General features: G+C 41.0%; 1 non-coding gene across 1 annotated transcript; it reads left to right on the top strand.

Annotated features, from left to right (window-relative positions):
* The first annotated feature begins 46,417 nt into the window (after positions 1-46,417).
* On the top strand, positions 46,418-46,519 carry LOC132819949 (U6 spliceosomal RNA). Its single transcript, XR_009645163.1, has one exon. It is a non-coding gene; the product is annotated as a U6 spliceosomal RNA (small nuclear RNA).
* Positions 46,520-72,089: the final 25,570 nt, after the last annotated feature.

Raw genomic sequence — 72,089 nt, 5'->3', positions numbered from 1 at the left:
TAGGTTTAGGGTGAGGGGGGAAAGATATAAAAGAGACCTATGGGGCAACATTTTCATGCAGAGAGTGGTATGTGTATGGAATGAACTGCCAGAGGAAGTGGTGGAGGCTGGTACAATTGCAACATTTAAGAGGCATTTGGATGGGTATATCAGTAGGAAGGGTTTGGAGGGAAATGGGCCAGGTGCTGGCAGGTGGGACTAGATTGGGTTGGGATATCTGATCGGCATGGACGGTTTGGACCGAAGGGTCTGTTTCCATGCTGTACATCTCTATGACTCTATGACTCTATCCAGCTAACAATGCAATTTGATTCCAGATGCTCCCAGCCACCTTCTTACCCTCAAATCAGCTTTGGACAGATGTCCTTCCCATCCGTTCAGTACGGCAGGTTAAAATGGTTATCTCCAGAGCAGGTAAATAACCTGGATAATTTGAATTAGTAGATCGATTGGCCCTGATGGATGGGATTAAAATTATTCCATCCTATCACTTCTGTCTTGTTGTAAATGAAAAAATAACAGCATAACTTTAATCCTTAAATTATTTAAAAGGCTATCAGTCGCTGTTTGAAATGTACAATGTGAGTCAGATTATTATAACACATTTAGTAAGTTCTGTTGTTTCAACAATACTTCCCAATTCTTTAGGGTTGTCTAATAGTGGTTCTGAAAATCTGCTGAGGTTTACTTTTTTTGGAAACTCCTTGCAAGAGATTGAAAGTTAAATCTTTCCAGATACAATTCTTCTGGTTGTCTTAAAGCCTGAGGTATTTTATTAGGGGAAGTACAGTCAAGTCATTCCACAGAAGTGTGACTCTTGTTACAAGTAACGTTTTCTCATTTTCACCACAGAGGAAGCTTCCATTTACTGTTCACAATCTGAACCCTGACTTTTTCCACTGAGTGTCATGTACCAATATTCCTGGATTTACCAAAAGCCTGTAAAATTTCATTGCATAAATTATCACTTCAGGGGTAATATTGGCTATGAATAATAAATAGAAGAAAGTGAGGACTGCAGATGCTGGAGATCAGAGCTGAAAAATGTGTTGCTGGAAAAGCGCAGCAGGTCAGGCAGCATCCAAGGAGCAGGAGAATCGACGTTTCAGGCATAAGCCCTTCTTCAGGAATGAGGAGGGTGTGCCAAGCAGGCTAAGGTAAAAGATAGGGACTTGGGGGAGGGGCGTTAGGAATGCAATAGGTGGAAGGGGTTTAAGGTGAGGGTGATAGGCCAGAGAGGGGGTGGGGGCGGAGAGGCCGGGAAGAAGATTGCAGGTCAAGAAGACGGTACTGAGTCCGAGGGTTGGGACTGAGGTAAGGTGAGGGGGGGGAAAATGAGGAAACTGGAGAAATGTGAGTTTATCCCTTGTGGTTGGAGGGTTCCTAGGTGGAAGATGAGGCACTCTTCCTCCAGGCATTGTGCTGCCGTGGTCTGGCGATGGAGGAGGCCAAGGACCTACATGTCCTTTGTGGAGTGGGAGGGGGAGTTAAAGTGTTCAGCCACAGGGCTGGGACACCCGCACCAACCAACCCAACTGCCCTGTGGCTGAACACTTTAACACCCCCTCCCACTCTGCCAAGGACATGCTGGTCCTTGGCCTCCTCCATCACCAGACCATGGCAACATGACGCCTGGAGGAAGATTGCCTCATCTTTCGCATAGGAACCCTCCAATCACAAGGGATGAATGCAGATTTCTCCAGCTTCCTCATTTCCTGTCCCCCCACCTTTTCTCAGTCCCAACCCTCAGACTCAGAACTGCCTTCTTGACCTGCAATCTTCTTCCTGACCTCTCCGCCCCCACCCCTCTCCAGCCTATCACCCTCACCTTAACCTCCTTCCGCCTATCGCATTCCCACCACCCCTCCTCCCTACCTTTTATCTTATAAATAACAAATGTATATTTTTAACAAATATTCAGGAATAGAAATGTTTACAGAATAGAACACTGTAGGCAAGATCTCATGACAAATTACAGTGGGATAATAGAACCTGAGGAGCCATATCAGACTATTCAGAATGAGAGGAATAAAATACATAAATGAGCAGATTATAGAGAGGTGACAATTGGAGGCATTTAGGAAGGTGATTGAAGTGGCTTGAGTACTTGTTGAAATAATAAAGGATAAAGTTCAAAGAAAATTAGAGCCCATGTAAAATTAAGTCACACCATATTGGGTCAATGCTGAGCATCAATGCAGTCAATAAACATAGTAGATTATTGAGCTATAATAGGAGAACAGGAGGGGAAATCAAGCTAGACTACACTTTGGCCAGAGTATAGTTTGATTCCAGGTCTGTCCACTAATATGCATTGGAGAGATTCAAATACCAGAGACAGGCAGCAAGGTACATGAATGAACCCTCATATAGAAATTCTCTTGTCTATGGAAAGACAAGATAAAATAGGGGTTAGTGTGGTACAGTGAGATTCATGTAAATTATGATTATGTAACTAGTTACAAAACTCTGTCTTCAGTCAGAGAAAATAAATTAGTCTAGAAAAAGCATTTGAAGGAAGAATTCTTAGAAATTACACCTACACTACTATGTATGGGAATCATAGAACCCTGAAAATGTGTTGCTGGTTAAAGCGCAGCAGGTCAGCCAGCATCCAAGGAACAGGAAATTCGACGTTTCGGGCAAAAGCCCTTCATCAGGAATGAGGAATGTGTGTCCAGCAGGCTAAGATAAAAGGTAGGGAGGCGGGACTTGGGGGAGGGGCGATGGAGATGTGATAGGTGGAAGGAGGTCAAGGTGAGGGCGATAGGCCAGAGTGGGGTGGGGGCGGAGAGGTCAGGAAGAAAATTGCAGGTTAGGAGGGCGGTGCTGAGTTCGAGGGAATCGACTGAGACAAGGTGGGGGGAGGGGAAATGAGGAAACTGGAGAAATCTGAGTTCATCCCTTGTGGTTGGAGGGTTCCCAGACACTTTAACTCCCCCTCCCACTCCACCAAGGACATGCAGGTCCTTGGACTCTTCCATCGCCAGAACATAACAACACGACGGTTGGAGGAAGAGCGCCTCATCTTCCGCCTGGGAACCCTCCAACCACAAGGGATGAACTCAGATTTCTCCAGTTTCCTCATTTCCCCTCCCCCCACCTTGTCTCAGTCGATTCCCTCGAACTCAGCACCGCCCTCCTAACCTGCAATTTTCTTCCTGACCTCTCCGCCCCCACCCCACTCCGGCCTATCACCCTCACCTTGACCTCCTTCCACCTATCACATCTCCATCACCCCTCCCCCAAGTCCTTCCTCCCTACCTTTTATCTTAGCCTGCTGGACACACTTTCCTCATTCCTGATGAAGGGTTTTTGCCCGAAATGTCGAATTTCCTATTCCTTGGATGCTGCGCTTTAACCAGCAACACATTTTCAGCTCTGATCTCCAGCATCTGCAGACCTCACTTTTTAATCATAGAACCCTACAGTGTGGAGGCAGGCCATTCAGTCCATCACGTTTGCCCTCCCCTCTGAAGAACATCCCACCCAGACCCCACCCCCTTATCCTATCCACATAATCCTGCATTTCCCATTGCTAATCCACTGAACCTACATATTCCTTGGCACCATGGGCAATTTATCATAGTCAATCCATCTAACCTGTCTATCTTTGGACTACGGAAGGAAACTGGAGTACCCAGAGGGGATCCATGCAGACGCAGGGAGAACGCGCAAACTACACACTGTCACCCAAGACTGGAATCGAACCCAGGTCCCTGGCGCTGTGAGGCAACATTGCTAACCACTGAACCACTGTGCTGCCCAGTTGTAACTAAGTGATCGTCACAATATTTAAGAAGTTGAAAAGCTTTCCTTAGAAATAAGGAGCAAGAGGCTTCAGCAATGGTACATGTGCAGATACCCAAGACCAGAGTTACTCCAGGCTTTAACTTCAACATTCAGGAAGATATGTTGGCTTAAAGCTCAGGATAAAACACAGGGTTAACTAGTGAGGGAAACGTCTCCAGAGTCAGAATCCGAAGCTAAAAGAGGGTCCAACTGAAAAATAAAGACTATGAAGGTTGGCTAAGTCCTAGGAAGACCTTGAGAAAAGACCTGGAAAATGGAAGACTTTGAAAGCAGGAAAAAGACCTTAAAAGATTTTGAATACAGGGCTGCAGAGCCTGAAGGTTCTGAAGGGCAGGATAAAGAACCTTAAAAGATTTGTAGTCTCGTCACCAATCCAGGTAACTCTGGAAACGAAAAGCACAAGATTTAAACACATCAATGGTACAAAGGAAAAGTCTAAGTACTGCCCCAGGCCAGTCAGATGTGATGGTAAATTAGGATGGCAACGCAACTTCAACAATTTAGTAATAGTTACCATAGTTCCAGAAGACCATCAGGCTGCATACTCATTAGACAAAGACACTGGTGCTGAGTTTAGCTTGAAGGTCACCATATCTCAGGTGAGGTTGACCTTCATGCTGACCTTAGCTAGTGTGGGAATTATACCTGTCCTGTTGGCATCACTCAACATCACAAACCAACTATCCAGCCAATCGATGCCCCCTCAACATGTTAAGAATACAGAAGGCTCACAATGACAGCAAACTGGAAGTTCTGGATTCAGTAGTTCAATACTATAAAAGCATTTCAGGCTTACACATGAAGGAAACATCATTATCCAGTCAGCATATTTTTATATGCCATGGATCCAACAGTTGGTGATGGTTTGATAAGAAAAAGCATGGGAAAATAATACAATGGAGTATGATATATTGATTCAAACATTTGATGCATACTTTAGCCCCAAAGAAAATTTAGTGACAGAATGGGCAAGATTTGATCAGTGACACTGCATTTAAAAGTATATTTATTACACTACTCTGATGGTGTTGCTTCAACCAGCTACCATTCATTTTAAATGGATCTATATTGTCCAGCAACATATTGTGGCCATGGAGCTGTGGAGGTATGAATTAATTAAAGGCTATACAATGATCATGTGTGAGGAATGCGAAGGTATCAGACTTTCTTTAATCCAAGGAGGATTTTACATTGGAACAAGAAATCCAATTCACTCTGCAGGCTGAAGAGAGCCCCAAAACTGATTAATATAATTAATCACAGTTTGTGACCTCTTGTTTATTGACAGTGAGGGAAATCTGCACAGAAGTCTTAGTTCCTCATTTGTCTTGGGACCAGTTACTAGCCCTGAGCACCACAGTGTTGATTCTGACACCAGTGATTTGACTCCATTTTCTATCATGCTGTCTAACTGAGATTTAATTTCTCCTGTGAAAGGATGAGGAGGCTTCCTGGGAGTGGGATAAGCAGACAGGTTTAGCATTTTCCTGCAGAGTTATGTAATACTCCAGCTTAAATTTGCCTAAATGTTTGAACAGCTTGAATGTTTTTTTTCTGAAATTCTCTCATATCTTCATTCTGAGATAGCTGAAGCATAACTATACATTTTAACTGATTGCTAGAAAACTGTTGAACAGCCCTACAGCCAGATATCTGCAGCACAAAAACAAAACCTTCCGTCCAACTGGTTGATGCTGACGAGGTATTCTAAATCAATCTAGTCCCATTTGCCATCATTTGGCCCATTTCCCTCTAACCCCTTCCTATTCATATACCCATCCAGATGCCTTTTAAATGTTGTAATTGTATCAGCTTCCACCACCTCCTCTGAGAGCTCCATACTCTACACAATCCAGGTTAACACACCATAGAGCTGTGGATGCATGGTTCAGAGTTAGGAATAGTTTTTATTCAAGTAGAAATTGACAAAACACAAAAACTGGTCTATTTCACACTGAAAGCTTTGAAAGAGACTGAACAGAGGCAGGCACCCATAGAGAAGGAAATGTTAACATTAAGATGGTGATTTGAAAGGTTCACAGACTATATAATCAAATTGTACTTTCAAGTTGAGACAGATAACAGGCCTTTGGTAACATAATTGAGCTCAAAAGAAATCTTAAAAATGCCTCTATGCATTCAAAGTTTCAAGCTTAGTCTCTTGAGATATGACAATGGTGTAGCCCATGTTCCAAGCAAGCTGCAAGTTAAAGTGGATACACTTGCAAGAGCAACAGTGAATCAAGCAAAAAAAATGTTGCTATTGTAGAGAAGAGTCTCATTCTATAACCAGCAAGTCGGAGCCAATTTAGACAAATTTGTGGAGCTCACAAAATTGACTAGTGATGCATAAGGGTCAGGCAACTTTGTGTAAAAGAGTGATCAAAGTAGAGTCCAGTCGAGCAAGTGATGAACGGGCACCACAGGAAGAGACAACACTTGACAACAGTGGTGTATGACCATATAATCATTGTATAAAAGTACATTGTCCAAAGAGGAGTCATTTCAAAATTGGAGACAATCTCAAGCCAAACATAACATCTCAATACAAAGAGGCATCTGAGAGTTAGAAGTATAAACAGATTTACGCCACAATAATAGTAAAGGTGATGACTTGATTTTTTTTATTCATTTGTGGGACTTGGGCATTGCTGGCTGGCCAGCGTTGATAGCCCATCCCTATTTGCCCTTGAGAAGGTGGTGGTGAGCTGCCTTCTTAAATCGCTGCAATCCACTTGCTGTGGGTTGACCCACAATGCCAGTAGGGAGGGAATGCCAAGAGTTTGACCCGACCACTGTGAATGAATGACAGTATAATTCCAAATAAGGGTGGTGAGTGGCTTGAAGGGGAACTCACAGATGGTGGTATCCCCACGTACCTGCTATCCTTATTCTCCTTGATAGAAGTGATCATGGGTTTAGAAGGTGCTGCCTAAGGATCTTTGGTGAATTTCTGCAGTGCATCTTGTAAATAGTACGCACTGCTGCTACTGAGTGCCTGTGGTGGAGGGATTGAACGTTTGTAGATGTAGTGCCAATCAAGCGGGTTGTATTATCCTGGATGGTGTCAAGCTTCTTGAGTGTAGTTACATAAAATAATTATTTTACTTCAGTATTTAACAGGAGGACAGAGCAAGTAGACATGACACTGTCTGATAAAATAAGCAAGGATCAAAGAAAGCTCCAAGAGGATACTATACACACACACAACCCTGGGCATGAAAAGAGTTCCCTTGGATCCCTTTTAAATATTTTCCTTCTCACCTTAACCTATGCCCTCTAGTTTTGGACTCCCCTATTGAGGAAAAGACTTTGACTAATCACATTCTCCATGACCCCATGATTTTATAAACTTCTGTAATGTCTCTGACACTCTCGGGAAAATAGATCCAGCCTATTCAGCGTCTCTCTACACTTCAGGCACTTTAAACCTGGCAACATCCCTGTAAATCTGTTCTGAACCCTTTCAAGTTTAACAACATCTTTCCTGTAGCAGGGAGACCAGAATTACGCAAAGCATTCGTAGGAAGATAAGAAGTGGCCATCTGGCCCCTTGACTAGGCAAACATGAGGACTGCAGATGCTGGAAACCAGAGTCTAGATTAGAGTGGTGCTGGAAAAGCACAGCAGGTCAGGCAGCATCTGAGGAGCAGGAAAATCGACGTTTTGGGCAAAAGCCCTTCCTGATGAAGGGCTTTTGCCCAAAACATCGATTTTCCTGCTCCTCGGATACTGCCTTACTGCCTGACCTGCTGTGCTTTTCCAGCACCACTCTAATGTGGCCCCTTAAGCCTGTTCTGCCATTCAGTCAGATCATGACTGACCTTTTCGTGGCCTCAGCTCCACTTACCCACCTTCTCACTATTTTCCTTAATTCTTTTACTGTTCAAAAAATTACCTATCTTAGCTTTAAAAATATTTACAGAGGAAATCTCAACTACTTCGCTGGAAAAGGAATTCCATAGATTCACAACCGTCTGGATAAAGAAGTTCCTTCTCAATACAATTCTGAATCTGCTACCCCTAATTTTGAGGTTATGCGCCTTTGTCCGAGTTCCACCCACCAATGGAAACATCCCCTCTACTTCTATCCTATCTATTCCCTTCATAATTTTAAATGTTTCTATGTGATTGCCCCTCATTCTTTTAAATTCCAATGAATATAATCCTAGTCTATTCAGTCTCTCCTCATAAGCCAACCCCTCTCAACTCCAGAATCAACTAGTGAACCTTTTCTGGATCCTTCTAGTTTCACTACATTCTTTCTCAAGTAATGAGAGCAAAACTGCACGCAGTAGTCCTGGTGTGGCCTCACCACCAACCTGTACAGCTGCAACATAACCTCCATGTTTTGAAACTCAATCCCTTCGCAATGAAGAACATAATTCCATTTGCCTCCTTAATTACCTGTTGTACCTGTAGACCAACCTTCTACGATTCATGCACAAGGACACCCAGGTCCCTCTGCACAGCAGCATGCTGCAAATTTTTTTACCATTCAAGTAATAGTCCTTTTTACTGTTATTCCTACCAAAACGGATGACCACATTTAATAAGATTGTACCCCATCTGCTAGACCTTTGCCTGCTCACTTAAATTATCTACATCCCTTTGCAAAGTTTCACAGTCCTCTGCACACTTTGCTCTACCACTCACCTCAGTGTCACCCACAAACTTTGATGCACTTCTAAAATTTGCTTAAGCGCTGTCCATACTGCTGCAACTTGACCTCCCAAAGCAAGCATACCAAGCACCTTCTTCACTATACTGTCTACCTGTGACACCACGTTCAAGGAACAATAAACCTGCACTCCATGATGTCTTTGTATGGCAACACTCCCCAGGGCCTTACCATTAAGTGTATAAATCCTACCCTGATTTGCCTTTCCAAGTGCAACATCTCACGTTTGCTAATAGCTAATGTAAATCATATATTTAAGAAGAACAAAATACTCCAGCATATTATAGAGCAGACTGATGACATCAGTGATAGACAAAATATGGAATCCTTGCAGTTGAAGTCAAAAGTGACTTAAACCTACCGAGGTTTTAGTTTGGGGACTCTGGTGGGAATACTATTCAAATGGTGCTTTAGGTACTGTACCAACTTTGTGTTTTGGACACAGTTTAAAAGTAGTTATTTTTGGTTGCATGTTCTGAGAACTTTGCACATCTCCAAAGTTGATCTCTTATATACCTCCCACTCACTTTGTTGCTGGTAATAGGCTTAGGAATTCCCTCTCTAAATGACTATTCCTTTCCACTATTTTTTCTCCTTTTAAAATGAAACATAAAGTATATCAATGACTCATCCACACCCCACTGAATACTATGTTTTTGATTTTGTGCTACTTTTTCTCCAATAATGCTCCTTTGGATCATTCTCTGGTTTTAAAGCTGCTACATGAATGCAAGTTTTTTTTGCTATTGTAAACTGGATATGTTATAGATGTTAAAGAGTCCAACAACTGTTTAACATTTTGCACAGTGATCAGACACTAGAAAGAACATCAATATTAGAAGCATTATTAACATATTACCAATGTGTAAATTTTTTTTCTCTACCATTGTACAACTTGGTCCTGGACCAGAAGCACAATCTCACATTACTTGATGTTTATGTTTTTAAAAAAATACTGAGTGAAATATTTCATTCTTCTCTGGGAATAAAATGGAAATAGGAAATAGAAAAGCAAACATTTAACATCTTTACAACAGCAAGGATTTAATGTAGCAGGGGGAGCTTCATCATCATCTGTACAATAAAACATTTAAGAGCGTTTGTTAAAAGCAATTTCCTTTTCTTTGAAAGAAAAAGGTCAACACACTTGCATATCATTTTTTGTGGATCAAATAACAACAGAATGATATTTGTTAGGAAAACCTTGCCTACTCAAAACAGTCTAGCCAAAACAGTGTTTTTCTCCTTTTGAATTAATGGAACATTTAAGAAATAATGTATGGTGTCTTTATGACCAGACTGTAAAATGACTGGACCTCACAATGGGAGCAAGTATTGTCCAGCAGCGCGACCAAATCTGGGAAGCAATCCATGCCAGGATGATAGAAGTCACCTGTTATTAATGACTGCCAAGGGTCAAAACATAAATCTGCAAAAGATTTTGCAACTACTAGACCTTTCTGTGACCTGTGATATCATAGCAACATATGGAACAAACATGCCTTCCTCTGTTAAAAACTCAACTCTCAAACACTATACGGCTGTTTACTGTTTGTTCCCACAATTGATGATGTCAACAGTCTGAAGGTCAAATAGCAGTGCACAACGTTTTATTTTGAGGGGGATAGACTGCATTTTGTATGGAGATGATGGACCAAAGTTTTAATTGGAGGAGACTGCAACGTCATTTGTAGAACTTGACATAAAAATGGACAATACTATTTAAACAGGAGTGAAAACATTACACATTCCCAGAGGCTTTCTATTCAATGTATTAGCTTAGGAATGTTGAAAGTATTCAGAGGCTTGTGAGGCCAGAGATAGACACCAATATACAGACGTTGTTAACCCTGCAGGCTGTTGCTGCTCAGGTTGTCAATTGCTTAGAACCATAGAACAGAATCATAGACCCCCTACAGCATGGAAAGAGGCCATTCAGCCCATCATGTCTACACAGAACCTTCAAAGAGCATCCCACTTGTCCAAAGAAGTAGTGAAGGAGACCTCAGACTTCAATAGGCTGTCCAAATTTAAAGATATCTTTCTCCTGAGGACATGTTGTCCACATTGAAAACATTTTATACTAGATATTTTAGATCCTAATACTGTATATTGTTTTGAAAAGGTGTTTCTGAAGTTTTGCTTTTAAAAGGTTATGTGGACCTGTACACATCTTGAACTTTTAAGCAAAGGACACTTTGTTAATTCTCTAAGGTGTAGGAGCAGAAGAAGGCTATTTGACTCTCAAGTACGTTCTACTATCATGATGAACTGGTGCTTCCCTGGTGCCAGAGGCAAGATGTGACAGAATAGTTGCAGGACATCCTGCTGGGAGAAGGTTCAACAACAGGTACCAATAGAGCAGATAGAAAGGGGGATGAGGTCCTGAAACTAGATTTCAGGGAGTTAGGAGGGAAATTAAAAACTGGGAGCTCAAGTCATAAAATCATGACGGGCATGGATAGGGTAAATAGACGAGATCTTTTCCCCATGGTGGGGGTTCCAAAACTTGAGGGCATAGATTTAAAGTGAGAGGGGAAAGATTTAAAAGAAACCTAAGGGACAACACTTTCATGCAGAGGGTGGTACGTGCATGAAATGAGAGGCCAGAAGAAATGGTGAAGGCTAGTACAATTAGAGAATTTAAAAAGCATCTGGATGGGTGTATGAATAGGAAGGGTTTAGAGGGATATAGGTCAAATGCAAGCAAATGGGACTAGATTTATGGATGAGTTGGACAGAAGGGAGTGTTTCTGTGCTGTACATCTCTGTAATTCTGACTGTAATCTCAGGATTAATCTCAGTGCCCTGTCATAGTAAGTGTAAGAACAAAAAACTGATCAATTGAACACATGGCTGGAGAACTGGTAGAGGAGCGTTGGCATCAGATTTCTGAAGTATTGAGTCTGTTTCTGGGCAGGTGGGATATGTACAAGCTGGACAGGTTACATATGAACAGGACTGGGACTGATATTCCCACGGGTAGATTTGCTCATTTGGGTGGGTTTAAACTAATTTGTCAGGGGCATGGGAGCCTGTGGAGTAACCCAAATTGGAAGGAGTAAGAGGTTGATAACTGGAATTAGAAAAGTGGCTAGCAACACTAGAAGACAGAAGAAATGAAGCTGAACATCAATGATGCCAAAAATAAAACAAATTTAAGGGCACTGTTACTGAATGCAGGCAACATTCATAACAAGGTAGATGATTTAAAGGTACAATCAGAGATACAAGAGTATGATCCAATTGCCATTAAAGCAACATAGCTGCATGGTGACCTAGTCTGGGAACTGAATACCCAGGCATGTTTTATATTTAGGAAGGACAGACAGGATGGAAGCAATTGCAGAGCCCCTAGAAGAAATATTTGTATCATCTTTAACCACAGGTGAGATGCCAGAGGACTGAAGGATGGCTAATGTTGTGCCTTTATTTAGGAAAGACTGTAAGGACAAACCTGAGAACCTGTGTGTCTAACATTGGTTATGGGTAAGTTGGTGGTGGTGATTCTGAAAGAAAGGATTGACATCCATTTGGAGAGGCAAGGACTGAATAAAGATAATCAGCATGGCTTTGTGCAAGGGAAATCGTGTCTCACAAACTTGATTGAGCTTTTTGAGAAATTAACAAAGAAGATTGATGATGGCACAGTGATACAAGCTGTTTACATGGACTTTAATAAAGCCTTTGAAATGGTTCCACATTGTAGAATATTTAGTAAAGTTAGATCACATGGAATTCAGGGGGAGCTTGCTAACTGGATACAAAAGTGGCTTTACAGTGGGTGAGTATGAAGATGTTGATCCATTCCCGACACGGATACTAGCTTATATTCATTATTCCTCTTACCACAGTATCGGATCTCTACTCCTCCTTTTTCACTCTGCTCAATCCAACATGAATATGTGCCACCATCCTCTGGGTCTTTCTGCCCATCTTCTAAGCTGGTAAGTGCCATCATGGTTGGGCAAGATGCAAGGTAATTCTGTCACCATGGCGGAGCAAATTTGGCAATCTGAATGGCTTTCTCCTATTCCCAATTTCCTGTGTACGTATAGCATATAATACCTTGTGGGACATTCCATGGCCGAACTTTTTTACATGAGTCTAATACTTGGCAAAAATACTTTAAATTTAGCACCATGGGTTTTCCTTTTCGTTCTTTCTCCTTTGACTCGAGTATGTTTGTGTCTTCGTTTTTTTTTGTGTAATGCTAGATCTATTTATTTAAATTATCTAAATGTTTGCCAATATTTGTTACATCTTTGTTTGGAGTAGTTAAGTTTTGTTAAAAAAAAAATTTGTCTAAAAATGTTGACTGACTCGCTTTAATGTGGAACCTGGTACAGTTTGACAACTACAAAATTGGTGATTTCATTGATCTGACAACAACCGATGTCACTGTTAAAATGGAACTGAAACTAAAAAAGAAAACCGTGCATCCCTTAATCTTCAGCTGTGATCAGTTTCAAAAGGCAGATTTTTGACTAAAACTTAGATGACTGTTGTTTTGTACTATATGCCAACTTGGACTGTCTGCCCAAAATGATCTGAGAGCAACAAGTGTGTCCTTGATGTTTTTGGGCTATCCTTTCATTACAGTGTTTGCAACACTTGGAGAGTTTCATCTTATTGAGTACTTTGCTTGATTGCTGTGCAAGATGCATTTGTCTGCTTTATTCAATGTCTCTGCCAGGTTCATGGCTTAAAGATAGTATCACGTAGCAGCTTCAAATTGAAAAAGGAAAATTTTCCACTTTCCCATGCGTCTGCATCCACAATCTCCACTATCATTTCCACTCTGGGAAAGTCACTGTCCTGTGTTGTCTGCATTGTTATTCATCCTGTGTTACAGATTTTTCAAATGGCATGTACAACCAGCTGTATCTCTCAAAATGCATCCAGGATGTCATTAGAAAACTGTAACTTTCATATAGCTCCACTTGCCAGTCGTATTCCTTTGCATCTCTGACAGTAAAGAATTTTTTGTCTTTCCAAGTTGTGGTAAAGTTCCTTCCATCATTGGCATGAGATAGTGAGATTGCTTCAGTGCTTTATTTAGATGTTTTGGATCAACTCTCTGCTCACATATATTCTATTCTGGAGGAATTGTCACTTTCTTGATTACTTTATTGACCCTCTGTTTCATTTGTGCTTGAAGGCAGCACAAACTTCCCTCAGCAGTTATAGGATTGGTCTAACACTCTCCATGAATTTGAGGTGTTAGTCTCCTGGATATCCCAGTCCTGTAAATACATAATTATATTCCTCTAGGATCTGTTCCATGGTTAATTTCATAATGCGTTGTGACACATCACAAATCTCTTTGTGCATGTTGAAGCTTATCAGTTGAATTATTGGACATGGTCCAATTGAGATAAGTAACTTATACTTACTATCTATCATTTGGAACTCCATATCTCCATTCATGTTGTTGCATTCAGGTTCACAGATTAATTTGCCCTCTTGGTACTGAGTATTGTGCCACAATATTGCCCCAAATTTATGTTCAAGGGCTTAGCTTTTGGATTGCCTTGTTGAGCCACTTCAGTCTATGAAGGAAATTATGTTGTGTAATATACTAGTGTTATCCGATACTTTGTATTGACTTGATGTTCTCCTTCTCCAGTCATCATTCCAACAATCACAAACCATATGTCACATAGTCACCCTTCTGGACCAATCCATTATATGGTGGTTCATCAGAATCTTCAGCTGACATATCTCCAAAGGTTATCTGTACTTGTTTTTTGTGCTTCCTTCTAGTTATATACTTATATACAAAATGGTTTTGCTTCTTGCAGTGAGAACACTGCTTACTCCATGAGGACATGCCTTCATCTTCTTTGCATGAGGTCCACCACGGAGCTTCTATTGTATCCCTTGTTCATGATTGTTCTGTTCTTTGGGGTTGAAGTATCTATCAATATAATGCAAAACCCAGTCTGTTCTGCTGTAAATATGTTCCAGCTGCTAATGTACAATTTTGGTATTTCTGCAAATTCAATTGCTTTTGAACTACTCTTGAAAAGTATTTTGGATCTTATATGTATCAACATTAAATGTGTGTTCACACTTAAGATTTCTCAGCCAACCTCATCATAATGATTGTGTCAGATCCTAACCTAATAATTTTAAGAAAGCTTCCAACTAGCTCTTGCTTAAAAGTTGTTTCAGGTGAGTGTTGGGTAGCTGGTGGATGATACCATTTTTATTTTTAAAAGTTAATTTACCTACTATCTGTCTTGAATGGGATTGTAGGCAGACAGAAATCACTTCAATTCACTTTATTTTTACTGTAGTTTTAAAACAAACACAAAGCTAGCCAACGTAAAAAGGAGTAGGACATGAAAACAAAATACACTTCTGGACAATCTCTTCTTCCAAAGCTATGGTAGTTAGGCCATATTTTCAAACTTTTCTCCCAAATATTTATTGAATGAAAGCAATTTGCTGTTTTATTTGGAATTCTGATACAGTTCAAAGCACTAATGTCACTTTGTGATAACAATTATTACCAGAAAGACCAGATGAGGGATAAAAGCTCAAAGTATGAACTTCTTTTCAGAGATGACAGAATCAGCCTGCAGCTTGTTTTAAGAAGTCCTGAAGCGTGCATTGTGAACAGTTGAGATTGATGAAGACTGTTGCCACTGTACATGTCAGCTCGAATATAGTGTCAAAGAAAGCTCTGCTGTTTAAAGAGGAGCATTTGATAAACAAATACATCATCAATGCAGTGATATTCATAGAAGGGAACAGAATATGAGTATTTGTTTAAACTAGAGCAATTTTAAATGATGTAATGCCTGGATGCATCAACAAATTGTTAAATGTGTGTTAGCTCTTAGAATTTCTCAGTAACAAACTGCCAACTTTAACATACTGACTGTGTCAAATGTGGCTGATGGGTAGCACTCTCACCAAAGAATCTGAACATTGTGGGTTCACGTCCATGCCAAGAACTTGAGCATTTTGAAGCTGACAGTCCCAAGAGATCTTTTGAATCTAATTCCTTACCACATCTCAGGTGAATGTGAAGAATCCCATGTTACTTGTTCAAGGCAGGTAAGTTGTCATTTTTTCTCAACTGGAAAATATTTCAGGGTGCCCTGAAGACTTTTAAGAAGCATAAAGTTGATACTCAGTTTTTTTTCTTACAAAATGGAATTCTAGAGATCGGATTTTTAACAGCATTCTCTGAGTAAGAGGATCTGATACCTACATGTGAATTTTCAATGCGTATACCTGCTGTGTGAGATGCTGTATCAAGTCTTTAACTTGTCAAGTGTATCCCAGGCATTTTGACAGTTTCAGCAATATAATCACCAAGCAGGCCAAGTTTACTAGCTTTACATTTTTATTTATTCTACCATGTGGGTGTTACTGTAAAGGCTGGGATTTGCCGTCCATGCTAACTGTCCTTGTCCTTGAGAAGCTTGCTAGGCCATTTCAGACATCAGTTAAGAGTCAACCGTTTTGCTGTGGATCTGGGCCAGGACAGACCAAGAACATTCAGCAGATTTTATTCCCTAACGAGCAATGGAGAACCAGTTGAGTTTTGAGGATGATTGGCGATAATTTCAGATATTTTAACACTAGAGGTGGGATTTCCCCCTCCCAGCAAGCAGTAGAAGATGTAGTGGGAAAAGCCAATATTGAGTGGGTTACCTGCCCTCTTCCTGCTACCTCAGTGATTAATTTCTGAGAAGGCAAATCTGTGAGCAACCTTCCCAACCTGCCACCAATTAAAGCCATTGAATGGTCAATTAACGATCACTGAAAAAGCTCAGCTCATTACCTGCCCTACAGGCAAGCATGACAGGTGGTGTCTTCCCAACAGGAAAAATCAGTCAGTCCGCTGCCTGGTTTAGGTGGGAGAGGGCAGAAAGGGGGTTTCAATTTGTCCCAATGTGGACCCAATTTGGAGGCACAGAGAGAGGAAAGAAGGATGGGACCATTGAAAGCCATTCCCATGACCTTGTCCCCAACCCCTCCCCGACACATCTCCCTGTGACATCCAACTCATGATCCTCAACACCTTCCCCCCTCCACACTCCCACAACCCAAAGAAAACACTTTCTATGACTCCCAATCACTACCAACTTCCAATAGTTGTCAGCTTCAACCAGAGCTGGTCTTCTCCCACCTGCAGGACCTGGCTGACCAAGAACTGAAGCAGTCAGTACTTAAATAATGGATTGGCACTTGATCTGATCAACTTTCTGGCTGTTGGGAGCGGGAAATTACTAGCTCTTAAAGACACCTGCCACCTCCCATCGAAAACAAAAGGAATAAAAGCCCAGTCTGCTTTCCATTTCAGATTTCTTTATGAATTGAATTTAAATTCCACTAGCTGCTTTGAATCCATGTCCCCAGAGTATTAGCCTGGACGCTTGCCAGTTGCTTTATTTTATGTTTTAGTCTACAGAGCTACTAGCATAATTAAGTACTTCTCCATAGTATCTGTGGGCTATCAGGGTCTACACATAGATTCTCAGCAGCTGCTGGTCTTTAACCTAGAACAAAGCTCTCTCACTCTCTTCAGTACTGTAACACTATTTACATCTATTGAATATGGAATGGCACCAGTAGGGGGAGCAACCCAGGCATGCGCAAAATCAGATCATTGATTTTAAACTCACGCCCACAGCAATTTATAAATAAATGCAAATAAAGTCATGTGGATCAGAAGATGCATTTACGTTTGGGGGAACCATTCTATTGAGAAAATCTAGCCGAAAGGGCTTCTGACAAAAGGTAATTATGTCAAAATTCCCCCTTCAGATATCAGTAACCTAACTGTAAAACAAAAATGTTATACGATATTAATAGTTTAATTCAAAGTTGGAATGATATACTTCACACTAATTTAACCCCCAAAAAACAGTCACGGTAGATAGTGGAAAGCCATCACAGGTTGGATTTGAATGAACCTACAATTACTGAAAATATTTACATGGTTATAAATGCCTTCAAGAGCTTTTATGCCAATGACTTGATATTAAAGGTGCAACTGTGTATATGTAGATGGGTCATGGGAGCAAGAATTGATTAGAATGCCATTTCCTCTGCATTGGGATCACGTGTTCCATTCCTGAATACAGCTCTCCAATGTTGTGTCCTAGACTTTGGATAAAGTATTAGAGTCATCATGCATTAAGTATTACAGCATGGAAATAGACCCTTCAGTCCAACTCATCCATGCCAACCAGATGTCCTAACCTAATGGCATCCCTTTTGCCAACACTTGGCTCATCTTCCTCTAAACCCTTCATATTCATATACACACCCAGATGTCTTTCAGATGTTGTAATTATACCAGCCTCTACCACTTCCTTTGGCAGCTCATTCCATACACACACCAACCTCTGTGTGAAAAAGTTGCCCCTTAGGTCCCTTTTACATCTTTCCCCTCTCACCCTAAACCTATGCCCTCTAGTTCTGGACTCCCCTCACCCCAAGGAAAATACCTTGTCTATTTATCCTATCCATACCCCTCATGATTCTATAAACCTCTATAAGGTCATCGCCCCAGACTCCTACACTCCAGGGAAAACAGCCCCAGCCTATTTAGCTTCTCCCAATAGGTCAAATACTCCAACCCTGGCAACATGCTTATAAATCTTCAGGTCTGTCTTTTGATTAAATTTTAAAAATACAAATCACAAGTACTAAGTTAACCTGGAGCACTATGCTTTGGAGCAAAAAGATGTTGCTATTTTCTGAGTCTGTAGATTGTGAAGCAGCAAAGATGGCTTTTAGTAGAGTGCTCTTCTTGTCAGATGCAGGAATTTAAAGAGAGTTTCCATGTTTCTGATGATTATCACTGCAGGAAGTATCTTTGATTGTGAATCCTATGGACCGGTTGGAGTGACAGTTAGAGGCAAAAAGGTATTTACAAGAGCTAGGGTGTGTGATGAATGGCAGATATAGGAAATAAGAAAAGCCGCAGATACAGTCTGAAAGATGGGTTGACTCCAGGAAAGGTAGGAGGGGTAGACAGATAGTGCAGAAGTCTTCTGTGGCTATCCCGATTTCAAACAAGTTAGCTGTTTTGAAAAATGTGGGGGTGATGAACTCTTAAGGGAATATAGGACAAACAGCCAAGTTTCTGGTATCAAGACTGGCTATGATATAATGAGGGGAGTTCCATGAGATCGATTGTGGTAGGGGACTCTCTAGTCTGAGGCACAGGCAGACGTGACTGTGGCCAACAGTGAAAAATCAGAATGGTATGTTGCCTCCCTAGTGACAGGATCAAGGATGTCTCAGAGAGGGTGCAGAATGTTCTCAAGGGGAAGAGGGCCCAGCAGGAGGTCATAGTATACATTGGAAGCAATGACATAGAAAGAGAAAAGGATAGGATTCTGAAGGGAGAGTACAGAGAGTTAGGCAGGAATTTAAAAAGAAGGTCCTTCAGGGTCGTAATATCTGGATTACTCCCAGTGCTACAAGCTAGTGAGGGTAGGAAGAGGAGGATAGAGCAGATGAATGTGTGGCTGAGGAGCTGGTGAAGGGGAGAATGATTCACCTTTTTGGATCATTGGAATCTCTTCTGGGGTGAAAGTGACCTGTGCAAGAAGGACGGATTGCACTTGAATTGAAAGGGGACTAATATACTGGCAGGAAGATTTGATAGAGATGCTTGGGAGAATTTAAAGTAGTAAGGTGGTGATGGTGGTGGTGGTGATTGTGGAGGGTGGTGGTGGTTTGTGATCCAGGAAAATAGTGAGGAAAGAGATCTATCTGGGACTGGTACAGTTGGGAAAAACTGTCAATGAGTCAAACAGTCAGGGCAGGCAGGAACAAAGCAGGGAACAAGGTAGAAATGATAAATTAACTTACATTTACTTCAATGCAAGAGGCCTATCAGGGAAAGCAGTTGAACTCAGGGCATGGTTAGGAACATGGAACTGAGATATCATAGCAATTATCCGGTGGGTCTGTGGTTAGCACTGCTGCCTCACTGCACCAGGGACCCGTGTTCAACCTCCACCTTGGGCGACTGTCTGTGTGGAGTTTGTACATTCTCCCCATGTCTGCGTGGGCTTTCTCCCACATTCCAAAAGATGTACAGGCCAGGTGAATTGGCCATGCTAAATTACCCATAGTGTTCAGTGCAATAGTCAGGGATAACTATAGGGTGGGTGAATGGACCTTGGTGAATTACTCTCTGGAGGGTTGATGTGGACTTGTTGGGCCAAAGGGCCTGTTTCCATACTGTAGGGGAATCTAATCTTACAGAAATGTGGCTCAGGGATAGACAGGACTGGCAGCTCAATGTTCCAGGATGCAAATGCTAAAGGAAGGATAGAAAGGGGGGGGCGCAAGAGAGGAGGGGAAATGGTGTTTTTGATAAGGGATAGCATTGGTGCTATACTTAGGGAGGATATTCCTGGGAATACATCCAGGGAAGTTATTTGGGTGGAACTGAGAAATAAAAAAAGAGATGATCACCTTATTTTGAGATTATATTACAGACCCCCTAATAGTCAGCGGGAAATTGAGAAACAAATTTTTAAGGATATTTCTGTTTAAGAACAATTGGGTGTTTATGATAGACGATTTTTACTTTCCAAACATAGACTAGGACTGCCATAGTGTTAAGCGTGAAGATGGAGAGGAATTTGTTAAGTGTGTACAAGAAATACTTCTGATTCAATATGTGCTGTACCTACTAGAGAAGGTGCAAAACTTGACCTACTCTTGGGAAATAAGGCAGGGCAGGTGACTGAGGTGTCAGTGGAGGAGCACTTTGGGGCCAGCAATCACAATTCTATTAGTTTTAAAATAGTGATGGAAAAGGATAGGTTGGATCTAAAAGTTGAAGTTCTAAATTGGAGGAAAGATAACTTTGACAGTGCTTGACAAGAACTTTCAAAAGCTGATTGGGGGCAGATATTCAAAGGTAAAGGCACTGCTGGAAAATGGGAAGCCTTCACAAATAAAATAACGTGAGTCCAAAGACAATATATTCCAGTCAGAGTGAAAGGAAAGGCTGATAGATGTAGGGAAAGCTAGATGACTAGAGAAATTGAGGTTTTAGTTAAGAAAATGAAGGGAGCCTTTGTCTGGTATATACAGGAGAAATCGAGTGAAGGCAGTAGGAGTATACTGAAGAGGGAAATCAGAAAGGCATAAAGGGGACATGAGATAGCTTTGGCAAATAGGGTTAAGGAGAATCCAAAGGGATTTTATAAAAATATTAAGGATAAAAGGGTAACTAGGAAGAGAATTGGGCCCCTCAAAGATTAGCAAGGCAGCCTTTGTGTGGAGCCACAGGAGATGGGAGAGATACTAAATGAGTATTTTGCATCAATGCTTACTGTGAAGAAGGACATGGAAGATATAAAATGTGGGGAAATAGATGGTGACATCTTGAAAAATCTCCATATTACGGAGGAGGAAGTGCTGGATGTCTTAAAATGCAGAAAGGTGGATAAATCCCCAGGACCTGATCAGGTGTACCCTGGATCTTGGTGGGAAGCTAGGAAAGTCAAAGATGAGATGCCAGAAGACTGGAGATTGGCTGATGTGGTGCCACTATTTAAGGAAGGTGGTGAGGAAAAGCCAGGAAGCTATAGACCAGTGAGCCTGACGTTGGTGGTGGGAAATTTGTTGGAGGGAGTCCTGAGGGACAGTATTTGGAAAGCTAAGGACTGATTAGGGTATTCAGCGTGGAGTTGTGCTTGGAAATTCATGTCTCACAAACTTGATTCAGTTTTTTGAAGAAGTAGCAGAAGGATTGATGAGGCAGAGCAGTAGATGTGATCTAAATGGACTTCAGTGAGGTGTTCGACAAGGTTCCACATGGAAGACTGGTTAGCAAGGTTAGATCTCATGGAATACAGGGAGAACTCGCCATTTGGATACAGCACTAACTCAAAGGTAGAAGGCAGAGGGTGGTAGTGGAGGGTTGCTTTTCAGACTGGAGGCCTGTGACCAGTGGTATGCTTCAAGTGCTGGGTCCATTGCTTTTCATCATTTATATAAATGATTTGGATGTGAACATAGGAGGTATAGTTAATAATTTTGGAGATGACATCAAAATTGGAAGTGTAGTGGACAGGAAAGAAGGTTACCTCAGAGTACAATGGGATCTTGATCAGATGGGCCAATGGGCTGAGGAGTAGCAGATGGACTTTAATTTAGATAAATGTGAGGTGCTGCATTTTGGAAAAGCAACTCAGAGCAGGACTTATACATTTAATGGTAAGGTCCTGGGGAGTGTTTCTGAACAATCTATTCACTACTGTAGACTTACAGCAAGGGTACACTTAAAAACTATGCATTTATCTATTGCGATGCTGTGAGCTCTCCCACACAGGTTCCTCTAAGGTTAGCTGTGAATTTCACTGTTTGTTAATTTTTCCTAGATTCACTCCAATGTCCAGGGATACATGAACTCAAACAGCAGAACCAGTCACTGTATAGATTCACTGCTGTGTCAGTTAGTATTGTAGGTTTCTTTCTCTCTCTCTCCGTCACTGACCTTGTGGTTGCTGCCTTTTGTCTGTCTTCCTCCTTTTAATAGTGCCGTTGTTTTGATCTTTTTTCCCCAAAGTTCCAAAACAATGCAACAGCTTATTAAACAAGATCAAGGAAGTGAGAATTGGAGAATTCAGGTCTCAAAATTGGCCAAACAAATCTGTTCCATTTGTAACATTCCTCACCTTGAATATAATTCAATTCAATTCAGTTCAACTTTGGTCTTACCAAGCACATCATTTTTAGAAACTTCAAAAGAAAACCCAGCATGAATAATTGAACAAGAGAAAGTCTAATTCTGCAGTCAAATGGCGTTAGTCAGTTTTATTTAGAATACTGAAAAGACTCACAAACTCTTAGCTTTCGCCTGTACCCATGTTTTTGTTTTTGTTGCTGTTTCCCTATTATTTACTATCTATGCTACTTAACTCTGTGATCTGCCTGTATTGTTTGTAAGACAAAGCTTTACACTGTGCCTCGGTACACATGACATTAAATTCAATTCAAATTCAATTCAATTAGTCAATGTCTTCTCTCAAAACAGCCCAACACAAATTATTCGCCAGCAAGACACAAGACAAATTCATTGCTAAAATATCTTGTCACATTTTTGTGGGTTCAGGTTCAAATTCTAAGAGACGGGTGTGCAGACTGCAAAAGCGTCTGGGTATTGTCAAAACTCTGAGTCAGCTATTTAATGGTCTTGTCATTCTTTTCATTGTTGAACTTTATTGCTTTGATATGTCTTTATCATAATCATCTGTGGAAAAAATTAGTATGTCTTAAATTATACATTAAATGTTATCTCTTAGATATTGCTTGTGTTCAGTAGCATTAAGCACTCTTCTCCATAAGTCTATGCTCTCTACCAACCAGTGCATGCCTTTGCCCGCACAACTTCGAAGTAACTGTGGTCATCCCAGCGTCAATCAGAAACTTTTGTCACTGTGCTTTGGTTTACTGGCCATATCACATGCTCTCACATCATCTCCTTGACATCGATAAACTGAAATAAACTGTGGCTTGAATTATCAACTTAACAATAAATAAGATTACAATAACAAAGAAAAACAGAAGGTTTAGAGTAATATACAGATATCATTATTGTTTTTCAAATTATACATAATAACAATTGTATTTCTTAAGCAAATATTCAATATAAAACTAGATAAGCAGAGTTTCTGACCTTGAGTGTATTTGCTTGACCATGGAACATTCTTCCCTCTATTTATTGCTGCTAGATTCAATTGCTACATGTGACCAAACACAGTAATGAGGTTAATATTACAAAAAATTAATTCATGCCAACTTTCTTTCAAAAGCCAACTCTCTGATTTTTGAGCGGGCCTGTTTTAGTCAGACAGGTCTCCCACTGGAAAGAGACAGAACCCCATTAAGCCCTGCAAATCAAACACGTATGATGCATTCAGGATCCCCTGTATCATTATGGCGGTATTTTGTACAGTACCTGCCCAAGAGCACTTGTGTCCATTATTCAAAGCAGGCTAGACTCAATTTCACTTAAAGTGATTGTTGGAAGTAAATCCGACAAGAATAATTTTTGTTTTGGCAGACTTTGTTTTTGGATTCAGGATGACCTTCATTTCTCTTCTTGCACTTTGTTGTTAAACCTTTATTTCTTCAGTAAAACGCTGTGTCATCAACAACTCCCAACCCCCAACAGACCACCCCCAGTCCCGCACTTCCTTACAATCAGTCCAGCCTTCTTATTCACCCCTTACTGCAGGCTCTGGCTATTTTTTCATTGTCCTGAGCTACCTACCAGGAACTGATATGCAGAGACAGCTAACTAATTGGTTTTAAATGAACCCCATGCATCCAATAGTTTGAACTTCTCACTATGACATTGGCCAGTTGTCGTGATCACTCCACCCACAATGCAAACAAAGCACCACAAAGACTAAAACCTTGGCAGTATTTTTTGCATTGATTCATTATTGTCACATGGGTCTAGGAACAGTGAAAAGCTTTGTTTTGTGAGCAGTACAGACAGATCATACCAGGCAGAGTGCATTAGGGTAATAGAACAGGGTGAGAACTAAAATGTTACAGCAGGTGCACAAAGAGTGAGGTCAACAAAAAATTTTAAATTCTGAGGGGCCCATTCATAAATCAGATAACAGCGGGGAAGAAGCTGTTCTTGAATCTGTAGTTGTGCGTGTTTAAGCTTTTGTATCTTTTGCCCAACAGAAGAGGTTGGAAGAGAGCATAACCAGGACAGGAGGGGTCTTTGTTGATGTTGGCTTCCTTCCCGAGGCAGCAAGAAGTGTAGGTAGAGTCAATGGATGGAAGATTGGCTTGTGTGATGGACAGGGATATATTCACAATTCTCTGTGTTTTCTTACAATCCTAGGCAGAGTAGTTGCCGTAACCAGCTGTGATGCATCTTGATAGAATGCTTTTTATGGTGCATCTATAAAAATTGATAAGACTCTTTATGGACATGCCAAATTTCCTTAGCCTCCTGAAGAAGTAGCTGCAAATGTGTTGCTAGTCAAAGCACAGCAGGCCAGGCAGCATCTCAGGAATAGAGAATTCGACGTTTCGAGCATAAGCCCTTCATCAGGAATAAGAGAGAGAGAGCCAAGCAGGCTAAGATAAAAGGTAGGGAGGAGGGACTAGGGGGAGGGGCGATGGAGGTGGGATAGGTGGAAGGAGGTCAAGGTGAGGGTGATAGGCCGGAGTGGGGTGGGGGCGGAGAGGTCAGGAAGAGGATTGCAGGTGGAGTACATGCGTTGTTGTGCTTTCTTGACCTTCATATCACTGTGGGTAAAACAGCATTTTCAAAACAAAGTATTAATAGTAGCCTTAGAGACAGAAGGTGGTTCAATTCAGGACTGAAGCAAATAAAATCAGGATTGACCCTCTTGTACAGTATTGAGGGAGTCCTGCACTGGTGAAGATGTTATCTTTCGGATAAAATATTAAACAAGGGTTCCATCTGCCTTCTTAAGTGAACATAAAAGTAAGAAATTAAACATGAAACATGGAACAGTACAGCACCGTATAGGCCCTTCGGCCCTCAATGTTGTGCTGATCTTTTATCCAATTCTAAGATCAGACTAACCTACATACCCTTCAGTTTACTATCATCCATGTGCCTATCCACGGTTTGGTTAAATGTCCCGAATGTATTTGACTGTATTGCCATCACTGATGTGCATTCCACACACTCACCACTTTCTATGTAAAGTAGCTACCCCTAAATCTTCCTCCAATTATCCTAAAATTATGCCCCCATGTGACAGCCATTTCTGAACTGGAAAAAAGTCTCTGATTATTCACTCTATCTATGCCTCTCACCATCTTGTACACCTCTATCATGTTGCCTCTCACCCTTCTTCACTCCAATGAGAAAAGCCCGAGCCCCCTCAACCTTTATTCAACAAGACATACCCTCCAGTCCAGGCAGCATCCTTGTAAATCTCCTCTGCACCCTCTCTAAAGCTTGCACATCCTTCATATAATGAGGCAACCAGAACTGAACACATTCTTCCAAGTGTGGTCTAATCAGGACTCTATAGCTCTTCAGCATAACCTTGCAGTTCTTAAACTCAATTCCCTGTTAATGAAAGCCAACACACCATATACCTCCTTAATAATCCTATCAACTTAGGTGGCATTTTTGAAGGATCTTTGAGGGGTAGCACGGTGGCTCAACGGTCAGCACTGCTGCCTCAAACCCAGAGCTCCGGGTTTGATTCCTGCCTCGAGCAACTGTCTGTGTGGAGTTTGCACATTCTCCCCATGTCTGTGTGGGTTTCTTCTGGGTGCTCCAGTTTCCTCCCACAATCAAAAGATGTACAGTTCAGTTGAATTGGCCATGCTAAATTGCCATAGTGTTAGGTGCATTTGTCAGGGGTAAATGGGGAGGGGAATGAGTGTGGGTGGGTTGTCTTCAGAGGTTGTTTGTGGACTTGATGGATCAAAGGGTCTATTTCCATAGTGTAGGGAATCTAATCTAATCTAATCTTTGGACATGGACCCCAAGATCCCCCTATTCCTCCACACAGCCAAGAATCCTGTCTTTAATTCTGTATTCTGCACTCAAATTCAACTTCCCAAAATGAATCACTTCACACTTTTCCATGCTGAATTTCATCTGCCACTTATCAGCCTAGTTCTGCATCCTGTCAATGTCCGTTGCAACCTACAACAGCCCTCCACACTATCCACAACTTCACCAAGCTGAGTGTCATTGACAAACTTAATAACCCACCCTTCCCCTTCCTCATGCAAGTCATTTATAAAAATCACAAAGAGCAGATATCCCAGAAATGATCCCTGTAGAACACCATTAGTCACCGAGCTCCAGGCTAAATATTTCAACCTACACCCTCTGTCTTCTATGGGTAAAAAGTGAGGTCTGCAGATGCTGGAGATCAGAGCTGAAAATGTGTTGCTGGTTAAAGCACAGCAGATCAGGCAGCATCCAAGGAACAGGAAATTCGACGTTTCGGGCCAGAGCCCGTCGAATTTCCTGTTCGAGAAACGTCAAATTTCCTGTTCCTTGGATGCTGCCTGACCTGCTGTGCTTTAACCAGCAACACATTTTCAGCTCTGACTTCTATGGGCCAGCCAAATCTGTATCCAGACAGCCAAATTTCCCTGTATCCCATACCTCTTTACTTTCTGAATGAGCCTACAATGGTGAACTTTATCAAACACCTTGCTAAAATCCATGCACACCACATTCACTGCTCTACCTTCATCAATTTGTTTTGTCACATCCTCAAAAAAGGCTTGCAAGGCATGACTTTCCCCTCACAAAGCCATGATGACTATCTCTAATCAAGCTATCCTGTTCCAAATAATCATCAATCCTGTCTCTCAGGATCCTAATAATTTGCCCACCACAGACATAAGACTGACTGGTCTATAATTCCCAGGATTACCCCTACTCCCTTTCTTGAACAAGGGAATAACATGTGCTACCCTCTGATCATCTGACACTACTCCAGTGTCAGATGATCAGAGATCATTGCCAAAGGCGCAGCAATCTCTTCCCTTGCTTCCTGTAGCAATCTTGGGTATATCCCACCTGGCCCAGTGGCCTTATCTATCCTTACATTTTTCAGAATTTTCAGCACATTCTCCTTCTTAACATCAACCTGTTCGAGCTTGACAGCCTGTTTCAGATCTCACTGCACTGTTTCCTGTAAGAGCAGGGGAGCTCTTCCTGTTGTCCTGACCAATATGTAGTCTTCAATGGATGTTCAAAAAACAGATAATCTGGTCATTACCATACTATTTACAGGAGCTTGCTGTCCTCAAATTGACCACCATGTTTCTCACATTAAAATACTAAGTACACTTCAAATGTACATAAAACAAAACAAAGAATTGTGGACACTGGTGATCTGAGATAAAAACAGAAATTGCTGGTGAAATGCAGCAGATCTGACAGCAAAAGTAAGTCATTGACTGTAAAGCTGTTTGGTATGTCCTGTGGTCAAGAAAGGCACTCAATAATTGCAAGTGTTTTTCTCCCAATTCAAAATGTGGGCGGAACAGTGGTTAGCACTGTTGCCTCACAGCGCCAGAGACCCGGGTTCAATTCTCGCCTCAGACGACTGTCCGTGTGGAGTTTCCACGTTCTCCCTGTGTCTGCGTGGGTTTACTTTGGGTACTCCAGTTTCCTCCCACAGTCCAAAGATGTGCGGGTCAGGTGAATTGGCTATGCTAAATTGCCTGTAGTGTTAGGGTAGGGGTATGGGTAGGTTGCGCTTCGGCGGGTCGGTGTGGACTTGTTGAGCCGAAGGGCCTGTTTCCACACTGTAAATAATCTAATCTAAAAATGCATCTCCTAAATTCCAATAGAACTGCCAATCAACTCCCTTGAAGTATTTCTATTTTAATTGAGTGCCATATGATCTTTTTCAGGGAGAGAGAACCAATATTATTGAAACAGGGCAGATAATTTGTGATATTCCCTTCATTAACAATACTAGTGATAATCATGTGCATTCAAAGCCTTCCCGAACTATTCCAGGAAACACCTTCATACTTCCACTAAGGCATGATGCAGCAACTTGAACAACAAATTAGCTTGATGATACTTTAATGCATATCCAACCTTTTTAAATTCCAGTTGTCATTCCCAAATCCAAAGGAATCTCTATCCTAAACAAAAAGTCCAAAAGAACTGCAGATGCTGGAAATCAGAAATAAAAACAGAAATTGCTGGAAAGGCACAGAAAGTCGTTATCTGTGGGGAGAAAGCAGAGTTGATGTTTCAGGTCCAGTGACCCTTTTCCAGAATCTTCTTCAGAATCTGTCTCCTAATCCCGTAGGAGCTAGTACCTGGTCTGCTAATTCTTGGTTATTCACATGTTTAATGTTGATGAATGTCATTGCTGAGGTTAAAATGAACATATGCTATTAACTTGCCTTGAGTACATATTGATAATGTTCAGTTGTGAGAATATGAGATTGGTGTGAGATCTATGAGACTGAGGCAATTAATAATCTCCTTTCACAAATAAAAACTATATACCTTTGCTTCTGAAACATCAGTTAGCATGGCTTCAATTCATTCACATAGCTGGCTAGTAGGGAAACTCTTTTTGAATGCGGAAGCCGCCAGCTTGTGGGAAGGTTATGAGTGACATGGTGTCACTGTGGTTAGCACTACTGCCTCACAGTGCCAGGGACACTCGTTTAATTCTAGCCTTGGGTGACTGTGTGGAGTTTGCATGTTCTCCCCGTGTTTGTGTGGGTTTCTGCTGGGTGCTCCAGTTTCCTCCCACAGTCCAGGTGGATTGGCCAGGCTAAATTGTCCATAGTGTCCAGCGATGTGCAGGTTCTATAGATTAGCCATGGGAAATGCAGGGCTAAAGGAATAAGTTTGAAAAGTGGGTCTGGGTGGGATGCTGTTCAGAGGGTCAGTGAAGATTTGATCGTCAAAATGGCCTCTATCAGCACTGCAGCAATTCTGTGATTCTTCAGCTGTCACCTATTGAGAGCAGTAATTGAGGTGGGGGTAGATGAGTACCAGAGGTGACTACAGTTAGGCAAGATCAAAGCCAAGGGTATGGATGAGGGTCCTAAAGATCTTTATGTGCTCCACCTCCAAATGACCCTGACATGGAATATTTAAATAATTAAAATAACTGATTTTTCCATCTTTCTAGGACTGCATCTCCTTAGTGCCAGTTTACTTATCATGAAATCTTTGCTGTTGAATTCACATTGGGACTCAAATGACATTATCAGGTTCTGAATATTGAATAATCATTCAGGTTTTCACCTGCCTGCATTGAGAGCATGCATTGAACCATAGGTTCCTTCGAACATGCCTGCAAAAATGGTGCAGACCATTGTATCCTATGGACTGCTGGAGGGAATTATGCTACTCCATTTTCAATCCACTTCCACATCCCATTCCTGTCAGACATGGGAATGTTAAAATCAAATCTTTCATCTGGTTTTATAGCATATAAGTCAACTGATCGTTCCTTTAATATAACCTGTTTGCTGAACCTCATACATACTGCAATAAGAAAAAAAAAGCCTCTCAAATGCTTACAGTTTTGCTGTCCCAAATACTCAAGCCGTCTGTGTCATATGTGGGAAATGAAGTTGGCTTAAGCTTAGTGTGATTCAATGTAGAGACATGAAACCAAGAATTTAAACAAAGAGCTGTGAATGCTGGAAACCTGAAACAAAAACAGGAATTGTAGGAGAAACTCAGCAAGTCGAGAGGCATCAATGTGGAGAGAAGCAGAGTCAATATCCAGTCATCCTTCTTCAGAATATTGATTCTTTATTCTGTATTTATATAGAGAGGGATAAATGATGCAATGTATAAAGTCAGAAGTCACACAACACAGAGTTATAATCCATCAGGTTTATTTGAAATCACAAGTTTTCAGAGTGCTCTCCATCATCAGGTGAAATGGTGAAGAGCTCCAAAAGCTTGTGATTTCAAATAAACCCATTCGACTATAATCTGATGGCATGTGACTTCTGACTTTGCCCACGGAAGTCCAACACCAGCACCTCGATATCGTGGATGCAATGTATACATGGCATAATAAACAATATATTCTGAGGGTACATGTTGAGCAATAAACCATATACTCTGAATGTATACATGACATAATAATCAAATATTCTGAGTGAATATATCAAGGAATAAACTATATCCATTGTGTATATATGTCATCACACAATCGCAAGATAGAAATTGATTCTTCTAGAACAGTAACTTACTATATCTCTAATTGCTTGCATTTTTGGCATACCAAAATGTCTGTGTTTGTGATGTATCTATCAAAGGGCTTTTTTTCTTGTCACAGTATAAATAAGACAAATTTTGTTCAAGAAATTACCACTGTGATGATTACACAGGAGGACAAGAAAGATGAAAGACACATTTCCAAGTCTGACCGAAATGAGTCATTGGGCAAAGGAAAATTGCAGCATTTTCAAAATTGCAACATTTTAATTTTTTTTCTGTAAACAATCAGGGTGCTGACTTCACATCCTTGGAAATCCATCCCAACTCTGACAAAGCCTCTGCAAAAAAATGCTTCCTGTTATTTGTCCTGAACTGTTCTCTTAAATCCTACAAGGATTCATGTAAAGTAGCTGTGTAAAGGATTGAGGTTGCAACCAGATATATATCTTAACCTGAATGATATTGTTTAACATATGAAAAAGGTAATTTTACTTATTTTTCACTATATTAGCTGGAAGGTGTATCCAAAAGCCTGACCACACTGGCCGACCCATTGTCTCAGCATGCTTTTGCCCTACTGAACTCATTTCTACCTACCTCAACACTGTCCTATCCCCCCTACTCCAGGAACTCCCCACATACGTTCGAGACATCACTCACGCCCTCCACCTCCTCTAAGACTTCCGTTTCCCCGGCCCCCAATGCCTCATCTTCACCATGGTTATCCAGTCCCTCTACACCTCCATCCAACATGACCAGGGTCTCCAAGCCCTCCGTTTCTTCCTCTCCCGACAGCCCCAACAGTACCCTTCCACCGACACTCTCATTCGTTTGGCCGAACTGGTCCTCACCCTTAACAATTTCTCCTTCAAATCCTCCCACTTCCTCCAGACCAAAGGGGTAGCCATGGGCACCCGCATGGGCCCCAGCTATGCCTGTCTTTTTGTTGGCTACGCAGAACAGTTGATCTTCCGTAATTACACTGGCACCACTCCCCACCTCTTCCTCCGCTACATTGATGACTGCATTGGCGCCACCTCGTGCTCCCGCGAGGTGGTTGAGCAATCCATTAACTTCACCAACACATTCCACCCTGACCTTAAATTTACCTGGACCATCTCTGACACCTCCCTCCCCTTCCTGGACCTTTCTATCTCCATTAATGATGACCGACTTGACACCTACATTTTTTACAAACCCATCGACTCCCACAGCTACGTGGATTACACCTCTTCCCACCCTACCTCCCACAAAAATGCCATCCCGTATTCCCAATTTCTCCGCCTCCACTATATCTGCTCCCAGGAGGACCAGTTCCACCATAGAACACACCAGATAGTCTCCTTCCCACGTGGTTAAAGATGCCCTCCAACGCATCTCATCCACATCCCACACCTCCGCCCTCAAACCCCATCCCTCCAACCGTAACAAGGACAGAACACCCCTGGTGCTCACCTTCCACCCTAGCAACCTTCGCATAAATCAAATCATTCGCCGACATTTCCGCCACCTCCAAACGGACCCCACCACCAGGAATATGTTTCCCTCCCCACCCCTTTCCGCCTTCCGCAAAGACTGTTCCATCCATGACTACCTGGTCAGGTCCACCCTCCCATCCTGGCACCTTCCCCTGCCACCGCAGGAATTGCAAAACCTGCGCCCACACCTCCTCCCTCATCTCCATCCTAGGCCCTAAAGGAGCCTTCCACATCCATCAAAGTTTTACCTGTTCATCCACCAATATCATTTATTGTATCCATTGCTCCCGATGCGATCTTCCCTACATCGGGGAGACTGGACACCTCCTAGCAGAGCGGTTTAGGGAACATCTCTGGGACACCCGCACCAATCAATCGCACCGCCCTGTGGCTCAACATTTCAACTCCCCCTCCCACTCTGCCAAGGACATGGAGGTCCTGGGACTCCTTCACCACCGCTCACTCACTACCAGACGCCTGGAGGAAGAACACCTCATCTTCCAGCTCGGAACACTTCAACCCCAGGGCATCAATGTGGACTTCGACAGTTTCCTCATTTCTCCTTCCCCCACCTCACCCCAGTTCCAAACTTCCAGCTCAGCACTGTCCCCATGACTTGACCTACCTGCCTATCTTCTTTTGCACCTATCCACTCCACCCTCCCCCCCCCCGACCTATCACCTTCATCCCCTCCCTCACTCACCTATTGTACTCTGCATTACTTTCTCCCCACCCCCACCCTCCTCTCATTTATCTCTCCACCCTTCAGGCACGCTGCCTGTATTCCTGATGAAGGACTTTTGCCCGAAACGTCGATTTTACTGCTCCTCGGATGCTGCTTGTACTGCTGTGCTTTTCCAGCACCACACTAATCTAGACTCTGGTTTCCAGCATCAGCAGTCATTGTTTTTACCAAGTATGATGCAACGCAAATTAGAATTGAGATAGCAGATTGAATTTTCACATTCACAGCATTTGAGCAATAAAAATGAAAAGCTTGATATTTCAAAATTCCTGAAATTGTCACCTTCATGGCGTTTGATGGAAACTGTACTAATACAATAGAAAAGAGCTAAAATAGTTTTAGAGCTAAATGTGAAGGAACGATCATCTATAAATAATCTTATCAACGAAATCAAGAAAACATTCAAAATTGATTTAGACATGCCCACCATAAGTATACAATGAGATGGGGAAATGGCACAACCCTCAGGACTAAGAAGAGGAATGCACCACAGAATTGAGAAGGAACCTCAGGCCACCTTTAAGATAGATTGTTTGATATTCTGTCCTATCAATACATGTCATTCTGCTACAACGCACATTTTGCTAAAGCGAATTTGTTATAATGCGATTGATACTGTTTCTAAAGCGTGAACTTTTAAAGTGTATATTGGTATAGCATGATTCTAGCCCTATTAGTTTAGGTAGTGCTGCTATTATGCGATTTTCGTATAGCATGAGAACAGAACTACCCGTGTTATTATAGAACTGACTGTATATGGTACTATACATCTTTGTCGTTTTGGCTAAATTTATTTCATTTGTAAGAAAGAATGCATACTGTTACAGCACTTTTCACATCCTGAAGTACTGCTGAGCCAATGAAATACTTTTTGAAATAACATTTGTAGAATCTTTCACTTCACAAATTGGCACACATTTTCTATACTGACACAGTGTGCTTATTTTATTGGAAAAACAAGCTTGTGATTGTTCATGGGACCATCCTCTTGGTCATTAAAATCTAACTGTATATTCAAAATGATGCATTCAAGGTTTGGATACAGCTGAACATTGCTATCTAATACTTGCAGGAAAGAGGTATTGTTATAGAGTCATAGAGTTTTACAACTTGAAAACAGGCCTTTCGGCCCATCCAGTATCACAAACTAGTCCCATTTGCCTGTGTTTTGTACCTGTCCAAATGTTTCTTAAAAGACAATATTGTATTCACCTCCACCACTCTGTCAGCTCATTTCAGTCAGTCCCCACCCTCTTGTGAAACACATTGCCTCTCTGGACCTTTTTTGTATCTCCCCCTTCTCACCTGAAACCTCTTGTTTCAGTCTCCCCTACCATGGGGAAAAGCTGTTGGTTATCTACCTTGTCTATGCCTGCCATGATTTTATAGATTCTATAAGGTCATCCCTCAGTCTCTTCTGCTCCAAGAAAAAGTCAGACTAACCAGCCGCTCTTTTTAACTCTCAGGTAGAGTCCCAGTAAATCTTTTCTGCAATCTTTCTAGTTTAATAATATCCTTTCTATAGTAGGGTGACCTGAACTGCAAGCAGTACTCCATATGAGGCCTTACCAATGTCTCATACAGCTACAACAAGATGCCCCAACTCCTACACTCAATGCTCTGACTGATGAAAGCAAGCAAGCCGAAAGCTTTCTTCACCACTCTGTCCACCTGTGACTCCGTTTCCAAGAACTATGAGCCTGTGTTCCTAGATCTCTTTGTTCTATAACACTCCCCAGAGCACTACCATTGACTATGTAAGTCCTGCCCTGTTTGTACCACCAAAATACAACACCTCTCATTTTGCTTAATTAAACTTCATCTACCAATCCTCAGCTCACTGGCCCAGTTGATCAAGATCTCACTGTATTCCCAGATAACCTTCTTCACTGTCCAACTATGTCACCAATCTTGGTGTCATCCACAAAGTTACTAACCATACAAATCATTCATATAAATGACAAATAACAACGGACCCAGCACCGATCCTCTTGCACACCATTGGTCACAGGCCTCCAGTTTGAAAGACAGCCCTCTATAACCGCCCTTTATCTTCTGGATCCCGTGACATTCAACCTTACTCAACAACCTACCATGCAGTACATTTCCAAAGATCTTGCTAAAGTCCAGGTCTACCACACTATCCTCATCTACTTTTTTGGTCATCCCTTCAAAACACTCAATCAATTTCATGAGACACGATTTCCCATGCACAAAGCCATACTGACTATCCCAAATGAGTTCTTGCCTTTCCAAATGCATGTCGATCCTGACTCTCAGAATCCCCTCTAACAACTCATCCATGACAGACACTAGTGGCCTAGAGTACCCAGGCATTTCATAATGGCACAACATCAGCCTTCCTTCAACCTTTGGGCATTTCACCTGTGGCTGTTGATAATACAAATATCTCTACTAGGGCTCTGCAACTTCCTCCCATATGCCTCACCCAAATTCCTGGGATACATTTCACAGGGATTTATCTACCTTAGTGTATTTTTAAACTTCCAGTAGGCCCTCTTCTGAAACGTGGACTCTCTTTAAGACATCATTATTAATTTCCCAAATTCCCTAGCATCCATGTCTTCCTCAACAGTAAATACTGATGAGAAATATTCATTTAGGATCTCATCCATCTCTGGTGGCTCCACACAGAGATGACCTCGATCTTTAAATCTCATTCACATCAAGGACACTGATCAACACCATTCATTTCAGCATAATGTACACTCAACACAGGTTCATACAGGCCAATTATGGATTAAATTCGTACCCACAACCATTATATATTCTGAGAGTAATGTTGTAACTCAGGTTAACATTAAAAACCTTGCTCATTAGAAATTAGGTTGACACTACACCGGTTTATTTTGTAATGGTCCACAGTTCAATTTAAATCCTTAAAAGTAAGCAGAGTTTACCAACCCTTGGCCACCCCCAATCATGAATAATGAATTTGGCAAATAGAGCACTTCCAGTATAGAATGAGCAGACAGATGTTGTCCACTATATTAAGACACTTAAACAGTTAACCCATGACTGTAAAACAACCATACAACAAGCAAATTGCTCTGTCTCAATTTAGTTTCTGCATATATTCAATTTTTAAAACAAATATGTAATTCACATTTTAAACCAACTTAACGACTGAATCATACTAATATCAAGAAAAGAACACGGTATAACTCAAATGTTAATCAGACATACTCAATCAGTAATTAGGGATTTAAATGCTGCAGAAGTTAATCACAATCTTGCAATTGTTTGAAGACTATCCAACTTTCCACATTCTACAAATGAACTGAAAATCTCTGTAATTTGGATGAAACATTAATTGGATTGTGAAAATTCCTATGTGCCAAATACATTGTTTGCAACTTTGAATTGCAGTTTAGATAAAACTGTCTTGATCAAACTTGAGAAGCCATTTAGCCTGCCTCCTCGTAATCATTTTCAATTGAAATTTATGAGGTGCCAAGGGGAACTGGTACTATTGATCTTTGACCTTTTCCAAAAGGGTGCGAAGTAAAGTCCTTGAATTCTTGAAATGGCTTGATTACGTAGCCCAAAGACAAATTACGGTCCCTAATCATTATAAATCAGACTTTTAGTTTGCTCACAATTGGTTTTGACACATTTGCACAGTTCATGATTCTGAAAATGTAGGTATCTTGCATTTAATTGTTGATGAAATTCATAATGTTGAGTGGTTCCTTTATGGATTGCTTTTCATGATACTTCTTTTATAACATCTGTATACTTTACTCAATCTAAATTATAAATTTAGATAATCATGCTGTAAGAGGTGTGAACACATCCTGGTCTGCTCATACTAAGCTTTATGAGGTGAAAATTGTCATGTTACAGCAGTTGATTTTGCTTTTGCAGCTTTCAAGCTGTTTCTGTACCACATTAAATGTAACCTTACCCACCAATGGCTTGCAATAAAAGAGTCCTAGGCAGACATTAGAATCACCAATGTTACCAGATTTGAAAAGATGTATTTAGAAAATGGGTGTGTTCAGCCATTGCGCTTAGTGAATTTGATCTTTTTAAATTTAAATTCTAGCACCATGCCCTCCAAAGCATTAGACTTCACCGCAATGCTCCTAGGCTCCCACCACCCTCCCACCTGTGTCTCCCTGTCCGCCCAGCAAATTTGATATATTTAGTTTGGCATTACCTTCAGCTGTTCCTTTGTCCAGTCAGATAGACTTTCTAATGGCAGCATATGAGGCCAAGACATTGGATGGGGTCTAATGCTGTTTATAAATAGGACATCTGGGTAAGACTGGCAGCATAGGCATTGGGGGTGGTGCCTGGGTGCAGCTGACACAGTCAGGAATGAGATTGCCTTGTGTATTCTGAGGTTTGAGTATCTGACTGTGCCTGAAACGCAGTGATATTGTGAATATAAGGAACATGCATATATGTGCATTATATACAGTCCTCAGTTGGCCTCTTGAGCTGTGTTGATCAAGGGAACAGGGAGCAGGTCACATGGAAAATGATTCTTCAAACCTAGTTTTTTGACCATGCTTTAGGTCACCTGTCCTAAAGTCTCAATCTTGAGCTCGGTGTCAATTTTTGTCTGCTTACACTCCTGTAAAGTGTCTTGTGACATTTTGCTACAGGCCCTATAGTGCCATCTAAAAGCCAGTTGTTGTTCTTGAGAATGTTAAATTGTCAAGTCTGGTTCACCTGCCAAAGTTAAAATAAAAATTCTCCCACCATCTGTGCTACAAAGTGGCTGCATGTTGAAGTTGTCATAATAAAGTACTGGGCTAATTTTGAAGCAATTTTAAGAAGCTCAAATAATTTCTAATGAGATTTTTCTTCCCCCCACAGCTAATAATGTCTGGACGATGAAAAGGACAGAACAGCTGTTGCAGGGAATATGATAGTGTGAGGAAAGCCAAGCCAAACACTAAGAAACTCACCTAATCCCATGCACCGCAGTACCATGAGCAAAATAAAGGTAGGTCTCTTCAGGATCTCCAGAGATTATTTACCATAGCACAGCTCCATGACCTTTAATCTGGTCAAAATCTGTAAATATGCTTTAAATCTTTCTTGTTTCTTTTCATTATTTAATATTTAAAGTGCAAATATACTTTCAGGCTTGAAAAAGTGCAGGCTTTACTTTGCAAATTTTAACACCAATCTTGCTCAACAAATAAAGCAACAGATGCATATGTGACAGAAACAGAATTTCAAAAGAGGGAAAGATGTACCTTATATTTGTGTGTTCAATAGAAGGAATAAGTTTGAACTAAGAATGGACTTTGAACTCAGCTAGAAAAGTTTACTTTTCTGTGACTAAATGAGCAAATATGTGAAACTCCCAGTTCTAAATTGATACTAAAGAAGCAGCTTAGCTAATACAAAAATTGTAAACACTTTACAAGTAGTAAATGCTTTTGAAGTCTAGGAAGCTATAGAAGTCAGTGCAAAACAGCATATAGAATTGAATTGGAAAAAGTGTAATACAAATTGTGTAAGAAAAAGTAGGCAAGAACTTATATTATGACAAGTGTTGAGATTTCTTGGAATTGGAAATGATTTTCTACTTGATATTAAATACATAATCAAAACTGTACGGTACAAGTCAGAGGGGTTCATGATCAAACCAAGGTGGTCCAGGCAAATCATATAGACATGGAGACTCTAATAAAGAGCTATTTGAGTGCTGTAAGCTGATCACACAAGAGCCACAAAATTATAAGACCATAAGACCATAAGACATAGGAGTGGAAGTAAGGCCATTCGGCCCATCGAGTCCACTCCCCCATTCAAACATGGCTGATGGGCATTTCAACTCCACTTACCCGCATTCTCCCCGTAGGCCTTAATTCCTTGTGACTTAATTAATCCCCAGGTTTAAAAGTTATCTCAGGTTGAATCTGAATATTCTAAATCTCAGAATAATATTCTGCTGTCAGATCACAAACCATGTCAGCTTGATCACATATGCTACTTACCTTCTAAACATTTCCTGCTACTGGTCCTGCCTCAGCTCATCTACTACTGAAAGTCTCCTCCATGCCTTTACCATCCCCAACTTCAGATACCAGACCTCTCTCCTGGCTATTCCCCACCTCCCTTGTCATAATCTGAGTTTCTCCAAACCATTCTTGTTTGTATCCAATCCCATACCATTGACCTCTATAACTCAACACCTGCAGCTTAAAATTTAAAATCCCTTCACAAACAGTTTTCTCTCAAATTTCTGTGATATCGTCCACCTCAGAAACTGCTTCTGAACTGAAAAACCTTTGGTTCATTTTTTTTTCATATTTCTCTTCCACCCCCACCTCCTTTATAAAACCCTGACCATTGACAAAACCTTAAGTGACAATGTCTGATATCTTTTTCACTGTCTTGGAATTCATATTTGCCTAAATGTGTCTTTGTGAAGTGCCTTGTGATGTTTTTCTACATTACAGGTGCTACACAAATGCATATTGTTGTTATTAATGATCCTTCTAAGCCACAAACTCCAACTATCATCTATGCATATTAGAACTGATTTCCATTTTTGACAAGTATTTATACATAGATATGTAGATAGTAGGTAATTTAGTTTATTTAAATGAACATAAGGAAAATCAAATGTACTCCATTTCAGCTTTTAAATTTTCCCTGTCTAAGATTTTTCTCTTCAACAATACTTTATTCCCATGTGATGTGCAGACAAAAGTGTACCCCTTTACACTAATTTGTCTGTATACCTTTTTATACTTATTTCATGGGGCCTTTGTACCCATGCACAACCAGCAAAACGTAATAATAAAACAAAGAACTGCAGAGCTGGAAATCTGAAACAAAAACAGACATTACCAGAGAAACTCAGCAGGTCTGGCAGCATTTGTGGAGAGAAAGCAGTTTCTGGTCCTGTGTCTCTTCAGAATATGTAAAATGTGATTACTGATAATTGGAGTTTGATGAACTGTAGATTCACAGTTCATGCTGATCTGTATGTTTTGAATCCTTTCCGAAACGTCGAATTCTCTATTCCTGAGATGCTGCCTAACCTGCTGTGCTTTGACCAGCAACACATTTGCAGCTGTGATCTCCAGCATCTGCAGACCTCATTTTTTACTCAAGCTGTTGTGAGCATGAGTGAGCTCCCCAAAATCTCTTGCTGTTTTCCCTTTGTGTAAGTGCCTCTGTTAGTTTAAGCAGCCCACCAATACAGTCCACCCCACTCCCTTGCCTGATGCCAGCTCACGCAGCTAAAGTTACCAGACTTTCTATATGGCATGAGCCTCCCCCCACCACTGCATGTAAAATACTGCCACACATAAGGATGCAACTCTTATGTGGTAGCTAATTTTAGTCAAGTGGGGGCTGAGTCGGCAGGCAGTGGAAAGGCTACCTGTTGGATTTTACATATGTCACCACCTTCAAACCGGTTGTCAAACCAAGTTGAAAACACGTCAGTATTATGAAAGGCTTCTTTGCCTTGAAAGCCTTGATAGTCATCTTTAATTCAGTTTCAATAGCTTATATAGAAAATTGGACTGTCAGTAGGAAATTTCTTTCAATCATGTACAAAATTATGGTAGAAAAAATATAAAAGATTGTTTCTCCAAACATCTTTTGAATTATGGAACTGTATAAGAATTATGTTCTGCAGGAGCTATTTTAACTCCTTCTCCACTGAATCACAATTTGTTATTTCTGAATAATTACAACGTGGTGTTTTTTGTGTTATTCATTCGTTACCAGTATTATAATCTGAAATACTTTTTAGCCTGAATTTTGACAGTGTGCTGTTTACCTACATTGAGAGGAGATGGAACACAGAACCCATGAGGTCCCTGAAGCACAATGCTATATTTAAAGATACTTGCTTGGTCTGTGGCATATTGCACCATTCACAGTGCAAAAGTTACAGTTCCAAAGAAGGGTCATTGGACTCAAAACAGTTACGCTGTTTCCTCTCCACAGATGCTGCTGGGCCTACTGAATTTGTTGAGCAATTTTTGTTTTTGTTTTCTTGCAGAAGATAGTGTTGGTTCATTGACTTGTCTTTGTATTCTGATGAGACCTCAATTGCAAATATATTATATGTCAGAAATCATTTACCCATAAGGTTGGTAATTTAATGTATGGACTAAATCAACAAGGGCTAATTGCTTCTCCAGAATGGGCAATTATATCCTTAATACTGCTTCCCCTATTTAAGATAAGAATTTATCATTTCAATTTATATTATCAACTATATTGACCACTATTTACCAGTTTGATCTGACCCAATGAACAAGAACTGGCCAAATTTTGATTGGCTCAGTTGGCAGAGCTGGTTTTCTGTATGCATTAATAACTGGGCCCCCTTATATTCAACAGTGCAAAGTTGAGCCTTTTAGCCAGGAAAGTATGCAAATCTGTGTTAAAGTGCAATTACAGGAGACATGGTGTAAGTTCAACATTAGTCAGCAACTTTGGCCTACTGCCTGTCCTGCATACTGTCTTTTTAAGTTAGAGCTTGGGAGGGAAGCATTCAAAGCACACAGATCAGCACAAACTGAACCTACAGTACAATGACTTCATCAAAACTCCATTTATCAGTAATTACTGACTCCATTAAAGTAAAGTTTACAACATGGAGAGAAGCAGAGCTTAAAATATGCCTCAGCAGATGGACAGAGAGTGTCAGTGATGCCATATTTCAAAGGCATCTGCGAGTTTGTTATCATTTAGCTTGGAGTCAGAACTGTAGCGTAAACCAGAGTTAGTTGGGAAGAGAATGATTTACTTGACCTTGCATTTGTAGAACTGACAGCACGAACCTCATTAATTCCCTGGGTCACTCTCAAAGACATAAATTGGTTTGAAATCGAAGTAAGTGGAGATTTACCAGACCCGTGTAAGGGATTATGAAATCTCTATAACCCAAGAAAGCATTTTCAAATCATTCTTTTAATAAATCAAACTGACTTTTAGGAGAAGGCTAATAAGTTTAATCAGGGAGTTGTGGAACGTTTTGTTCATATCAAACAGAAAATACAGTTATATTTCATTGAAGTATCAACTAAAAGTGATAATTCACTCCTCCTTCTTCTTGGCCTGCTTATTGCTGTTGTTAAAAGCCACAGGCATTGAAAGAAATGGAAGCATAAATAACATTAGTGCACTCAGCTATTTTAAAAAGTCTCAAATATCTTTTGGCTGTTGCTCAAAACTTCTCATCTGAAAATAAGCCCTACCTTTTTCCATTTCAATGTTTAACCTCGTCTTTACTGGAGACACAGATGTTTATAAAATAATTTGAAGCCATGCTAATTCCTTTGGTCTTTCAAATTATCATTTGCACATTTTTTTGTTGTTATTCACATAAAAATGGTAGAGACCTGGGCCAGGAGCCAGCTTGTTGGCAGTAATTCTGCTAAAAAGAGCATCAAGACCTGGAAGATAGCCAGCAACAAACACTATTCTTTGCTTACTTTGACTCTTTGAAGTTTGTTATTTTCAATTTTAATAGAAAAACAAACACCAATTAAACAGGACAATTGGTGAGGTCTGAGAATCAGGGAAATGAAACAGAAGCAAAAGAAAAGTGTCAGTTGCCTTCTTACTTTAAACAAACCAAATAATGAAAGCAAAGTCAAAGCTTTGAGTTTTTGTAACCTACTTTTATTGCATTTAAAATTGGGTTATCGCAGCCTGCAAAGACCACATAATTGTAGATTTTCAGTCATTCAACACTGAACACTCACCATCAATAATAGAAATGTCTGTTATTATAATGGACAGCTGGAAGGAGTGAGAACATAAAACCGACTTCATTAGCAGGTCATCATGGCCTAAATGATGGTGTATCACAATGGCACAGTACCCGACTTGGAATATTCCTCCACTCAATGTGTTAGATGTCTATCTCCCTTACCTCAACGCATGAGGCATCACTTGAGAATGGAGATAGCTGGGATACAGCATGAATGAACAATCATTTGTGACACGGATGAAGTGCAGGCTGTTGAAATTTGTTCCTGGAATGTTAGCAGCTTTTTCTCACTTACATCTGGAGGCCTTTTTCAAAAGTGGTTTCTGCTATCAAAGGGCCTCACAGAGAGTGAGAAAGGGTTGCCAGCCTTCTACTGCACAGACAAAGTATAAAGCATTGTGGGCTTGTTGCTGTCGTGATTGAGACATATGTTATGTTCAGATATGGCGCTATCAGGCCTGTCAATCATTTACCACCTGATTAGATGGACTATGTCAAGTATTGAGTGAATGTTTATGTGTATGTGGGAAGCGGGGGGTGGGGGAGGGGTGGGGAAATGAAAGCACAGTCAAAAGCAGTCCGAGAAGAGACCGAGAGATTGACTTAATAAACACATAATTAATAAAAAATTTAAAACATTCAGACCAAATATGAAATAGCATATAATTAAATAGACTACAAGATTCACGAATATGTACAAACAAAAGCATTGCTTTGAAAAAGATAAAATGCAGGGCAAGACAAAATAAAAAGGTGCAGGGATATCCAATCCTTTGCAAACTGCCATAAATAAATGGTAAAATGCTTTGTATTCATGGGTAAAGCTGGATAGTGATGGCTGGCTGGTTATTTGACCACATATACATCATTGTCAAACTCAAGGCAAACACTCATATAAAACAAAAAAGATGCTGAAGATCTGAAACAAACACAAATGATCAAAGAGTTACCTGTGCCCCTGAAAGCATACCATGAGTATGTAAATTACCACTAGTATCTTTTTATTTTCCTTTCCCAAGTTTTTTAACATCCTTTTAAATAACATGGGAAATGCTCTGAATATTAATGGTGACATTTAGACATTTCAAATGTGAAATGACTTTCTCAACCACAGTAACAATATGGGCAATTGACAGGTGAGTATAATGTTCTCCTGTTAACATATGTCTATGAGTCTGATGATAATTTGTGAGAGCGTGAGTGCTGATGCATGGTCCTGTAGGATGAAGGGCCTAGATGTAGGATTGGTAGGTTTGCAAAGGGATGAAAATACATGCAAAAGAGAAAGTGAAGTGAGACACTGATCAGAACTGAGAAGCAGAAATCTAACCAAGAATAAGAAGATGAATATTTGAGGACAAGTAACAAATGTAACTGGGTAAAGTTGCTGTTCAAGAAGTGGATACCATGTGCAAGCAAAGAAGAACAGGTCACATGTGATAATGAGAGATAGTGAAGTTCAGAGAGACAGTTAGAGCAACTGGATGAAGGGTAGGACTGAGGCAGCACAACAGAACTGTACAATTTGGAGAGAAAAAAAATTACATCCTTAAGCTCTGCCAATGATAGTTATTTCTCCCTGGAAGGTCAGAGGCTGAGGGGTGATGTTATAGAGGTTTATAAAATCATGAGGGCATGGACAGGGTGAATAGGCAAGGTTTTTTTCCCAGGGTAGGGGAGTTCAAAATGAGAGGGTGTAGGCTTAAAGTGAGAGGGGTGAGATTTAACAGGGTTTTAAGGAACAAATTTTTCACGCAGAGGGTGTTGCGTGTATTGGAATAAACTGACAAAAGAGGTAGTGGAGGTGGGTACAATTGCAACACTTAAAAAGCATCTGGATGGGCACATGGATAGGAAGGGTTAAAGGGATATGGGCCAAATGCTGCCAAATAGAAGCAAAGAGGTTTTTCTGCAGCTGTAAAGGGCCCTGGTGAGACCACACCTGGAGTACTGTGTGTAGTTCTGGTCTCCAAATTTGAGGAATGACATTCTGGCTATTGAGGGAATGCAGCGTCGGTTCACGAGGTCAATTCCTGGAATGGCGGGACTACCTTACGCTGGAAAGACTGGAGCGACTGGGCTTGTATACCCTTGAGTTTAGAAGACTGAGAGGGGATCTGATTGAGACATATACGATTATTAAAGGATTGGACACTCTGGAGGCAGGAAACGTGTTTCAGCTGATGGGTGAGTGCCGAACCAGAGGACACAGCTTAAAAACACGGAGTAGACCATTTAGGACAGAGATGAGGTCAAACTCGAAGGGTAGAATGGCCTACTCCTGCACCTATTGTCTATTGTCTATTGTCTAAATGGGATAGATAAATTTAAGGTACCTGCTCAGCATGGACAAGTTGGAACGAAAGGTCAGTTTCCATGCTGTTTAGTTCTATGACACTGAAATATTTTGTCTCATTTTTTTCGAAAAGCCAAAGGTAAAGTTGCCACAGTCCCAGAAAGCTTCTCTCTCATCCATGAGAAAAAAACTGATGGTGAGTTTAACCGATAAGTCATTATGCCTTAGGTGAGAAGGAGGTGAGTTTGAGACGGAGATTCCTTTATGCTAACCTGAGCCGCAATGGGCCTTGAACCCATGCTGTTAGCACAATAAGCAAGCCGTCCAACCAACTGAGTTAACTGACCCCCTTTTTCCTCTACCTGTTTAATTACTCTCTTTTTCAACTATTCATCCATTTTCATTTTCTGCTAAAGTTACTGATTGCACAAAATTAAGATGATTTGCTTATTATAAGAAAAAAACTGCAAAATATTTAAGAGTGACCTTGGCAGATGAGCAGTGAGATTACACAATTGGAAGATACAGTTTAGTCCAGAGATACGTAGCATTGTGTTTTGAAGAAAAAACATGGGAGCATGCATTGAATGAATGGATACCAAACAAAATGGCTGAAAGGTGAAATCCAGCAATTTGAATACATGGGCTACAGAATTAACCAACTCCCAATAACAGGATTGTGATGCATAATCAAACATCCAGTGCTTCCAATATAGACAGCATCTACATTTCTACTAATTGCTCATTTAAATTAAAGCAGAAATTGGCCAAAATGTGCAGTTGAGTGGTGACATGTCTAGGCAGGAAAGCAAAGTGATGTGAATCTACAGCAAGTTTAACCTAAGCAACTTAAAGCCAGCCTATGTTTATTATAGGGGAAGCATATGTTGAATAGTGATGGTTTCTAACTGCAATGTAAAAATGAGTTATGCCAGGGAAAAGGGCAGTGAACGTATCTTCAAATGTCATACCGCACCAACCAAACAACTGGTATCTCTCATTTGTTATGTATGGATCTGAATCAAAGTTTCTCAATTCATTATGATTCCACTCAGGATACCCCAAACGTTAACAAGCTCTCCTTCATTATTCACCTGCTACCTTGGTTGGTCACAAATAGGTTCATTTTAAAATGGATCCTTCCCATGAGCATTTCTTTCTCCAGAAGCAAGGATATTTATATTCCAAAAGTAGCCAGTTAAACGGGGCTTTCTTGAGTGAACAAAAAGTGGTTTCATTCATTACTAAATGCATGAAGAATGAACAATACAACAGACATACACAAAGGTTAGAAATAAAAAGTGAGTCTAAAGGTGAAAGAAATAAAAAAAATGTCAGTTCAGAGTAAGGGTCACAGTCTTTACCTGAAATGCAGAGGAACTAGAGATGATTCTTTGATTGTGATTGGCATAGAATACTGACAGTCAAACCCAGTTTGGTACATGAATGCATTCAGTCCCTCTAATACACTCCAGTAGAGTTGAAAAGGTTGGGATTGTGAATTTTCAAAGGAAAAAGCACAAAATGTCTCTGTAGTTTGGGATATAATACACAGTGGACAATTTGCTGTTGAGAAGGGGTTGTCAATCCTTCAATATCTTTGTAGTCACAAGAAATCATCATTCAATCTTTTTGAAGTTTCTTTGATATTTTAGATGTTATATTGTATAATTCCACATCAAATGTTTTGCTAAACAGCTACTCAATTTATACTTGCCATCATTTTGTCTTTGAAGAGTCCATTTCTAAAACTAAAAACATATTGGAAATGAGGATTAAACATGCCAATTGTATTTGACGATTCCAATCCATTATCACAATATTTTGATAAATGGACCTCACCTCCATCACTCACCTGTTTTTACCAATTACAGCACATTCTTAACATTCATAACTTTATCTTATCTGCATAAAATTTATGCTATTATCATATCAATGCAAATTTCTTCCATCCTAGCTGTGGATGCCAGTGTCAGAGAAGAGCTCAGCAGCACCTATACTAAAATTGTAGTGATACTGGGAAGGTTTGCATGGCCTCTGTGCAAGGATGACATGCAAATTTGTGAAATGTTCCATAAAGGGACCCGTATGGTGCAATGGTAGTGTTACTTTCTCTAAGTCAGGAGATCTAAGTTCAGGTCCCAACTGCTCCAGAAGTGTATCATAACATCTCTGTAACAGGGTAGTTAGAAAATATCTCAATGAGGCTTGCAAGCTGTCACAGCAGTCCAGCAATCTGTCCTCCAACACATTGCTCAGATTGCTCAGGTACTATCCTTGGAAAGAGGCAGTGACACCAAGGAGCACAATGCTGCTGTCCACTCTCAGGATGCCAATGCTTTCTTCCCAATACTGCCACACAGCTAGTCCCCTCACTGCTGTCACCCATAGCACAGTTTAAAATGAGCCTGCTAGAAATACTTGACATCATCTGCAGTCTACCTCAACATAACTTCCACCAGTCATGTCGCACCACTGAGTTTGCACTGCAAAAACAATAGGACCCTTAGTGTCATAGAGTCAAAGAGATGTGCAGCATAGGAAAAGGCCCTTCAGCCCATTGCATCCACACTGGTCAAAAACAACCACCTAACTATTCTAGTCCCATTTTCCAGCACTTGGCCTACAGCCTTGTTTGCCTTGGAATTGCAAGTGCAATCTAAATACTTGAATGTTATGTGAGTTTCAGCATCTAGGTGAAAAAGTCTTTCCTCGCACCACCTCTAAGCCTTCTGCCCCTTACCTTAAATCTGTGCCTCCTCATCATTGATCCTGTTCTGACCTACAGAGACACAATGATATACAGTCAGGGGAGAATGTATCTTGCTCTCAATAATTGTTCACGCAAACACACAACCCTAGAGTAGCTTCATGACATTAGGTCAAAAAGAGGGATAGTAAGCCTCCTGATTATTGTCCTCCTTCAGCTTATAAGTTAATACTTTTCCATGTTAAACTCAATTTGAAGAAACACTAAGTTTAGCAAGGTGACAGGACAAGAAACTTTAATGTCCAGCAGTAAGAATATAATACCATATTGATGCAGTTGGTCATTTCCTGATGAATTCAATTGCCAGACTGACCATGGAATAGGTAATAAAAGAAGAAAATAACCCCCTTTGCTTCATCTTCACTAATTTACCCAGGATTCATTAGGCCATGACAATATTTGCAGAAGTGATCACCATGCAAATTCAGTCACATTTTCACTCCATATTGTTATGTGGTATTACCATCATAGTCAAAGATATAAATGAAGAATAGATCTAGCTGCTCAAAACAAAGCAAAAACTTTGCCATCAACAAATGCAGAATTGTATTCAGCATATACATCCAACAAATTTCTCCTTTTATCATTCTCGGCCAAACCAGCTAACCCTGGTTAATTGAGGGGTAAAGAAAAGAGTCAGACAATTCTGAAAATGGGGTGTTACTGCAGCATTGGCCAATATTCAGGCAGGAATACTTGAAGACCTGTGTTGAAGAACGAGCACGGTCCTTAGCTAAGACAGTCACAAGGCTGGCATTTACCCAACAATATGAAAACTAGTCTCTGTATGTCATGTTTACAAAAAACAGTACAAATTATTCTCCCCTCCCCATCCCTCCCAATCTCCCTTGCAACCCATCAGCCTACTCTTAACCATGACTCAACAATAGCCAATCAGCAATGTGCAGTCTAAGTCCACTAGAACTTCTCAGCTCCAGATCTCATTACAATCCTAGGTGGAATCCTCTGCTAATGACAAGCTGGAAGGCAGGAAGGGCATTGAATTAGGTATAATGGTGGTATACCCAAAGAGCATCCTCTCCCATACCCACTTTCCTGCCTTCACAAGAATTGTTATGGGCAGGAGGAACAATGGTGACCATTCATGTCCTGTCACAATTTGAGATTAGTGGGTCATAACTTAAGAACTACTTAAGGGGCTCAGTCCATGGCCACTGCCACTGGTATTAGCCTTACTGCAGATGGTGTTATTGCCTATGGCATCACAACAGCTACAACCGTGCAGTCAGCTTTCCAATTCCCAAATGAGGGACCAGGCAGAATGGGGGACATCAATCAAAGTCTTTTAATGCCTGATTGAGGGACTTAATATCAGTAAATGGGGGCATGACACTTAAAGCTATCCCCTCTGTCCTTACTGTCAATCATGCTGCCTATGACCCATCCTGCAAACTCGCTTCTGACATTACTTACCTCCAAATGACTAGCATTACTTAAAGAGAGCCTGCAACCTGCCACCATAGTGTATTTTGACTGTAAGACGAGATATGAATACTTTGTGAAATTCATTTGCACTGTCAAAGATGAAGATTTGTTGAATATGTGATACAACGTGCACTGAGATTTTCCAGTAACTCACTGAAGGTATTGTTGGAGTCGATGAAGAGATGGAGAATTATCTTATATTCTCAGTGGAACAAAAGGCATATTGATAAATGCTCAAGTAGCAGTAGGAAAGGTGTAGATCCAGGAAGATTGATGGTATGCAGAATAAATGTAACAAACTGACTCAAGTCATCAAAGTGAGTGAGTTCAAACATACATTCGCTTTTACTGCCAAATTGTGCATATAATGTTAACCACTGCTCAATTCACTGCAATCCCCAGACTTACCTACCAACAATTTCTATCAAATAGTCACCAACCCTTCAATTCATACAGTTTACCTCACAATGTGGGCGGCACAGTGGCACAGTGGTTAGCACTGCTGCCTCACAGCGCCAGCGACCTGAGTTCAATTCCCGACTCAGGCGACTGACTGTGTGGAGTTTGCATATTCTCCCTGTGTCTGCGTGGGTTTCCTCTGGGGGCTCCAGTTTCCTCCCACAGTCCAAAGATGTGCAGGTCAGGTGAATTGGCCATGCTAAATTGCCTGTAGTGTTAGGTCAAAGGGGTAAATGTAGGGGAATGGGTGGGTTGCGCTTCGGCGGGTCAGTGTGGACTTGTTGGGCCGAAAGGCCTGTTTCCACACTGTAAGTAATCTAATTTAAACTGTTATCAGTCTCACAAACACTACCAGTTTAAACTACCATTGGTGGCTATTCACCAATGACAGCTACATAATTCAAAACTATTTCAGGCCACGCACTAACACAGTAGTCTTTTTTCCCTTATATGACAGGTGGCATGAAGAACAAAAGTGAAGAAGCTAAACATGTCTGCATGTTTTAACCGTCATGGAGTAAACAGTGTCAATCATCATGAGAAGGTGCATCACTGACCAGGTGGCTTTAGAGACCTTTAAGGGATTGGTGATGAGGATGTTGTATGTTAAATTATTTAAATTTAACAAGATATTTTAAATTAAGACATATTCTTACACATCTCTAGAGCAGGTGGGACTTGAACCTAGGCCTCCTGGCTGAGAGATAGGGCATTACCTTTGCAGACAAAAGCACTGTGCTCAATATTTGCAAAGAATTAGGAATTAATTAGCCAGGAACCAATTGTGTAAATGTTCCAGAAGCAATATTTATGACTATACTGGAGAGGCATCTGATGTGAAACACTGATCTTAGACAGCCTTCATACCAGACAGCATGACAAGCTGTATTAAACACAGCTAACCCTGCCAAATACTGTATGAAGTGTGATTATTTCCAATTTATGAAGACCAGAATACCTAATTCTAAGTTCTAATATAGAATAGAATTTTTTGTTTTTGACTCACAAGTTTGCAGGGAGCGGCATGATGGCTCAGTGGTAAGCACTGCAGCCTCGCGGCACCAGAGACTCAGGTTTGATTCCAGCCCCAGACAATTGTCTGTGTGGAGTTTGCATATCCTCCCTGTGTCTGTGCAGGTTTCCTCCAGGTGCTCTGGTTTCCTCCCACAATCCAAAAGATGTGCAGGTTAGGTGGATTGGCCTTGCTAAATTGCCCAAAATGTTAGGTGCATTAGTCAGGGGAAACGTAGAGAAATTATGGAATGGGTCAGGGTGGGTTACTCTTCGGAAGGTCAGTGTGGACTTGCTAGACCAAAGGGCTGGTTTCCACACTGTAGGAATTCTAAGTTCTAATACAGAGTAGAACTTTTTTTTATCGCAAGTGTGCAATTCTTACTTTCTCTTCTTCCCTCACCAAAAGCTAATCCAGTTGCTCAGAAACTGGAACCTCCCAGTCAAAGTTGATATGAAGAAAAACTGTCATTTATAGAGTCGTACAGTCATGCAGCACAGAAGCAGATCCAACCAGTCCATACCAAATATAATCCCAAACTAAACTAATCCCATCTGCCTTCTCCTGCCCTATATCCCTCTAAAGCTTTCCTATTCATGTACTTGTCCAAATGTCTTTTAAATGTTGTAATTGTACCCACATCCACCACAGTTGTAGAGATCACCTCAGTTGCTGAGATTGTGTACATTATAGCTATTTATTCAGAGGAGAAATTACCACATAATCAGCCACAGGACATAAGCGACAGGGTCAGGACAGGGTTGGCGCAGGTATTAGCTCACCAGCTGACAAGGTCACTTATGAGTTCTGCTGCAGATGACTCAAATGAGAACATTGATGCACTAATAAAGAAAAGTTGTATAAAACTCAATCCTTGATGCCAGAAAACTGTTGCAAAATAGGATTCTCATCTGAAGTCATTCGAGGATTTGCTCAGGGCTTGGAGCTCATCCATTCCAACATAGAACATGTAGTCACTCTCATATCAGGCAATGGTCGTGAAGAGGTTAATATTCTAACTACATTAGCTCTAGACATTCTAATAAGGTCACACACAATATTCCCTCAGCTGATACAGGGTTCTGCATATGCCAATAGGCATGCCAACACATTTGACTTCTGGTTTTGGAAATCAATGACACACACGGATCTCAAAGATCCATGCATCCAAGGAATTATTGGAGACAATATTGGAGACAATATTGGTCACACACAATCTGTGGTTGAAGACAAGGAGTTCTGCTCCAGCTTTCAGAGGAAGGAGATGTACCTAAACCAGATCTCTTAGGTCCATGTATTTCTGCCCGACCAAATGTAGTTGTACTTATTGCCATTATGCAGTGGATCTTCTTGTTATCCATAAAGAGTGTCTCTTCTGTGGTAATTCTACTGTGGTGTATCCCCGAGGCCCAAGATGAAGCAAAATCAAAGCATTTTGGCAACTAATTACTTAAAGCAAACCATACCCAGTATTACATACTATTGAAGTGGGGGGAAATACTTCAAAGTACTGGGAGTGGTCACCAACATCACATGATTGAAGCAGTGAGGATCTGTTCCCCCACAGAAAAAGAAGTCCAAAAGAGAAATAAAATAAACAAGTGAATTTTCCAAACTTTGCCACCATAGGAATACACAGATAGTCAGTCGGCAGCTAAAACACCGTTACTGACCATGAGAGACAACTGCTGCCATAGGAGCTGTAAAAAAGCTAGCTCAGATCTTCAAAGGAAAAACTTTGAAGTTTTCAGAACTTTAGAGTTATCAGAATCAGGTAAGAAGGGCTGGGGCAACAATGTAGACCAGGAAAATAGACAAAAGCTATCCACAATTAGATCACTTAGAAGGCTTACTAAAGAAGACTCTCGAAGGAGTAACAAAGGTTCTTGGAGATAAGTTAATGATGCCTAAACAAAAAGGGAATAACTTAATTGAAAAAATGATACAGTGAACAGAAAATGAAGGCATGGGAGTCTAAAAAAGTTATCTCTTTTCACCATATCATTAGGCTTGATGAGACAGAGCTACCAATAATATGAAAAGACCAGGAAAGAAATTTAAACCAGGATTTTTCACAAAGCCTCGCAGTGTATTCACTGTGAAAATAAATTAAATTAAGGAAATATAGTGAAAGAGTCGTGCAGAAGAAGAAAAGTCAGGGAAAATAATGTTTCGCAGGGCTGGACTTCATAATTAAGCCATAATTGTGATAGGAAGCCTTATTAAATGCTTCAGCTCGAACACTTTATTTAAGTAATTGCATAGAAAAAAGCGTTTGGCTTTTCAGACCATGAATAGTGGGAAAATGCCCAAATTATATTGGAAGAAATGCGGAAACTCTATCTTGGCTGCAGGAAGGTGAAAAAACAGATAGTTGTCATTTTTATTATTGAGAAAGGCAGGAAGACATGGAAAAATGTGAACACCCAATTAGCAGTACAGAGATACAGTATTACAAAGAAATCAGATATAAAAAGCTTGAAAGCAGTACATTATGACAGAACAGGCAGAGATGCAGAGTCTAGCCAGCTCTAGAATAATTCAATGGAAAACAAGAATGCAAGATTCAAAATAGATGCTACTATGAGATAATGTCAGAGGTATGGAACAGTAAAGTCTCACAGACATAAATGATACTGCTTAGGACAAAAGAGTGTTATTTATGTAGAACTTATGGTCATTTTCAAAAAATCTGTGGAAGCAAAACTCAATTCTAGAGCAGATATAAGTCAAAGATACATAATGCAAAGTTGTCGATGCCATAGACCTTTATAATTCATAAGGGAAATTGATGATGTAAATAATCTGAATTTCATAGCATTTTTTGATGGAGATCTGATTAATTTTAAGTTTGGTATAAGAGGATGCATCACTATCCTTTATGATCAAATTCCATGGCTCACTGAACAGAGGTTACAGGAGACAGATAATAGGCTGCATGGGGTAAGAGGAATGACCCCTGACATAAAGGTTACCTTACAGCTTGAACTGTGCCAGATTGTAGACAATGCACACTTTATTCAAGAAGCCTCCCTTTTGAATAGGAATATGTGCAGTGTAATAAGTATCATTCAAAAAGTAAAAGAAATACAACAATATAGCAGTAAAAATTCCTTTCATTGGGATAACCCATTTATTTATAATTTGTTAAGTAAGCTCAACACCAAATGTAGAATCAACTTGAGGAAAGATCCTAACTTGTTATGTCTCTACATACCTAGGAAGATTCAATGCCACTTAATGAATCAATTTTGAAACAACTTGAAGAAATTATCAAAATGTCTGTCACTTCCTTGTCTATGGTAACCAACTCCATCAGCATATGATCTGACATAAGTCAACAAAGCAATAGTTGCTAAATCTGCCACTATCTAGAGTTGTTGAGAGTTTAGCCAAATCGTCTAAAAATAGAATTTTTACCAAACTTGATACTAAATAATGGGTTATGGCACATGCCATCAGAAATGCTGATAGAGAGAAAACTGAAAACTCACCTACCAAACAAGTTGACTCCACAGTTGAGACCAAGGGATGACAATGAAGTTTAGAATAAAAAGCAATACTTTCAAGAACAGAAGCAATACATTACATGAGATGCAACTTGCAAAGGTATTGCCACTCTGGGCCAACGGCAACAGGTATGGATAAGGGACATAAACAATGTTTGTTACAATCATCCAAGTGTCAGCAGACTAATGTCCATCATATACTGATCAAACAACTGAGAGGGCTGTACGGACGAACAACATGAACCTTGTCTCATTGCAGATCAGTCATTCAACAATATTTGAGTGGGACATGTGAAGTATATGATAGCAGCATGGTTCATTAACCAATTACAGTTGAGTCAATTAGAATCAAGGTCAACAGTCAATAAAACCAAATGTAGTTGCTATATGCAATAAATCTTCTTCTTATCTACCACTATATCTTCTACCATTAATTTTCAATGGCCCAAGAGAAAGCAAAAACAATGGAAATTGGTGGCAGCAAACCACCTCAAAAAAACTTTACTCACAACCATATGTCGGTTGAGGTGGCAAACATCACAATGTGCCAGATACAGTCATCTAGGAAAATATCACAATTAAATAGACAAACACATTTATGGAACCAACATGATGACCAAAGTGAGGCTTATTTCACAGCTTCCATTGCAGCATATCACTTTCATCAAAGGTTGAACTGCTACCTTGCAAACTCAAACTGCCACTAATGAGGACTCTCCAGATCACTGTTCAAAAGAATTTTCAGATATTACAACATTCCACCATTTTTTGTTATTCATCCATGGGATGTGGACATTGCTGACTAGGTCAACATGTATTGCACATGCCCAATTCCCCTTGAGGAGGTGGTGGTAAACTGCTGCTGAGATATCCTCAGCAGCTCAGCAGATTACTAATGAGGTGTCACCATGGAGAGTGGCAGTGGCTCCATAGCAATAGAGACTTGCTGTTGTGTATCAGGAAGGTTTCCTTCCTGTACCAGGGTTACCTGAGGTTGCCCTCCACAGTCAGCTGCAGTTTCCTCACTTGAAGTTCAGCAGCTTGCTTTAGCAATTTGCTTGACAACTCATAATGACATTCACAGACAAAGGCACACAAAACACATAAACTGAGGGAGAACACAAGAGTCATTAGTTTAAATTTGAATTAAGAAAAATTTTTGTCAACACTTTTTTTCTACAGTGAAAACAAAACAAAATACACTTTTTAAAAAATTCGTAACAAGAGAAAAATAATTCCCAGGGGAACAATATGTCAAAGGCTTATTAATAACTCGTCAAAGCTGCTTCTGCAGGCAGAATGTAAATTAGAACATTCTGGAGAACAAGTGGAGAAAAGTGAACAAATGCAAATAATGAGCAGCTAAGGATATCTATTTCTGTTATTTACTCTTCTGACATTACATACAGCACTCTGTGTAGCACAATTTCATTGACAAAAGAATTAGGCTGGAAATCTGCTCCGACCATTGTTTCTGCAATACCCTGGGTTAGATCTTCTATTATTTCCTCCTTCCCCATGTGTCTCTACCAACTGTGTCTGCCCACTGCCCCTTTCAGGTCACGCAGCCCTGTTTGAAAACTTGTTTCTATGAAGTATCATGGGCACAAATTGTATCCAGTTAGGCAAAAACTCTAATTCTGGATGGAAATCAGGTATTCAACAATGGGCCATACAACTCAGCAGCATAACCACCTGCACAACTTTACATTAGGTAGCCTCCTAATTGACCATCTCCACAATTGTTATTCAATTAGTTAGATGAACAGAACAGTGATGGAGGAGGCCTCATGAGAAACACTGCAAGACTGATGGCTGGCAGTACCACAGGGGGAGTGAGCAATGTTGAGGCAGATGAATGCAAAGACACCTCAAATAGAGGCGTTCTCAAAACAATTACAGAAGGTTTCATGACATATAAAGCTCCATCTGCAAAAAAAAATTGTATTGGTCAAGGCTGTGATCATTTCCGCTTTAGAAGTTCACCATAGGAGCATAGAGGATTGACTCCAATAGACCTCCCATTGTGATGTAGTTTCTCACATCTGTTGCCAGGTTGTGGGTTCAGCAAGGGGTGGTTCCATGTGCTAACAAAGTTGTACTGATGTGGGAAAATGGCCATTCAGGTGGAGCTGTAACTGGTTTGATTGACAGCCTTCCCATCCCCTGGAGTGCACATATAAACATGGGAATTAGGACAGAAAAATAGGCCGTTTATCCCCCCAAGCTTTAGTAAGGTCATGGTTAATCTTTTTACCACACATTGCCACCTGATAGTTTTCACCCCCTTTGCTTATTAAGAATCTATCTACCTCTGCCTGAAAAGTATTAAAAGACGTTGCTTTTGTTTCACATGTGGAATGAGCTTCCTGAGAAAGTAGTGGATGTGGGTACAATTACAAAGTTTAAAAGACATTTTGACAAGTACATGAATGGAAAGGTTTGGAGGGATATGGGCCAGGAGCAGGCGTGTGGGACAAGTTTAGTTTGAGATTGTGTTCAGCATGGACTGGTTGGACTGAAGGGTCTATTTCCATGCTGTACCACTCAATGAATCTAAGAGAGTTCCAAATGCTCATGGCCACCTCTGAGAAAACATTTTTCCTGTTTCTGCCTTAGACAACATGTTGCCACCTCCACCCACCCAAGGAAATTTACAAAATATGGTACAAACTCAGGAAACTGGCTCAATGAAGAATTATATTGCTTCCCTAGCACCCTGTCTCCAAACCCAATCCCAGACAGGGGTGCAGTGTTTTGTATTTGGCACAGAATGGATCATTACTTTTCTGATGATTCCATAAATATTATGCCTTTGGCATGATGGCTCATTGGTTAGCACTGCTGCCTCACAGCACCAGGGACCCAGGTTCGATTCCAGCCTCAGGCGACTGTCAGTGTGAAGTTTGCACATTCTCCCTGTGTCTGTGTGGGTTTCCTTTGGGTTCTCTGGTTACTTCCCACAGTCCAAAGATGTGCAGCTAGGTGAATTGGCCATGCTAAATTGACCATAGTGTTAGGTGCATCAGTCAGAAGGAAATGGGTCTGGTTGGGCTGGAGGGCTTGTTGGGAACGTAATCTAATTTAAAATATGAAAATGAGCTGTTTGGACAAGGAAGATTTTAGTTGATTGTACAGACTGCACCCCAGTTGTTGAGCTCAGCTGGGTGCTATAATTGTCTTCTGTATCTCTGACCTAGGGAGCAGAAAAATCCCAGCCAAGGTTCCTATTTCTGATTGCTAGTCAGTGTCCCCCCTGGAAAAATGGTGTTATGTGAAAGCCTGATTAGGATAGGTTTGTACTTCTCAATGATGCCCATCCTCTGTTACATGGTGACTCAATCTCACTGATTTGGCTTGCACATGAGCAGTGAACAATTGAAAAGTGCATTGAACCATACAGCAACCACACTCTTAAAGTGGTGAATTGCATGACTTAATACTTCAGGAATGATGAGATGAAAATTGCAGCAGCAAAATAAAGCCTTCTATTATGTTTTTGCAAACATGAACAGCTATTTGTAAATGTTCATATCCTTTATTTATGGAAAAAGCAGTGAGATTATACTCCATATCTACAGCAGTACAAGTCAATTCCTTAGTGTTCTGACCATTCAACCTCAATGTAAGTCTCAGGATAATTTCTACTACACTAACCAGTGCCATTTACATCCTCCATATTTAACTTCAGCCTCATAGGGAATGCTTCTTGAATTAGAAACTATTTCCTGTTGTTGATTCAAGTCAACCAGAACCAGGCCAAACTTCTACTGCTTATTTAATTAGTGGACAATGTGGTTTTACTGCAAACAAAATACATATTCATAACTTTGCAGCACAATCATTAATCCACATATATCTAAATGAAAGATTGCCTTGAGGGGAATCACTGATTACAATACTCAAAGCAATATGCATGCGATCCTGAAACATCCTTCTCATCTTTAATTAAGTGTTTACCGTTTCATCTACATAATAGAAATTGAACCAGAGGTTCAATTTCTACTAATTTAGTATGAGCTCAATATTGTAGTGGAAAGTTATCTTGGAAGATAAGATGTCAAAACAGTTTGGATTGAGCTGAGAAATAGGTAAATGAAAGGTACCATTGACAAGAGTAATTCACAAGATATGGTACAGCCTCAGGAAGGTGGCTCATTGAAGAATTGTATTGCTTCCCTAACACCCCTGTCTCCAAAGCGAACTCCAGACAGCTAGGGAAATTCAGCCTACATCATTCCACTCCATCTTTACTCTAGTTATTAGCTTTTACTTATTCATGAAATGTGGATGCATCTGGCTGGGATAGTATTTATTGCCTCTTCTACATTATCCTTGAAGTGGTTGGTAAACTGTCAATCTGGCGTAGGTAGACCCACAATGCCATTAGGGAAGCAGTTCTAGAATTTTGACCCTTCCACACTGAATGATATCATAACAAGACCTAACCATAGCTAGTGTGTAGGACAGAGTATCAGCCAAGAAATAATGCATGTTTGTAATAAAGGTAATGTAATTATCAGAGACAGTTTTAACCTTGATCCAGATTGAACAAATCATATTTGATTAGGGCACGATGATAATAGGTTTACACAGAATATTCAAGAGAGTTTATTTTGACCCAACCGAGGGGACAGGCCATTTTTATACCAGGCAAGTATTCAATAAAGACAAGATTATGACAACAGTGATCTCTTTAATTAGTGTTTGTAACATAGTTTGAATGTGAGGAACCTAGGTCTGAAACTAGCTGAAATCTGTAATAAAATCAATTACAAAGGTATGATGACAAAGTTTAAAATAGACTAAGGTATATCATGAATAAAAGAATGAGTAGAGTAAGATTAGGGCCAATCAAGCATAGTAGTGGGAACTTGTGTGTGGAGTCAGAGGAGATAGGGGAAGAACTAAATGAAAATTTATTTCCGTATTCACACTAGAAAACAACAACATGGTCAAGGAGAATACAGAGATACAGGCTATTAGATGAGACAGGATTGAGGTGCATAAGGAGAAGGTGTTAGCAATTCTGGAAAGTGTAAAAATAGATGTCCCCTGGGCCGGATGGGATTTATCCTAGGATTCTCTGGGAAGCCAAGGGAGAGACTGTCGAGCCTTTGTCTTTGATCTTTATGCCGTCATTGTCTACAAGAATAGTACCAGAAGACTGGAGGATAGCAAATGTTGTTCACTTGTTCAAGAAGGGGAGTAGAGACAACCCTGGAAATTATAGATCTGTGAGCCTTACTTTGGTTGTGGGTAAAGTGTTGGAAAGGGTTATAAGAGATAGGATTTATAGTAATCTAGAAAGGAAAAACATGCTTAGGGATAGTCAACACGGTTTTGTGAAGGGTAACCGTGCCTTACAAAACTTATTCATTTGGCTGAAGTGGTCCTCACTCTCAATCATTTCTCCTTTGAATCCTCCCACTTTCTCCAGACGAAAGGGGCAGCCAGGACACACCGCATGGGGACCAACTATGCCTGTCACTTTGTCGGCTACATGGAACAGTCCATCTTCCGTAGTTACATTGGCACTATTCCCTACCTTTTCCTTCGCTACCTTGATGACTGCATCAGCGCTACCTCGTGCTCCCATGAGGAGGTTGAACAGTTCATCAACTTCACCAACACATTCCACCCGGACCTTAAATTCACCTGGACCATCTTAGACATGTCCCTTCCTTTCCTGGACCCCTCCATCTCCATCAACGGTGACCAACTCAACTCTGACATTTTCTACAAACCCACTGACTCCCACAGCTACCTGGATAACACCTCCTCCCACCCTGCCTCCTGTAAAAACGCTATCCCTTATTCCCAATTCCTCTGCCACATCTGCTCCTAGGTGGACCAATTCCACCATACAACACACCAGATGGCCTCCTTCTTAAACGATCGCAATTTCCCCTCCCACATGGTTGATGATGCCCTCCAGAGCAGCTCATCCACTTCCCGCATCTCCGCCCTCGAACACCACCTCTCCAATCACAACAAGGACAGAACGTCCCTGGTCCTCATCTTCCACCCCAACAACCTCCGTATACATTGTATCATCATCCGCCATTTCCGTCACCTACAAACAGACCCCACCACCAGAGATATATTTCCCTCTACCCCCCATCCGCTTTCCATAAAGACTGTTCTCTCATCAGGTCCACATCCTGCACCAACACACCATCCCCTCTTGGCACCTTCCCCTGCCACCACAGGAATTGCAAAATCTGCGCCTACACCTCCCCCTCACCTCCGTCCAAGGCCCAAAAGAAGCCTTCCATGTTCATCGAAGTTTCATCGGCACCTCCACACATGACATTTACTATATCCATTGCTCCCAATGCAGTCTCCTCTACATTGGGGAGACAGGACACCTACTGGCAGAGTGCTTCAGAGAATATCTCTGGGACACCCATACCAACCAATTTCATCCTACCGTATCCAAACACTTCAACTTCCCCTCCCACTCCACCAAGGACATTCAGGTCCTGGGCCTCCTCCATTGCAACTCCATAACCACCCAACACATGGAGGAAGAATGCCTCATCTTCCGTCTCATGACCCTCCAACCTCAGGAAAACCTGAGGTCAGTCATCCCAGCTCCAGGACATCTCTGTAGGAGTTCCTCAGGATAGCCTCTTAGGACCAACCATTTTTAGCAGCTTCATCAATGATCTTCCCTCCATTCAAAGATCAGAAGTGGGGATGTTCACTGACGATTGCAATGTTCCACACTATTCACAACTCCTCAGATACTATTGCAGTCCGTGAGGAAATGCAGCAAGACCTGGAAAATATTCAACCTTAAGTCAAAAAGTGTCAAGTTACATTTTTGCCATACAAAAGACGGGCAATAGTTAGCTCTAACAAGAAAGAAACGAACAACAATGTTCGCAGGTAAGAGGACGGCTTGAAAATGGGAAGCCTTCAGAAATGAGATAAAGAGAGTCCAGAGACAGTATATTCCTGTTAGGGTGAAAGGAAAGGCTGGTAGGTGTAGGGAATGCTGGATGATGAAAGAAATTGAGGGTTTGGTTAAGAAAAAGAAGGAAGCATATGTAAGGTATAGACAAGATAGATCAAGTGAATCCTTAGAAGAGTATAAAGGCAGTAGGAGGATACTTAAGAGGGAAATCAGAAGGGCAAAAGGGGGACATGAGATAGCTTTGACAAACAGAGTTAAGGGTTTTTACAAAAAAGAACGACAAAAGGGTAACAAGGGAGAGAGTATATCCCCTCAAAAATCAGCAAGGCGGCCTTTCTGAGGAGCCGCAGAAGAGGAGGGATAAACGAGTATTTTGCATCAGTGTTTACTGTGGAAAAGGACATGGAAGATATAGATGGTGACATCTTGAAAAATGTCCATATTACAGAGGAGAAAGTGCTGGATGTCTTGAAACGCATAAACGTAGATAAATCCCCACGAGCTGATCAGGTTTACCCTAGAACTCTGTGGGAAGCTAGGGAAGTGATTGTTGGGCCTCTTGCTGAGATATTTGTATCATCGATAGTCACAAGTGAGGTGCCAGAAGACTGGAGGTCGGCTAATGTGGTGCCACTATTTAAGATGGGTGGTAAAGAAAAGCCAGGGAACTATAGACCGGTTAGCCTGACGTCAGTGGTGGGCAAGTTGTTGGAGGGAATCCTGAGGGACAGAATGTACATGTATTTTGAATGGCAAGAACCAATTAGATTAGATTAGACTTACAGTGTGGAAACAGGCCCTTCGGCCCAACAAGTCCACACCGACCCGCCGAAGCGCAACCCACCCATACCCCTACATTTACCCCTTACCTAACACTACGGGCAATTTAGCTTGGCCAATTCACCTGACCCGCACATCTTTGGACTGTGGGAGGAAACCGGAGCACCCGGAGGAAACCCACGCAGACACAGGGAGAACGTGCAAACTCCACACAGTCAGTCACCTGAGTCGGGAATTGAACCCGGGTCTACAGGCGCTGTGAGGCAGCAGTGCTAACCACTGTGCCACCGTGCCGCCCCAAAGAGGGATAGTCAACATGGCTTTGTGCATGGGAAATCATGTCTCACAAACTTGATTGAATTTTTTGAAGAAGTAACAAAGAGGACTGATGAGGGCAGAGCAGTAGATGTGATCTATATGGACTTCAGTAAGGTGTTCGACAAGGTTCCCATGGGAGAATAATTAACAAGGTTAGATCTCATGGAATACAGGGAGAACTAGCCATTTAGATGCAGAACTTGTTCAAAGGCAGAAGACAGACGGAGGCATGTGACCAGTGGAGTGCCACTAGGACCGGTGCTGGGTCCACCACTTTTCGTCATTTATATATATGATTTGGATGCGAGCATAAGAGGCATAGTTAGTAAGTTTGCAGATGACGACAAAATTGGAGGTGTAGTGGACAGCGAAGAAGGTTACCTCAGATTACAAGGGGATCTTGATCAGATGGACCAATGGGCTGAGGAGTGGCAGATAAAGTTTAATTTAGCTAAATGCGTGGTGCTGCATTTTGGGAAAGCAAATCTTCGCAGGACGCATACACTTTATGGTAAGATCCTAGGAAGTGTTGCTGAACAAAGAAACCTTGGAGCACAGGTTCAGAGCTCCTTGGAAGTAGAGTTGCAGGTAAATAGGATAGTGAAGAAGGCATTTGCTATGCTTTCCTTTATTGGCCAGAGTATTGAGTACAGGAGTTGGGAGGTCATGTTGCAGCTTTCCAGGACATTGGTTACGCCACTTTTGGAATATTGCAAGGATGTTGTGAAACTTGACAGGATTCAGAAAAGATTTGCAAGGATGTTGCCAGTGTTGGAAGATTTGAGGTAGAGGGAAAGGCTGAATAGGCTGGGGCTGCTTTCCCAGGATCATCGGAGGCTGAGGGGTGACCTTATAGAGGTTTACAAAATCATGAGGGGCATGGATAGGATAAATTGACAAAGTCTTTTCCCTGGGATGGGGGAGTTCAGAACTAGAGGGCATAGGTTTAGGGTGAGAGGGGAAAGATATTAAAGAGATCTAAAGAGGCAACCTTTTCACAAAGAGAATGGTACGTGTATTGAATAAGCTGCCAGAGAAAGTGGTGGAGGCTGGTACAATTGCTACATTTAAAGGCATTTGGATGGGTATGTGAATAGGAAGGGTTTGGGGGGATATGGGCCGGTGCTGCCATGGTGGGATATCTGGTCAGGATGGATGGCTTGGACCGAAAGATCTGTTTCCATGCTGTATACCTCTATGACTCTATGACTCTATCACTGTCCTTAACATGCAATGGCATTATCATCATTGAATCCCCCATTATCAACAACATCCTGGAGGTTACCATTGACGAGAAACTCAACTGGATTAGCCATATGAATACAGTGGTTGTAACAGCAGGTCAGAGGCAAGCATTCCTGCAGTGGGTAACTTGCCTACAGACTCCATAAAGTCTGTCCACTCTCTACAAGGCATGTGTCAGGAGTACAAAGTTAAAAACCACACAACACCAGGTTATACTCAACAGGTTTATTTGGAAGCACTAGTTTTCAGAGTGATGCTCCGTCAACAGGAGGTTGTGGAGTACCAGAAGTATTTTGGAATACTCACCACTTGTTTGGATACATGCAGTTCTAACAACAGTCAAGAAGGTTAAAACCATCCAAGTCAATGCAGTATAGTTGACTGGCACTGCATCCACAGATATTCACTCCCTCAGTCACCATTGCTCAGTGATCCATTGCCACAACTATTAACATCTGGAAGGACAGATGCAGCAGATACCGGGGAACACTGCCACCTACAAATGCACTTCCAAGTCAGTCATCATTATGACTTGTAATTATACCACTGTTTCTTCAGTGTCGCTGGACTGCAGTAGTTTAAGAAAGCAGTTCACCAACACCTTCTCAAGGGCAATTTGGAATAGACAACAGATGCTAGTCCAATCAGCAAAGTCCACATCTGATAAATGAATAAGGGAAATTTTAAAAATCAATGCAAAAGCTCTTCAGCTGATCTGTCTTCCTCCACCTCCTCATTGAGAACTCTCTCTGTTCATGACTCTCAAAGTTTATCCTGGGGGTGTTTCTATATGACATGATTGCTGATAGCCTGTCCTATGTATATACAGATCAAAATCTAAAAATGGCTGTTATTTCAAAACTGATGAATCATGTTTTCATATTAGCTGTTGGATTTCCTAGGCTTTGGACTTAGATCTTATCTAACATGTTTTAGTTGAGGTAACTGACTTTAACTGTCTCAGTCATAAGCGTAGATGGCTCTCATTGTCAGGAAGGGCTATTCACACCTCCCAGAGAGCAATTGTTAGGGAGTTTCTGTTCACCTTTGGAAATGGGTACTGAATATCAAAAGGTTTCTTCTGATTTCTTCCTCAATAAGTACCATCTCATTCCTATACCAGCTGAAATCTGCAAAGGGAGTTATATGATTTATCGCAGATATTTTATAAGATTCTTTGTCCATATTGTGACAACGCTGTCACTTTAAAAGGTTATTTTGTCCTTTTTTCTTTTTAGAAAAGGTTGTAAGACAGAGGTACTGAACTGGCTACTGAAGACGACTTAAGTAAACAACTTCTGTGGCCTTGGGGCCTTTTTAAGTTGGAACAATGGAAACAGCCTGAATGGGTGTGGCCAGGTCACACAGATCCAGATTTCTGCATTTTGTTTTTTCAGTAGCATCAGAAACCATTGTGGTCTCAAAAGAGTTGGAAGCTTCAGTGAATGATTCCCTAATTGCTATTCTCCCTGAACCTACTCTTGATGATTTTTCCTCCTGGATTAGAGAACTACATGTAAGAATCCGTATCTGAATTTGCCTTTTTACCAAAGGGTGTGTTTATGGGATGAGACTATATTGGAACAGTTAAATAGTAATAGGCACTGTATATATTATTTGGTTAAGTTTTTCAATAGCTAAATTATTTTAAATTTCTCATTCTTTTGTTTGTATTTTAATTATGGTATTAAAATAAATTGTGTTTTGCTTAACGTCAAGTGGTTTGACCAGTCACAAGGCATCTGGAACACACACTTCACATCTACATTTAAATTAAGAAAAAGGTAGGGTCTAGGCTACCTTCTCAAAATATTCTGAGGAGAGCTGGTCTATAGACAAATATGTTGTTTTTATTTTCAAAATATATTTTATTTTTACAAAACCCAAGAGACTTCATTCTTACAGCTTAATAAACCAAAAAAAAAATTTGGAATAGCCTATGTTTCATAAAATCACACTTTACGTGAGCCATGCATTTGAAGAGAATGTAAGAGCAACTTTATGACAGAATAAACTTAAAATGCTGCTAGTAGCATTACAATAATCTCTTCTGTCAATCAACTTCATAAATGGTGGTGTTGAACTCCAACATATCCATCATCCACAGTGAAAATCATACTTAATGTCAACATTACCTTCAAATAAACATGATTGGGTCCAAACTCATCAGTATCTTCTTGTGAAAGGATTGGTGGCTTTTAGATTTATATTAGACTTTTGTGTTTCTAGAAAAAGGCTTTTCTTTGAAACTCTTGGATGGAAATTTTATAATTTTCCTCTTACTTCTGCTTTTTATTGGCCGGTTATGAAATACTGTCAGCTTCAGCTCTGGAAATATGGTATGGCTGAGCTAGTCAGTTATTTATGGTTCATGTTATCATTTGTTCAATTTTATCAAACCAATATCCATCCTCAATCTCAACTGTTTAAGGCTGAAAAATTGGCTCCAAAGCAATAGTATGGCCATGATCGTGATGAATTCAATCGTAACTCGTGTTGATTTTCATGTTGTGGAGGCCAATAACCTGGAGATACCCTGCGGGTTTTGGAAGTGAAGCCAGTCAGCATGGAATGCTAATTTCACATAAATTTATTATTTTCAACAAAAGGGGATCAAAAAACTGAATTTAGCAAAACAGGACCGCAAAGCTGATAAAGAAAGAGAAAATAGAATATGAAGGTAAATTTGCAAAAGACACTAAAATGAACTGTAAATACATTTGTGCTTTGTAAAAGAGAAAGGAATAATAAAGACGAATGCAGGCCCATTAAAGGCAGAGATGGAGGAATATATGATGGAGAATAGCAATTGGCAGAGACATAAATATGTTATGCCCATCTTCACAGAGGAAGATAGAAAAAAATAACTTCCTGTGAATAGTGGAGAACTAAGGGACTAGCAAGAATGAGGAATTGAAAGAAATCAGTCTTTGTAAAAAATAACTAAAGACATTAATGAGACTGAAAGTTGATAAATCCCTGAACCTAATGATCTGTATCCCGGAGTGTTGCAAGACTCAGCCACACAGATACAGATGCATTGGTGCTGTTTTCCTGCACAATCTAGGTGAATACATCTGGAATGGCTCCAAAACCTGCCTGTTTCCTCCATTTTGGAGGATGATGATAGACCTCAAGAGTGTATTCGTAAGATGACACATTCGAAAAGAACAAATTAAATTTAATGTAGAGAAATGTGAAGTGGCACATTTTTATCAGAGTATTAGAGAGACAATATAACATAAAGGACCACATTGTAAAGGCCATAGAAGAATTAAAAATAGAATGTATGTCATTAAACGTGCCAGGATAGCTTTTCTTTATTTCACTAGTGAGGTGTGGGCATTGTTGGCGAGGTCAGCATTTGTTGTCTGTTCCTAGTTGCCCTTGAGAAGGTAATGATGAGCTGCTTTCTTAAACTATTGCAGCACATTTGCTGCAGGTAGATGCACAATGATGTTAGGGAGGGAATTAAGCTTAGCACTAGCCCTGAGATGTTAGCAAAGTGGATTTTGCAGGGTTGAGAGGGCTGTGTTCGCTGTGGTCACTTCCAGTGACTTGGCATGCAGGATCATGGCTTTAAATGAGCGTTATAAATATAGGTATAGGGAATAACAGCATGGAGGTTATGGTGAATCTTCATATAATGTTGGTTCAGCCTCAACTGCACTATTGTGGCCAACTCTGGGCACCACATTTTAGGAAGGGTGTGAGGGTTTTAGAAATATACAGAAAAGATTTACAAGAATGGTTCCAAGAATGAGGCACTTCAGTTAAATAAATAGATTGCAGAAGCTGAGGTTGTTCTCCATTCAAAAAAAGAGAAGGTTAAGTGGAGTGTTTAAAATTATGAGCGGTCTGGACAGGGAAGAAAGAGAGAACTGCTCCAATTATTCCAACGTGGAGGTTGAACCCCTCTGGTAATTAAAACCAAACACCCAGAAAAGCTCACCTCACCTTGTAATCTGCTTTATAAAATAAAGGAGAAAATTCTAAAGGCCATAGAGGAACTAAAAATAGAATGTTTGTCATCAAAGGTGCAAGACAAGTTTGATTTTTATTCACTAGTGAGATTTGGGCATTGTTGGTGTGAGTGAGTGATAGAGAACTATAAAAGATGGCCTCAACCGGGACCTTGGGTTCATGGCACACTACAGGTGACCCCACTGCATGATACACACAGACAGACATTCCCACACAGACACACACGCACACGCACACACACTCACTCACAGATTATACCCATTTCTACTCACACTCACACACATGTACCCACTCTCTCACAGACACTCACAACCGCCACCTCCCACCCCATGCGCGCGCGCGCACACACACACACACACACACACACACACACACATGCAGAACATACAGATATAAGTTTGTGGGGTGAATTTGTACTTGCAGAATTGCATTTTACTTCCTTCAAAAACTACATGAATCCATGTAAGGTTCTGTAAATTCATTATTTTAGATTAGAATCAGTCTAAACATTGTGGCACAGACAATATCACAAAGGGGAATTCACACCTTCAATACATGATCTGGGCTGACAGACACCAATTGTTAAAGATCACTTGAGAATGTAACTTTTTCAAAACGTTTTGCGATTTACTGAAAGAACTGAAACCAACGTGGTCATTTTAAACTTAACAAACAGTCCAGGTCTTTTTCAATATATAATTTCAGTTACATCACACTGTAAACCTTTGCTATAAATTCTATGTCTTACAATCTTATACTCCACAACCACCTAAAGAAGGAGCAGCACTCCGAAAGCTAGTGCTTCCAATTAAATCTGTTGGACTATAACCTAGAGTTGTGTGATTTTTAACTTTATAAAAGAACTGTAAGAGAACTTTAAAGAAAAACAGCAATTTATTTTCCCAACTCTAACAATGTACACTAAACAAAAACTATTAACAAATCCAAGCCTCTTTTTTCCTCAGCTGAAAATGTGTTGCTGAAAAAGCACAGCAGGTCAAGCAGCATCCAAGGAACAGGAAATTCGACGTTTCGGGCATGAGCCCTTCTTCAGGAATGAGGGAAGTGTGCCAAGCAGGCTAAGATAAAAGGTAGGGAGGAGGAACTTGGGGGAGGGACATTGGAGATGCAATAGGTGGAAGGAGGTCAAGGTGAGGGTGATAGGCCGGAGTGGGGTGGGGGCGGAGAGGTCAGGAAGAAGATTACAGGTTAGGAATGCGGTGCTGAGTTTGAGGGATTTGACTGAGACAAGGTGGGGGGAGGGGAAATGAGGAAACTGGAGAAATCTGAGTTCATCCCTTGTGGTTGGAGGGTTCCTAGGCGGAAGATGAGGCGCTCTTCCTCCAACCGTCGTGTTGTTATGGTCTTGCGATGGAGGAGTCCAAGGACCTGCATGTCCTTGGTGGAGTGGGAGGGGGAGTTAAAGTGTTGAGCCACGGGGTGGTTGAGTTGGTTGGTCCGGGTGTCTCAGAGGTGTTCTTTGAAACGTTCCGCAAGTAGGTGGCCTGTCTCCCCAATATAGAGGAGGCCACATCGGGTGCAGCGCATGCAATAGATGATGTGTGTGGAGGTGCAGGTGAATTTGTGGCGGATATGGAAGGATCCCTTGGGGCCTTGGAGAGAAGTAAGGAAGGAGGTGTGGGCGCAAGTTTTGCATTTCTTGCGGTTGCAGGGGAAGGTGCCGGGAGAGGAGGTTGGGTTGGTGGGGGGTGTGGACCTGACGAGGGAGTCACGGAGGGAGTGGTCTTTTCGGAACGCTGATAGGGGAGGAGAGGGAAATATATCCCTGGTGGTGGGGTCCGTTTGGAGGTGGCGGAAATGACGGCGGATGATACGCTGTATATGGAGGTTGGCGGGGTGGTAGGTGAGAACCAGTGGGGTTCTGTCCTGGTGGCGGTTGGAGGGGCGGGGCTCAAGGGTGGAGGAGCGGGAAGTGGAGGAGATGCGGTGGAGGGCATCGTCGATCACGTCTGGGGGGACTCTGCGGTCCTTTAAGAAGGAGGCCAGCTGGGCTGTACGGTATTGGAACTGGTCCTCCTGGGAGCAGATGCAGCTGAGACGAAGGAATTGGGAATATGGGATGGCGTTTTTCTAGGGGGCAGGGTGGGAGGAGGTGTAGTCTAGGTAGCTGTGGGAGTCAGTCGGTTTATAGTAAATGTCCGTGTTGATTCAGTCGCCCGAGATAGAAATGGAAAGGTCTAGGAAGGGGAGGGAGGAGTCTGAGACGGTCCAGGTGAATTTGAGGTCGGGGTGGAAGGTGTTGGTAAAGTGGATGAACTGTTCAACCTCCTCGTGGGAGCACAAGGCAGCACCGATACAGTCATCGATGTAGCGGAGGAAAAGGTGGGGGGTGGTGCCAGTGTAGTTGCGGAAGATGGACTGTTCCACAAAGGATGAACTCAGACTTCTCCAGTTTCCTCATTTCCCCTCCTCCCACCTTGTCTCAGTCAAATCCCTCAAACTCAGCACCGCATTCCTAACCTGCAATCTTCTTCCTGACCTCTCCGCCCCCACCCCACTCCGGCCTATCACCCTCACCTTGACCTCCTTCCGTCTATCACATCTCCAAAGCCCCTCCCCCACATCCCTCCTCCCTACCTTTTATCTTAGCCTGCTGGACACACTTTCCTCATTCCTGAAGAAGGGCTTATGCCCGAAACGTCGATTCTCCTGCTCCTTGGATGCTGCCTGGCCTGCAACGCTTTTCCAGCAACACATTTTCAGCTCTGATCTCCAGCATCTGCAGACCTGACTTTCTCCTCCTTTTTTCTTAACTAATTACTATCTGACCCCAACTCTATAAAATTGCTGCTCCAATTACACAATTAATAAACATTACATTAATTTAATTTCTCAAAGTACACACAGTTTCTTATGTTGTCTTCCTTCCGGTCTTCCAATTCTGCTATCTTCTCCTTGGGTCACCTTCTTCCTTTGTACTGCTTTTACAGGAAAAGGTACGTTTTGATAGATAGCTCCTTCTAAAATTTCTTCGAGAGCAGGATGGTCATTTCTTCAGGTGGCAGTTTCTCTCTGGTTCAACAGGCAGTTGCTCTGACCAATTTTCAAAACTCCCTTGTTTTATACTGCCAATATCATTCCCTCTCATTGGTCCTATGTTGTCAATACAATAAATTCAAATTCAATTGGGTTTTAGTATCCTGGGCATAATTTAAACTAATTAGTTAAATTTGAATTGCTGTCAAAACATCAACCAAAACTCAGGTATCCATTTAACAGCCATTTGTTACATGTATCTATTGCGAACAGCCCCTCTCCTCGCTGTCTGTATTCTAACAGTTGTGGCTGTACTTTAAATTCAAGAAACACTTTCTTTCTTAACGTGAACATATACTCTTTCGACTTTGCAATGCCAATGAAGAAAAGAACAAGGTGCAAATTAGGATGATTGGCAAAAGAGGAAAAATATGGAGCTAGTGGTTAGAATAAAAGACATGCCAAGGTTTCCCCAAAATATCAGCTCATGGGACTAGCTAAATTGGCATTGGGATGATAGCCCAAATAGCCTCCCTATTTGTTGTATCCATTCAATGATTCAGGGATGCTATGCTCCTTGGTCATGACCACAAACTTTTTGTCAAGCCTATCCACATATCCAATACTTCTATGTGATCGTTTGCCCTGCATGCCTTCTCACTGAATTCCTGGGCAGATTTAAATCTCCAGTGAACTAGCATGCCCACCATCTTTCCCTCCAGTTGCATGCAGCCCACATATGCACAGTAACTCACCACATGAGTGGGTGAGTGAGAAGGATATTATATGTTGCACAGCATCAAGGTTAGTGCTGCACTGAAAAATGGCATTTAAACATAATTTCTCTGATATGGACCACTTGTGAGATAATTGCATTTCTTCCTACATTGTAACCATTTTCTCAGGGCCACATTTCTGCCATTAAATTCAGAAACTAGCTGCACCTTTTACCCTCACTGTATTTATCTGAAAGGTCTTCTGGCCCCATCTAACTTCATCAGTTTTTCAACCTCCTATAAACGGCCATTCTACAGTCTTAGAATCCTTTAGCCTTCTCTCTGCTTGGTAGCAGAATTATCCATGTGTCTCCCGTCTCCTGTTATTCTTATTGCTTGCACCACTGTAGCCAAAATACAATTACCCATTTGCAGACTGGATTCAAAAATTACAGGCTAATTTTGATTGACACTGTGCTCCCAAAAACCTGAGACTTCTGTTGAGTTCACAATCACTCTGCAGTGTACTTAGCACAGAGTTGCATGTTGCCTCTATTATTATTATTAGGTGAGAGCAAATTACATGTCACAATCCCTATGTCAGTTAATGGATTCATCTAGATTTTAGCCTGTATCTTTAAATACCTCTCTTCAATTTTCTAAGCACAAAATAAAAATATCAGTCAGAAATTCTCTATAGTTCTCTTCTTACAGGTACTCTTTTTTTATCTATTGTATGTACAAATTTTCAGTGGAAAGCAATTTTTAAATTGGACAACATTAATGCTTATGTAATAGCAACATTTTAGTGACAAACTCTACTGTGATGAGTTTGTGAAAAGCATGATGGCGATAATGAATGAAAAACTTGCAGTTGTTTCAACAATTCTGTTTCTTTTACTTCTTCAAATTCTGTTTAATTAATCTAACATGAAACTAGAGCACAGGGAGACATTTGACAAGGTCTGTGACTTATACAGTATCCATGGTTAAAATTGAGAGAATTCAGCATTTGGGCAAGTTGAAATCATGAGTTGCAATCAATTTTACTTAACTGCACTTTGATGCTTCATTTGAAACCAAGAAATCCTTGTGGTTAAACAGCATTTTATCATTTCTCCGAGAAGTGACCCAAAATGCCGCAAGCATAATATTTTATTTATTTTTTTTATGTGATATGGGCATGAGGACAAGGCCAGCTTTCGTGATTCATCTCTAATGATCCTTGAGAAGTTGGCAATGAATTCTCTTCTTGAATGCTGCAATCCATGGTGCTGTTTGAATAGAGCTCCAGGAAATCCAGTAATGCTGAAGGAATGGTGTTAGTTACAGATTCTAAGATGGCGCCGAAGCCATGGCAACCCTTTGTGAGCTCTCTACAGCAGATCCTATTGTTACATACCTTACAGTCATTCTACTCTTTCATTCCTCGCTCTCTTCTATTACCCTTATGCACTTTGTATGTATGACCTGCATGCAAAACAAACCTTTTCA

The sequence above is a fragment of the Hemiscyllium ocellatum genome, chromosome 10 (genome assembly GCF_020745735.1).
Source record: "Hemiscyllium ocellatum isolate sHemOce1 chromosome 10, sHemOce1.pat.X.cur, whole genome shotgun sequence".
Taxonomy (NCBI): Eukaryota; Metazoa; Chordata; class Chondrichthyes; order Orectolobiformes; family Hemiscylliidae; genus Hemiscyllium; species Hemiscyllium ocellatum.
Note: the sequence above shows the minus strand (reverse complement) of the source record. Positions and strands in the feature narration are given on the sequence as shown.